The sequence below is a fragment of the Poecilia reticulata genome, chromosome 10, assembly GCF_904066995.2.
Source record: "Poecilia reticulata chromosome 10, P_reticulata-male-v2, whole genome shotgun sequence".
In the NCBI taxonomy this organism is placed as follows: Eukaryota; Metazoa; Chordata; class Actinopteri; order Cyprinodontiformes; family Poeciliidae; genus Poecilia; species Poecilia reticulata.
The window spans coordinates 28,643,468-28,713,416 of NC_088839.1; the positions used below are offsets into that span (position 1 = coordinate 28,643,468).

Sequence of the window (69,949 nt, forward strand, 5' to 3'; positions counted from 1 at the left end):
CTTAAATCACAGAATGAAGGGTAACCTGCAAATGTAATTTTTAGAGTTAATTAAATGTTATATGCTCTCTTTATTTAGAACAAAACAAAGAAAAACAAGAATACATACGTACATACACAAATTAAAATTAATTTAGCAAAATATTTAGTAGCATAAGAATCAGTAATTTTACCTGCTGTCCTTGTTCAGAAAGAAGTTTACACTTTTTTAATCCCCATTCCTCTTACATAGCAAAACATCATATGTATTCCTATATTACTTTACTGTTTATAAATATTCTTCCATATAGCTAGCTATTCAGAAATATAATAAACATGCAAATAAACAGCAAACAATTCAACCATGTTTGCTAGGAATAAGATGTGAGGCTACTAAATGTCATTTAAATCGTATAAATAAATAAAATAACTTATTAATGTGCTGCAACACAGGGTTATAAAATAACGACTAAATTGCACTTATGTTGAAACCATTTCTTATTTTTAACCATATGCTTTTTATGACTTTTCTGCATAAATATTTAATAAATTATTTAAAATATTTACATAACTTTGTTATTTTATTATTTATAATATGTAAAAACATATATATATTTACATTTTTAAGTATCATGTTGTGGTGCTTTTTTGTCCCTCCAATGTTGTGCACTCTTCATCCTCCTCCTCCTCCTCCTCCTCTGTGGGCGGGTAGGTTGGAGGGATTGGCTTTATGACTCGCCTCCTCTGTTGTAAATAAAGTCTCCACACACTCACCATCCACTCCCACATCCACACGCTGCTTCCCGCTGAGCTGTCACTGGAAACGCCGCTCCACGCTGCGCCAGCTCTGCGCGTCCAGCTGCGCTCACATCTGATCCGGGACCGGAGCCTTTAGAAGCCGGTACAGAACCGACCGGAGACCACGAACCGGGAGTAAAACAGAGAAACATGGCATCTGACGATAACGAGATCTCTGGACTGTCCGATGACCAACTCCAAATACTGGAGGACAATTTCAGGATCAACAGACATCCAGAGGGGACGAGCCTCATGCTGATCGCTGCTGAGGTCGGAGTGTCGGAGGAGGGCGTACAGGTGAGACTTACGTTTCAGCTTCAATGCAAATATATTATAATCTACTTGTCTAAACCGTGTACATCTCCATTTTATAACACCAGAATAAAAAAGTGCTACTGATTCATAGGGTAGCCTTTAAGTACTTTTTTGTTGGCACTAAGAGTTTTCAGACTGATAGATAATCATTTCATTTTAAGGAAGTTCTAAACTTTCCTTAAATATGCAGATAAATATATGAAACATTTATGTGACGCAAACAGCTGGTTTAGCGCCGAATTAAATAATCTGAAAGTGTCTGCACATCTCAGGCTTTCACAGCTGAGAAACTGAAACTAAAGGTGTTTCTGGTTCCGAGAACAAGTTTTTGAGCAGGTTTCTGATGATCTAGGTGCTAAATCCTGAGGCTTACACTTCTAAAATAAATACTGCTCAAAAAATAAAGGGAACACCTGAACAACACAATATAACTCCAAGTAAATCAAACATCTGTGAAATCAAACTGTCCACTTAGGAAGCAACACTGATTGACCCGACGAGGGTCCCCGTTGTCAATCAGTGTTGCTTCCTAAGTGGACAGTTTGATTTCACAGAAGTTTGATTTACTTGGAGTTATATTATGTTGTTTAAGTGTTCCCTTTATTTTTTTGAGTAGTATATTTTAAACCAATGTTTAGACCAAAATAGCTGCAAAATTTCCTCCAGCTGCATGTTTTGGGATTCAGCTGGAGCAAATTCTGACCTTTCACAGATATTGTGACTGTAGTAACATAAAGTTGTGTCATCGGCATATATACTGTATGTAGTCAACATGTTTTATTACTCTAGAATCTGAGCTAGATGCTAAATACAAAGTGATCCGAGAACGTACCCATGAGGAACCCCACAACTGATTTATGTTCTCCCTACGTTAAAATTAACATAATGACAAAAAGTAGAATTATCAAATAGAACCTGAGCCAGTTTAGCACAAATATACAGTACATAAAAAAGTAAGATTGAGTATTTAAAGACAGAATTTCTGGATTCATCACATTTTTTAAAAATATCTATATAAATATCCATATTTTGATATATTTATGCCAATACTTAATTAAAATAATCCAGTCTAGGTTTGACTGGACCAAGTTTTGAAAATTTGAACAAAAGATGATGAACTGCTTTCCAGACTCCTAAAATATTTTAACTGTTTTGTAAGTTAAGTGCCAATAAGAAATGAATGAACTTCTGAGTTCACAGCATATTCTTCCACTGCTGAAAATGTGCAAATGTGAATAGAAAAATCGTTAAGTTTTTTCTTAAACGCTATGCCGCCCTCTGACCGAATGGTTCCCTGGGCGGTGTGCCACTAACAATGAAAATACAGTCAGTTAATGTAGATTTTGCTTACATTAACTGTTAACATCACAGTTTTCAGGTGTTTGATCTTCAAATTAAATATGAACTTAAATGTTTAAAAGAGTTAGTGCTGTCATGTTGAATCTTTTGAAGTGAAGTCCGTGAGCTTTCAGAGACGAGCATAAGCATAAAAAGCTTCACTTGAGAAGATTTGACTTGTTTTTCTTGTGCAAAATGAGACTACTACTCTTGTCAAGTTGATTTGATTCATTAGGTCACAGCAGAGTTGAATGTCATATTAATTTGCAGGGCGGATGCGAGTTTAAGGGTCTCGTCAGACAGAACTGACCGTCACTGAGGGTGTGTCTACGTTGCTCTGGATGACTCCATTATGACTTCCAGTCACAGGCCGCTGCTCTGCTGACGTACATTAATCACACACACACAGTAACGTAACTGTGTTGTTACTTAATGCTCCCTACAGCAGGATCAAAGTCCGCACATGATAAGAATAGTAACGTTTTCAGGGTTTTGAACAGTTTAAAGCCTGATGTACCCTGATGTACGTAACCAGGCAGAGATTTTTCTGTCCAACAGAGAAGCATAATAAAATCTCAAGTGTCAAATTCATCTCTAGATGCACTTTTAAAAATTATTCACAGAATGAAATTTTTTTTAGGCACAACTGAATATCAGAAATAACATGTCACTTGATTACCTCCTTCTCCAGCATGAACCCTCCTGCCTCCCACCTATCTGAGACATTCCTTCAGCTTTTGCATCTGTCTTATCAGCTGCCAGATGTGACGTTTCAGAGCCTCAGTTAGACCACAAAGTGAAGAAAACCTCAGATGAATCACAGAATAACTATTGGGAATCCGTCTGATTGAGCTGACCCAGGTTCAGGGGAGTTCAGGGAAATTTCGGCCTGCTGCTGAAGAGACAAAACTCTGACATGGCAACTAAACGAGTGTTTCACCAAACAATCGCTTGCATACTTCAGGCATTAGGTCTTTGTCCGTCCAACCAGTTACACCAGCTTTAGTTACGGTGCGGTTTGCATAAGCAGAAAGACAAACAAGAATATTTCAGCATGTTGTTATTTTTCTGTGCACTCAAAAGTCTGTACAAAGGAGGAGCTACAGCTTGTTTCCCCACATCTGGTTTGGTCTAGATTTGGTTTGGTCGCACTGCGCCCCCAAGATCAAAGTTCAGCCGACAGCTGAAACTCAAAATTCACAGTTTTTAGTTACAATCAACGGAAACGCCACTGTTACCTAGCAACCCCAGTCAAGCCCAGCCCGTCACCTAGCAACCAAGCAGAGCCCCAACAGAAATCAAATCACAAAAAAAAAATAAATAAATCTCATTTGCCAAAACATGACGTAGGCTGTCATTTTAGGAAGGTGGCAAAATCCAAAATAAATAAAACAAAACAACCAAAAGCAATAAATAAAATAAAAATCAAAACCAAACACAATCCATTAATATAATGGATTATGAAGCATTTGCAAACAAAATTCCAGTTAAAAAGATATGAATGATAATTCCAGTGAGGACTTTTGGGATTATCAAGCTCATTTTAATCTATTATGTATTTAATTGATTTATTGCTTATTCAGACGGGCTGCACAGTGGTGCAGTTGGTAGAGCTGTTGCCTTGCAGCAAGAAGGTTCTGGGTTCGATTCCCGGCCTGGGGTCTTTCTGCATGGAGTTTGCATGTTCTCCCTGTGCATGCGTGGGTTTTCTCTGGGTACTCCGGTTTCCTCCCACAGTCCAAAAACATGACTGTCAGGTTAATTGGCCTCTCCAAATTGCCCCTAGGTATGAGTGTGTGTGCGCATGGTTGTGTGTCCTGTGTGTCTCTGTGTTGCCCTGCGACAGACCGGCGACCTGTCCAGGGTGACCCCACCTCTCGCCCGAAACGTTGGCTGGAGATGGGCACCAGCACCCCTCCCGACCCCACTGAGGGAAAAAGGGTGCAAGAAAATGGATGGATGGATGCTTATTCAGACAGTATTCTTGACATCACTTGTTTTTTCTTTCTTATTTTATTAATATCCTGGATACCTGCATAAATAATGCACTTCCTGGTGACCTGAAGGAAGTCAGCTGCAGTGACTCAATTTGCATAAATGAGTTTAAAAAACACAGATTTAAATGGTTGTGTGTTGCTGAGGCAGGAAAACTAGTAGGTTTGGTTGAACGAGTGAAAAATACGTTTTCTCAGTTTTAAACAATCTTTAATCTTTTACTGTTTTGCATCTGTGAAGTTTTTATATGATGAAGTTAAACACTGCAAAAACACAAAATCTTAGCAAGTATTTTGTTTCTGTTTTCTAGTGCAAATATTTTATAACAAAACATTTATGTTACAAGTGAAATATAACAAATGTTATAAGTGAAACAACCTTCTTCATCTTCCTCAATATTAAGAAATTATTGACTTAAAACAAGCTGCTATGTCTCACTGAATACTTGTAACTTACCTTATTTCTAGTGTGACATTTGCACTCGAAACTAGACAGAAACTACTTTGCAAGATTTTGTGGTTTTGCAATGAAGAGCTGGTTTGGGCATCGTTGTGACATTTTGCTGCAGCAGTTGCATGTAAAAACTTCCCATTTACATGAGCATGCCCTATGATGTGTTCTACAATATTTTTCCAAAATCATAAAAATATACATGCATATAAAAATACAGTTCTGTGGCACATTTAGTTTTATTTTTGAGCCACTAGGGAAAAGACTAATAAGAGATCTGCTGCAGGATTGGCACAAACATGCAAATATAAAGTTTTGTTTTGTTGCACTTTTCTCTAATGAATCAATAAATTTAGGTGTGGAAGGATATTTTCATTATCCAATTACAATGCAGTATCAGTGTTGCATAAATGAAAAGTCTGGCATTGATTAGCTGTGATCCTTTAAAAAAAGATAAATGTAGGAAAGGAAAAGCTTAGAAAATTAAAAAAAAAACAAAACAAAACATGGAAAACTTAAAACCACTAATACTACCAGGCCTAATCTTCAGCCTATTACATCAGAAACATTTAATTATGTGGCCGGGGAGGCTTGTAATCCAACCCTTTCTGTGTTTCCATTCACTGTACACAAAGGTGGGAGGCTGAGCTGACGGGGAAGCCCGGTCCAGGCAGGATGAGGTAAAGGTCTGGCCCCTCATCAAAAGACCCGACTTAACTCCTCTTTTCCTCCTGCCACCCCTCCTGTACAGGGTTTTGTGTTTGTTAACAAAGCAAGCATTTGGGGAGGGTTTAGCTAAAGGAACCCAACCCAACCACCACTCCCATTTCACATTAATTATATTTACATGTTCTGGCCTCTTTGGTGCGTGTTTAAACTCTGGCACAAATCGTCTTGTTTGCTGCAGCATTAGAGTTGACTTATGTAATTCAATGCAAACCACTTAGCAAAAAAAAATACAAGCTACTTTAAGGCTAGGCAGTATTGCTAAAGTTTGCTGCTGGAGTTTATAAAATGTAAAGTAAAGTAAAGTGCAAAGGCAGCAATTTGCACTTGAAAGAGCCGGATTACACAGTTGGAGACTATTCGTGAATTGCTTCGGGGGCTTAGTTAGTGTTATTCCTAAGTGACTTTCAGAAGAGAACCTCGTGTGTTTTCAGTACAAAACGTGGAAAATGTCCCGCCTGTGAGACGCACAGCTCAAACAACCAGTCTTCTGTCAGAGAGCTGTATCCCTCCTTTCCCCTTGGCGTTATCAAGATTACGTCAGCGGTGCTGTGAGTCCCTTGACGACATGAAGTGCAGAGCAGCGATGCAGTAGGTTAAGGGTGCATGTTGAGGCTCTGCACAGTCTTCCTCTGGTCAGAGTTTAATGGGGCACTTACTGGCTGAGTGGTCAGAGTGCAACAACTGTTGGACTAAAGCTCACAATCTGCAGTTTACAGCATATTTTAAATGCAACAAATGGAACACCAGTTTCCTGAGTTCAGTGCCAGTGATATTGTGAATATTAATGCTATGCTGATGAACATACCGCGTTAAATATTCAGTAAAAAAACAAAACATAAATGTAGGAATACTGTAACTTTTGCAGATGTCACTTTGAGTGTAGCAAGATGGCACATAATAAATAAACACTAAATGTACCGCTAGCTAAAGCAAATGGAAAATAAAATGCAAAAGAAAAAAGTTATATTGTAGTAACTTAAGTGTGATAAGTTATGCAAAAAATGTAAATGTTTAATGTCATCTTTGAAAAAAATGACCACAAATTCAATGCAAATGTTAGCATACTAAACTTTCACCACTGACTGTCGCATTTCCATAACATAAATCTTAATGTTACCATGACAACATGCACAGGCTGAACCTGCGCCCATTTCTACAGTGCTAGCATGCTAAAACCTAAGTGCTAATTCAAACCTTTCCATGACATAAATGTTACTAAATCTGTAAACTTTCTACATCAAATATATTACTGTGCTAATGTTAGCATATTCGTTGATTAATTTTACTCAACACAAGGAAGCCAAACTATAAATAATGAATCTTGTCAAAAGATCAACTTGGTATAACTAGCATCAAAAAATCGAACTGCTAATTATCAAATAAACCATGCTAACATTAGCATACTAAAAAGATGCTATTTTTAGCATTAACCTAATGGTAATTATATTTTAAAGTGAGTGTAAAATGCATTGACTAAGATGTTGATAGGCTATTTCTCACCATGCTAATGTACTCAGTCTGTTGTAATTATGATGTAACATAATAAAGACTAAACACAAACTAGCTATCAAAACCTTTTGTTTTATTTTCAATCAAGGGGATCCGTGTTCAAATTAAAGGCATGTTTTTCAGTCATTTATTTCGCAGCTTTAAGTTTCCTGAATGGTGTTTGTTTAGTTCATGTGACTTTCTTGAATGGCTGAATCAGAAACAAACTGATTAGGCTTCCAGTTTGGGAATCGCATTCACCTTGTTCTCAGGTTTGATTATTGCTTGCATTCTAAAGCAGCATGAGGCCTCTGGATAAATATCAGTTTAGAAAAAACCTAAATTCATTAGTTGGCAGCACATCAAGTCCAACTGTGTAACTATCATGTCATTGCTATAGATTTCAGTGTGAAGAGTTGCGTCATGGTTCTGGTTGTTCAGGCTCTGCAGCCTCAGCGCCCCTGGAAAAAACCTGCAACCTGCTTTAACAACTTCCTCACTCTGTTTTTCTCCCACAGAGATGGTTCAAGCTGCGCATGGCAAAGTGGAGGAAGGAGCAGGGTCTACCACCAGCAATTGGATCAGTGTTGGACTGAGATTTTCTGACCTCCTTCTGATGCACAAACTCTTCTTAGCCGACCTTCTTCCTCCTCAACGGGCTGACCTACCTTTTCTCTTCGCCTCACCATATGTCCATCCCTCCTGTTTGTATCTATGAAGCTCCTTTGTCTTTGCAGAATATGAAGTTGTTGGTGTACCATTGTAACTGCCTTGTTTACATAAATAAACATGATGCTATTGTAAGTGGAAGGAATTTGCTTTTACATTTGACAGGATGCAGCAGGATTATACAATGGAGGGAGGATGGAGTGCTTGCTTTTGTTTTTTAGTTGGTCTCAGCAGTAAAAAGATGTAAGAGAATCACTGCTTTACAATACATATGAAACATATGTGGTTTAATCTGGAATGTTACCATGGAGACGGTGAGGGAAACAATGGGTTAAACCAGTGCAGGTGATGTAATTTGTTCCCTTTATTCCCTAAAGCTAGCGTCTGTGTCTTAATGTTGCACTCCTTCCTCACATTTGTGATGTTTTGATTCCTTTTTTATTGCTCTTTTATGTTTTTATTTTTGTACAGTACTTCGGTCAACTGCTATGTTGTATTTTAAGTGCTTTAGAAATAAAGTAACATGGTGTAGAAAAGTCTGAATTCTGTAAAAAGGATATGGAAATGTTTATTACTTTTTTTTTAATCATTCTTAGGTCAGTTCTGCCTATTTGAGCTGCTTTCATTTAATTTTATTTACTCATTTATTTATCCGTGACAATGCACACAAACGGGACAGAACAAGTCTGTAACTGAGTTACAGACTTGTTCTGTCCAGTCCTTGGTTGAACATTTCTATACATGAAAATGCATATCAGTACAATCAACACATATCAATCAAAATACAATAAGATATATACAATACAAAATACAATAAGATATATACATTTTATCACTTAAAATCCAAATAAGCTGCTGGTCACGCCACCCCCAACTTAACGTTTACAACCACATGTGAAAATAACTACAAACAGATGATCAATTATACAATAACACAGCTTTGAAAAGCAGAAGTAGAGTCTCCTGCACAATCAACAAGAATGCAGCCAAAACACTGTTTTCCAGCAGCCAGTTGTACAGTTAATACAAAGGTAAAACGAGCCGATCAAACGTTCTGGAGCTCAGTTTGGGTTGCTAGGTAACGGGCTGGGCTTTGCTGGGGTTGCTAGGTGATGGGCAGTGCCTACTGATTGGTCCATTTTCCAGAGGTTTTTGAAACAATTAATTTTCCAGATACCAAAAAGAAAAACATGAACTTATTGGCAAAAACAGCTGGGTGTTTTTAAAGCTCTTTGGCTGTTTTTAGAAGCAGTAGAAACCCAAATGTAAGTACAAAAATGTGCAAAATGTAACATTTTACGTAATAGGTCCCCTTTAAAAAGAAAATTAGAGGTTTCAAATGCAGACAATCCACTATAAAGCCTCGACTGTTCTCTAAAGAGCCAGAAGGTGATGTAAGAGAGAATGATCTTTCCAGTGAACAAGCCTGGAGTAAAACAGAAAAACAAACACACACTCGCCGATCGTGGGAAACTGATGAGCTTGAATAAAACAAACGACCAACATGCAACAGATCTGTTCACAGAGCAGCTGTTCAAAAGGTGTTATGAGCTTATTAGCACTCATCCGCTCTCATATCATATAGGCTTTTACTCCTCATTTTGACTGAACACATAGTGTGATGTTTAGTGAGCCCAGGGGATTTTTCCTCTTCAACCAAGTGTAAAAAAAGTCACACCCACTGAAGAACAAGCACATTTTTATATTCCCTGCTGAAAACACATTACATATCTCAAGACCCCCCTCCCCCCTGTGCTCTCTCATAAATCATAGATTTAATCTCACAGTTTGGATTGCTTAACATCACTAAATGCTTTCAGGGTTAAATGGAATATTTTTCTTCTGCGGTTGCTGCTAAATACATCTTGTATTTATTAATACCTTGTGCTTTTCAGTGACTCAGTTGGTGCCATATGTTATGTGTCATTGTGGTTTCTTGGTTCTCTATTTTTTTTCTCTCTCTTTCTGCAGTTTAAGAAGCAGTTGTTTGATTCAATAAAACATTTTCCCCTCTCTTCTATTCTTATCTGAAAAACCTGTTTCTCCCCCTCTCCTGTGGGGGCGCTGCACCAAAACCTCCTGACGGAAATGAGATGAAAACCTCCAAAGAAGACATGACCAAAGAACTTCCTAATTTGCAAAGTGTAAACAAAAATGGAGATTTCAGCGGTTGTTTAATTTCTCTTTTGTCTTTGTTAAAAGACCACAACCCATTTCTCCTGCTAGACCAGACTTTCATGTTTGTTTTGGTTGTATTTACCCAGAATGCCCTGCATTGTAGTTCTCTTCCTGCTTTTGGAGGCTCTCTGGTCCGCTTGGTGTTCACATGCATTTGAGTTTGACTAGATGGGAATAAACATGGCTGTGAATGCACCCTAAATTGTTTGCTTTACTTCCCTTTCTTTCTTTTTTTTGTTGCTTTTTTCTCTTTTTCCAGTTTCATTTGAAATAAACCCAAATACATTTATTGCAGAGTTATATATATCAAGTGGAGAACTATAGAGAAAGCCGAAATGCTCCACTTGTGAAGGAAAATCTGTTAGTCTTTACCTTGACACTTAAGTTCAAGGAGAAACAAAGAAGAGCCTGATGCAGTACATCAGTAGCATGCTGCAGGTTTGGTGTACTGCATGGAATCAAAGCAGTGAACTCACATCATGTCCTGCAGATAAAAACTGCAACTGCATTTTTCAACAGGAGTCACATATTTTGCTCTTGTGCAATTGAATGCAGTAATTTCACCTTATCTTTAAAGGATTCTCCTCCTTTTCTATTTTCTCCTTTACACCATATTTCCATCCTCTGCACAATCTGTTAGTATTTTTAAATGATTCAACACGAGCCGTCCCTCTGGTGTTCTCATGTCTAATTCTGAGCATGCTCTGTTTTTGTAGCGCCACCGTTTCCAAAACATTCATCATCGCTTCCCCTCCTTTCACCTTTTCTTCTGACACATTAACATCTGGCAGAATAAAGTGTATTCATGTATTAGAAAGATCCATTCAGACCTAAATCCAATAGAAAATCTGTGGCAGAACTTGAATATTAATGCTCACTGTTCAACCTGGCTGAGGATGAGTTATTTAAATGGTAATACGCAAAATTTGTAGTTGTAATGTTCAAGAAAGTTGCTGTAAATAGAATATTCAATATAATCCTATGAAGATTATAATGCAGTTAGCAAACAGGGCACAACATGAAAGTAATCTCCAGATTTCCACTCAAAGACAAATTTACCCAAAAGTGAAAGAATTAGATCTGATGGGTTGTTTGAAGTGGGAATTCTTAGAGCAGAGTCACTTAAAATTGTATTATGAATGAAAAGTACTTGCGTTTTGACAACCTCTTTTTAAATGTTTAAACACCAGAAGGTCAAATTGAGACATATTTGGTCCAACATGTTAAAATATGATGCAACCTGATTAAGATGTGATGAGACGAGTGTGAACAGAGCAGGAGTGGATTGTTTTTGTGCTGCTAAGAGATTTCTGCAGAGCAGCAAGGAATCTACTGAATTCAGCCTCTTTCTGCCTGACTTCACAGATCAGACCGCTTTACCCACACAGACTAAATTTAATCTGTGAATTTCCTGATTTGTCATCAAGTTGTTTTCTGCAGCTGGTTGGGTTTCAGATCTCTGTTCTGTTTTAGCTGAGCAGAGTTTGACTACGATAAAATAACTCAACAAACACAGACTGTAAAACAATAACATTGTTGGTTTGTATGTGCTAATGGCTAAACAAGATATTTACATAAACTGAAAAAAAAAAGACAGAAATCTGACCAAACTCGTCTTATTTCTATTTGCAAAATGCCAGAAAACTTAGTGAGAATTTTCTTTAGAAAAGGGATAACTGAGTTTTAAACTGTATGACACACGTCAAACCTTTTGGGTTTCCTCTTACAAACGGCTGATAGGTTAAATAAAACATTTGCGTCACGCCTGTGGGTGTGTTTTAAGGCCACACCTGAAACACTCACTGCTTTCTTGTTTGACACAATGGGAAGATTGAAAGAAACCATCCAGCATATCAGGAAGAGGATTGTGCAGCTGCAGAATCTTTTAGAGTCTTTAATAGTTTTTATTAAATATAATTTAGTTTTAGTCTAGTTTTCATTAGGTATAGTAGTAGTTTTAGTTTTTTATGATTATTATTTTGGTAAATTTTTTTGGTGCAAATTAAAAAAATATTGTATTTGATTATTGATTGGGTAATAAACATGGAAGCTATGAAAACGAAGGATATTATATTAATAATTTCAGTGTGCTTTAGTTTTATAAATGCATATTATTGTTCCAGTTAGTTAGTTTTTCCCCACTATTTACTATTTTTACTTATTTCAGTTAATAAAAATGTTTTCCCATTTTCAGTTCTCATTGTCTTGATAGTTCTTGTTAACTATAATAACTTTGTTTTTGTTTCGACGTCACAAATCTCAGTCCTGTGGAGAAATTGTGGGAAGATCTGAAATCTGCTGACAAAATGGACTCGGTTCCAGCAGTTCTGTCTGGAGGACCGGACCAGAACTTCAGCAAACTACTGTGAGATGTTTGTGTAAGAAAACCCAAATAGTTTTACCAAAGTGAAAAAGTTTTCTCACATTTAGCAAATAGAAATAATTTTGTTAATTTTAGCTCAGCTGAAACAAGAAAAGTTTTGTCTGATTTAACTTCAGACAGTGAGAAAGAAATAAGTTTTCATCCATTTTCTTACACCCTTGTCCCTCAGGGTTGCTGGTGCCTATCTCCAGCTAGCGTTCTGGGCGAGAGGCGGGGTCACCCTGGACAGGTCGCCAGTCTGTCACAGGGCAACACAGAGACACACAACCACACACTCACACCTAGGGGCAATTTGGAGAGGCCAATTAACCTGACAGTCATGTTTTTGGACTGTGGGAGGAAACCAGAGTACCCGGAGAAAACCCACGCATGCACAGGGAAAACATGCAAACTCCATGCAGAAAGACCGGGGCCGGGAATTGAACCCAGAACCTTCTTGCTGCAAAGGCAACAGCTCTACCAGCTGTGCCACTGTGCAGCCCAGAAATAAGTTTGTCATTTTATTCAGTGTATGTAAAATGTTTCAACTGTAGATATTAAAAACAAGAAAAATCCACTCTCTGAAATTATACAATTTGGCCAAACTTGGATGAATTAGCTACTAACAACTCAGTTGGCACTTTTCCTGAGTTATTTTATCAACACCTACTGTGTTCAGAAATCTCCCCATAACATCCATCCGTCCTACAATGACTCCCTTATTTTACAGCACAAACAGCGGCTGATTGAAAAAACTCACTCGAGTTTAGTTTAGAAGGTGAAACCCGGCAGATTTATTAGTCCAAACACAGCAGCAGCAGCGTCATGTGGAGCTGCTGCTGCCAGTTTCTCAGCGCTCTGGGAAAATTTACTGAAGGGCTTTTTGTTGGGAGAAAGTTCCCGTTTCTCCACCCTAACCGAGCTGTAATGCCCTCAAAAGTAGGGACTTATTTTCTCAAAAGCTCTGCTTTCTGCTGCACATCTATGTCACTCTGGATCACAGTTTTTCCTCATTTCTCACAATTAGAATGATAAAAACTGCTTGCTCAATATTCTAATCATTGTGTCACTTGTGCACAGCAAACCAGCGTTTTCTTTTTTCATCCAACAAGTTGCAAATGCGTTTGCACATCATCAATTGTTACGTAACTTATTAAATTTAATCCCAGATACTGTCTGGCTTACTCAAGATGGCAATGAAAGAAAGATTGCTAAAACATTTTTCAATAAAATTCACTTTACACACTTAAAAATGCAATGAAGAAATGACCAGAAAACATCTCTGGCAGCCCACACACACACAGCTTTAAGGAAAAAAATATCTAAATAACTCAAGAAGCCAAGAGCCTCCAGCTTCCAGCTTTGTGGTGACTGAAGCTACAACAGCGACCTGCTGGTGCTGATTTCATTTTGTTTGGCCTGGATAGTGAAAATGTTCTGGGTTTGTTGTTGTAATAGTAACATACAAGGTCTATTGAATTACAAGGAAGGATAAAAACAGAGTTCATTCATAAACAACTCTTAAAACTAGATGTGGTGTAAATTGCAACTAATTTCAGTCATATGAGAATAATAGATTGACAAATATAGATGTAGTTTCTTCTGAGGATAATCCCATGCAGCCATTACAGATTAAATCACTGTTTTTGTTTTTTTCAAATTGTGCAGCCTCACTTTTACAGCTAAAAAAAAAGAACTGAAAGGGAAAAACATAATGTAAAGCAACACAAACTGTTGTGCATTCGATCTAGAAGTAATTTACATACTCTGAGAGAACCACAGCAGCATTGTGCAAAGTCTGAAACACATGGTTTTAATAAAAACTCAGCAGCGGAGGGAAAACCACGTGGATCCAGCCTGCAGAGAGAGACGTTTTATTTGTGAGGGGTTTGATTTCTCTGCACGAAGCTCAGAAATTTAAAGCTGCAATATTTTTCAATCATGAAATTACAGCAATTCAAAGTTTCATTCCCAGAAACAGATGCATGAGATTTATTGTGTGGGGATCTTTGTGAAACTCTAAGACTGCGATACAGTTTATAGGTGACCTTTTAACTGTACAAACTGTGGTTTCTGAATGGTACGTTAACAATAAAATGCTTGTCTTTTCCAGCAGCCATTGTACACCTCATACACTGGTATTTAATTTCCCTCTGAGATTAATAAAGTAGTTTTGAATTTGAAAACCAGCTGAACAAATGTACTTGAACTCAGCTTGGGTTGCTAGGTAACGACACAGTGCTGGTTGAATGTGACTGAACAGTTGGGAGGTTTTTGAAACGGCTCAGATCCAGTCACCAAAAAATATCAACTTACTGCCAAAAAACTGTTTTTTTAATTTATTTTAAAGTGCTTGGGTTGTTTCTAGAAGCAGCAGAGATCCAAATGTAAGTATAAAAACATGAAAAATGTGAATTTTGCTTAATAAGTCCCCTTTAATCACAGTTAATTTAGGATTTTAAAAAAGGGACACTACTTTTCCACATTTTTGTATTTAACTATATCCAATACTAGCATGTGTTTGATGATGTGAAACATTTAAGTGTGGCAATAAAACAAGAACAGAAGCTGTCTGTCAACAGGGAAACACTTTCACAGTGCCCTTTATTCAGAAATAAAGCCAAAAAGCTGAAGAAACAAACAATTTGGGAACAATTTTAAGAAATAGACAAATTTCTTAGTATTTCCACAAAGGCTTATTGGTCTTTGCATCTCTCAGGCTCCACTCTGGCTCTTGTGGAGGAATGTAGTCCTGGTGGAGCTGCTTTGGTGCTGCCAGCGTCTCAACTCGAACACTTGCTGAAGCCTTTTTTGCTGCTCTTGAGACCTGTTTAACATTTAGCATGAGACAAAACAAGAAAAAGAACATTAAAAAGATTAAAAACAATTTACCTGGAATTAGACAGTTGATTAAGCTGAGATAAAACTTCTGTTATAGTTAGCAAATAGCTTTGAGTTTGTTCGAACCAAGGAGGCTTTGGAGCAGGGCCGGCCCTAACCTTTTTGGGGCCCTAAGCAGATTTTCATTTTGGGTCCCCCATACCATTTGTTGGTCCTCTTGGGGGTCCTAAATATCCATCCATCCATCCATTTTCTTTCACCCTTGTCCCTCAGTGGGGTCGGGAGGGTTGCTGGTGCCCATCTCCAGCTAACGTGAGGGGCGGGGTCACCCTGGACAGGTCTCCAGTCTGTCGCAGGGCAACACAGAGACACACAGGACACACAACCATGCACACACACACTCACACCTAGGGGCAATTTGGTGAGGCCAATTAACCTGACAGTCATGTTTTTGGACTGTGGGAGGAAACCGGAGTACCCGGAGAAAACCCACGCATGCACAGGGAGAACATGCAAACTCCATGCAGAAAGACCGGGGCCGGGAATCGAACCCAGAACCTTCGTGCTGCAAGACAACAGCTCTACCAACTGCGCCACTGTGCAGCCCGGGTCCTAAATAGCCACTTAATAATTAAAAATTTTAATGAAACGACATTTTACATGGATTTTGCTTTCTTACAATCCAGATTGGTTCCTCGAAACGCCCCAGCTGGTAGCAGATGTTGCTCTGCTTCAGTTTGGGCAGCGACAACTGGGCGAGTCGCTGAGATATCCGAGCTGTTCTGGACGCTAGAGAGACGATGGAAGCAGCGCTCTGTGGGATAAAAATGGAGAAAGTTCAGTTTTTCTTTATGTAACAGAGCCAAATGATACAAAAGTTTAAGCAGCTTTAGCTTAGCAACTGTTCCAGTAAAGTTTGTCCAGACTGAATGTGAGGTTTTCCAGGGTCGTACCTCCCTGTTGCTGCGGTAATCAGGATGGGTCTGTTTGGGTTGTGAGAGCTGCAGCAATCGAGCGGTGATGATGACGTTTCTCACTCGGGGGTCAACGTGCCAAATGGGACAGTTGTTCTCACACAGAGGTGTGTGAAGGGACCTGTGGGACAACGAAGTGGCACGTTTAATATCTCACCTGGGATCACCTACACTGCAAAAACACAAAACCTTACCAAGTAATTTTGGTTTAGTTTTAAGTTTTAAATTTATAAGTAACTTTTCAGAAAGTTGTGGGAGATTGTTTCAAGTTAAAACTTTCATCAATTTTAAGGAATTATTTACTTCCTGTGTCTTGCTGAAAAGTTACTTGTGTTATTTGAAGTGTACCGAGATATTTTCACTAGAAACTCAACCAACATTACTTGGTACGATTTTATGTTTTTGCAGTGTAAGCTGTTTGTAATCTTCCTCTCAATGGATAATTTGAGCAATTCCAAATTAAAAAACCATAATTTGAAATTAAGTTCAAACAGGAAACACTTAATTTGCTCTTACTGCAGTGATTTTTCTTTTAATTTGAAATGTTGCTTTGGAGCATTGGTCCATCTGGGAACGTTTAATTTGAAAGTACAGGGCCTGTTTACATGTAGCGACAAAAGCTGCATTTAAGAAAGGTTTCTTCTTCTTGAATTCTAGTTTGTAATGATGTTATTTGTTTGCATGGTTACTTTCATTATGGACTTTTAAAAATCTAAAACCTAACTTTATGTTTATGTCTGTCGGATTACATAATTTGAAAATATTAAATCTGAAATGACTCAGTACTTTTTTTTTTACCAAATACATTTTACTCTTACTTGAATAAGTTCTCTAATTTCTTCTTCCATTCTCATAAATATGTGCCACCTTCGCACTCCTCTACAGAGTCAGTGAATTTTCTCCTGGCGGTTTACGATGTCCAGTTTGTTTATTCCAATTTAAGCTTTACATGCTTTTTTCCAGTCATGTTTCCCTTTAAGGCTGTAGAATATATTTCTGTTCTCCACAGAGTTATTTTTCCGCTTTATTTATCTCTCCGCTGGGGATAACTAAATTATAACTAAGGGTTTTTATTCCCATCACAGAGCATTTAAAGTTGAGCCTCTGGAGTTTTTGTAACTGAAAATATGAACAGTCTCCAAATCCAGCAACAGCGAGTTCATGATTTATAAAAAGATTTCCGTGGTTCTTCCACGAACATCCCGGGTTTCTGAACTGTGTACAATAAGCTCCATTGTCTCGTCTCCCACAGCCTGACACTGAAATAACAGATGTCCGGACGCTGGTGTCGGACCTGAGCCTTTTCTTGTTTGAACAATATGATATGGTGCTTTTGACTGCGATTAAAATCAAGACTTTGGTTTGGATTGCGGCCGCCATGATATGAAGATAAAACGGGAAACGTCATAAATATGTCCTGCTGTCATTAGTCATCAGAAAACGCAAATTTGACCTTTCACCTTCAGATTACAGTTTATTTTCTCCAGATCTTTTAGTAAGCAATCAGGGTCCATATTCTTCTGCAATTTTATTGTAAATCTTTAACTGTTTTAATTGGACCCGGGTAAGACTGGCAGCAACACACCAACAACTACTGATAGCAAAACCCAATTAAAATACATCATAGAAAATAAAGGCAGAAGAATAAAGAGCAAACAACCTAAATACATGACTAAAATGAATGAAACAGCATGGAAAAGGAACAATTTTATCAATATAAGGAATTATTGACATATAACAGGTTCCTATATTTTGCAGAAAAGTTACGTGAAAAAAAAGTTTAGTCTTATTTCAGGTGTTTTAAGACATTTAGACTTGTTATACTTGTTATTTTGTGTTTTTACTGTGTGACTGAACTGAAATTATTTCTTTGTAAAGTGCCTCGAAATTACATTTGTTGTAAAATAGATTTTGGAAAACATAAACAAATACATTTCTATATAATTCTTAAGTAAATACATTTACCATACATTGAATAACATTATATCTTTGCATATATTAATCAAATTTATAAAGTTTATTTGATAAATTTAAAATTATTAATCATTACCAATACATTTTCCCGTATAATTCATTATACATGAAAGTGGATATTTATAAAAAATAAAAGTACATATATTTTGGGATTTAGAATATATAGTGCAATATATGGAAAGCAGCAATATATTTTTCTCTATATTTAGATATATTACTTGATTATAAATTTTAAACCATATTTTGTATGTTAAAAAAGTATAGAGAAAATAATATATTAGAATATATTCCATTATATTTCCAGTAACTCATTGGTAAATATATTCTCTTTAAGGGCAATCCATACTAATATACAACTAAAACATATATTTTATTAAAGTCTATGTGTTATATTTTAATAAAGATATAAAATAAATTTAATTTAAAGCTCCTCAGATCCCATCATGTAAACCAGATCAGTGACATTCACATGACCTTGAAGTGTAGAAACATTCCTCCATGTTTGTGGTTTTTACCCCGGCTCCTGAGGGCCGCGGCTCCTCGTTCTGGGCGCTGACAATCGCAGAGTGTTTTCGTACTGAGACGTCTTGGAGGAAGGATGCCTGGTCTTCCTGAAGACGTTCGCCTCTTCCTCCTCGTCTTCCTCCTCTCGTTTCCTGCAGGAAAATGGAGGCCATTATATGTTGTACATCTCAGACAAAAGAGCGAGAAGGAAGAAGGTGGAGGCAGACAGAACAATGGTGGAATGTAACTCCTGGTGTAATGTTGGATGTGTGAGTGGAAAACCACCTGAAGGCAGGAAATATTTACATTTTCATAAACAGCAAGGACTATATCCTGACACATGATGTGAAAATTCTCATTAACTCAAATAAGAACTGATTTTAATCAAAAAGACTTTATAAAAGTGTGATTTAAGCAATTGTTACGTATGTTTTTATGCCATATCTGCATAGAATAGGTACAACTCTGCAAAAACAAATTATACCAAGTAATTTTGTTCTAGTTTGTAGTGTAAAAATCACTTAAAATAAGAAAAATAACTTAGAAGTAAACTTTCAACGAGAAACATGAGCTTGTTTTTAGCCAATATTTTGTTAATATTAATGAAAGTAATTATTTCTCTTATAACATGGGGAAAATGTGGATGTATCTCCGACCTTTAGCAAGCAGAGCTTTATAAATAAGTCTCTACAGAAAAAAATCCCTCTAAATGTTTTCATCTCCACGCTTGAAGCCAAACCAGCTGATGACTCCTATTATCTTCTGCTCCAGTGTAATTATCATTATCAGGGGTCCTTCCTGTGTGGGCCTGATTAAATTACCCTGAATATCACTGAGGCAGAGAAACAACAAACTCCCTACAATCCTCCCTTATCACCGTCCGGTGGAGCCTGACAGCTCTCCGGGGAGATCGCCTCCAACCTGGCGTCGGTCCTGAACATCACTTTGCAGCCTCTTACATGCACTTTGTGAAAAACTCCCCACACAAACATGTTGATTTACCGCGACACTGAAAGCCTGTCAGCAAAACACAAGCAGTTCTTCCTTTCTATGGTTTTCCAGACGGTCATCAATAACGCCTTGCTTGCCTCCAGGGGTCCTCCCTTGCTGAGAAGTCTCTTTTGTGTTGGGCCAGGTATTGGATTCTTGCAGTCGGAGTAGCTTTGAGTGCGGCGGTGGAGATGGGCCATATCAGCTCCTGGTTGCCCCAGCTCACCTTATCACTGATCAATAAATGGAAAAAGTGTCCAGAACAGCTATAAAGTTTTAAAAATTCACTAAAGGGGGAAGAAATTTGACATTTGAAATCTAAAACTACGTTTACACTGCAAAAACACAAAATCTTACAAAGTAATTTTGGTCTAGTTTCTAATGCAAATATCTTAGGTTGTGCAGCAGGCTACATTTCTGCTTTTCAAAGATGCGTAGTTGTAAGATGTGTACCTGTTTGCAGCCATTTTCACATGTGAATGTAAATGTTCAGGTTTGTGCTCATCAGCTGATTATCTGGATTTAAAGCAACAGAGGCCCTAAAACAGCTCATTAAGAAAGGAGCTCTGAATAAACACAACTGAGACAACTAAAATCTCACTTTCCAAGAATAATTTTGTGCAAAAAACTGTAATAAACTGATTTGTATACGGCCATAAACCTATCTGATAGGTCACCTTTAAAATGAATGAAAAAGTATTAGTTCCACTGGCAGATTATGTCGTAAAATAATCTGCCAGTAGGATGAGTACTTGAGTTACCGACTTAAAACAAACATATATGTTGATGAAGTTAGTTTTGTTTTATTTCAAGTTTACTCTTGAATGTAAACCAAAAATACTTGAGATTTTGAGTTTTTGCAATGAAACACAGCTATGAAGTTCAAATAAACACAACAGGAGGAAGAAATTTCACATTTTAAATCTAAAAGAATAGTTAAACAGCTTGTATCAATAACCAGACTAAGTTTAGCTTTAGTTTGGATGCAGTTTCAGGTTGGATCAGTGACCGAATGTCTCCAAGCTGAACATTTTTAAGCTCTTAACCAGATCTGCAGAGGTCACTGTGGGGCCTTCTGCGGTTTCAGGAAAGAAAAGCTCGAGCTGCTCACCAAGGAGTCGTCTCCCAGACTGTTTTTGAGGTTTTATGCTGCGCCAGCTCCACGATTCTGCCAAATCACACACAATCCACAAGACATGCATCCATGTTAAATATGAGGGGAATTTAAGGGAATCTGGGATCAGGTTCAACATGCAATCACCACCACAACTACAGCCGATATTATAACTCATAACAAACTGATAGATACATGAACGATAAAACAGCAGCACCTCTTTGAGGGACCAAATCTCGGCAGGACACCTGCAGGTTTAAATGCATCAGAATTACCAAACCGAACTGATTTGAAGATGCAACGAGGAATCCATGAACTTACCTTGTTTTCCAGACACCATCTTCACCGACCCCGCTGGACGTGCCACAATAACCTGCTGCTGTTGCTATGGAGCCATGAGTCCCTAGCAACCAGCTGATGAGTCCTTGAAACTGGAGTCTGCTTTGTTACCGTCTCAGGATGTTGAAAGTGATACAAATGGGTCAGCGAGCAAAGAAGGATGATCTTCTGTTACCGATTCAAGACTTCATGTTAACATGACTGAACATCTGGACCTAAAGTTTGTGCATCCATACCAAGATGCCAAATAAATACTTTCATCACCTTTTCTGATAACTTTGAATAAATACAAAATGTAGTTTTTAACTGATTTAATTACTCAAAGAAACAAAGCTAGCCAAACCAACCTGGTTGCAATGGGGGGAAAAAAAAGAAACATTAATTTACTAGAAAACTGCACCATCCACATCTGATTTCACCAGAAGTGCAGAATTAAAAAATCTCTTAAGCATGAAGTCGGGTAAAAGATCCAAATAAATGAAAAAAACAGATGAGAACGTCTTTAGCATCTGTCAGTCTACAAAATTATCCCGAAGGAACACCTTGATGATCCTGAAGACTTTTGGGAAAACATTCCCCTGATTGACCAGATAAAAGTGAAACTTTATAAAAATTGTGCAACTTGTTAAATCATTTCAGAAACTGATTATTAGAGCAATATCAAACACGCGTTATGTTCTATTGAAGGTGTTATTAGATTACAACATTGTCAGTTTTTAAAACAATGGAAAAAGTTCAAGATGTGAAGCTATTTCAGTACAAAAGACTCTTGTTTCATCTTTTCTTGCTGGAAATTTCCATTTTATGTAATGAACAATAAAATGTGTTATCTTGGGTGAAACTTTTGACCATGAATCCAAAATGTTTGCTTCTTTTTGTAAGCTGAAAATAAAAATGTGTTCCCAAATTATCACAAAATGAAGACTCAATATTACCTTGATGAAACGTCAGGATGCCATAGTAATATCTGAAGGTAACAAAGGATGTGCACACTTAGTTTTCCCCCCTGAAAGGTCAAAGTTTGTCATTTTCTTAAAGATTTTTTTCACACTGAATGTAGAAGTAGTCAAGAATTATTCTGCTTCATTTTCCATTATATTGTGGGGAAATTTTGGAATAAAAAAAAAATAAATCAGAAAGTTTTGTAAAATATGCATTTTAAGCATGAAAAAGAGAATTGAACAAATATATGTCTTTTTATTCAAACTTTTAATGTAGCTCAGCTTTATGAAACATTTGTAAATCGAGTGAACTAAACAGATTTCCAGATTTAATAAAAAAAGGAAAAAAAAAAACAGAAAATGAAATGGGTAAAATAAAAACATCCACCTGCTTAACGGCTTAAAAAAAGAAATCCCCGTCTACTTACGGTCAAAATAAACATTTAAAACGGAAAACAGCTTTCACACAGTAAAATAACGGTGGTGCGTAGTGTTTCTGCTGCAGGTTTCTAATTTGAAACCAACTTAAAAGTTTAAATATAAATGAATCGGCTCCTTGGCGGCTCCAAGTGGCTGAAAAATGTAAATGCTCTAAACCTGATCAATAACCAAATATAATTTTGTTGCTCACATGAATAAAACAAAAAGTTCAGACTTACAATTTCCCTCTAAGAGACTTTAATGGGTTTATTTTTCTGTCTGTTATTTATTATTTTTTTAAAGCACATTAATTAAGAAAAATAAATGTTTTAAAGCTTTAAAACACCTAATGCATGTAACAAAGTCACCCTGAACTTAAAACCTTTGATGCCCTCCAATTTCTTTAAATAAGAATGCAAATGAAAAAAGTAAAGGATTTGTTGCATTGGATCAGCAACACTGCATAATTTCTAAACCTCCATGATTTATCTGTCTCCAGAAACCATCTGGAAGATCAGGTCCCGAGCATCCTGGACCCCTGAGCTGAGCTCCGAGTCGCCCTTCCTCACATATGTACCGATGAGGAACAGCTGGCGGTCCCCGGCTTCAGACAGCGACAGAGAGTCATGGAGGTCAGTGATGCTACAGGATGTGGGAAGATCCTGGAATCAGAAGATAAACATGACGACACACCTGGCTCAAAATGAATAAAGCAACTCTTTTGACTTCATTAGCAGTAAAACTCAGTTAGCTTTTAATTTTTATTAAAAAAAGACATATTAGCGCAAAGTTTCCGCATGTTTGTACTTCCATTTGTGTTTCTACAGCGTCTAAAAACAGCCCAACCACTGAAAAAAAACAAAAACACCCATCTGTTTTTTGACAATAAGTTTAAAACAACTTGTTTCAGAAAACTTCAGGCTGTAACAAATCATCAGGCACTGCCCGTTACCTAGCAACCCCAGCTAAGTCCAGCCCGTTACCTAGCAACTCAAGCTGAGCTCCAGCAGGTTTGTTCATCTGGCTGTATGCGTATGAGCTGTGCAATGGCTGCTGAAAGAGCCAACAGTTTTGTTGCCAACTTACGATCCAGAAACCACTTGTAGCATTCTTATTGGTTGTACAGGAGGCTCTACTTCTGCTTTTCAAAGACGTACGGTTGTATAATTATGCAACTGTTTGCAGCCATTTTCACATGCAAGTATTAGCGGGCGTGCCCAAAAGCAGCTTATTTGGATTTAAAGTGACAAGAGGCCCTAAAACTATAACATCACATTAGGGCAATTGTAAATTTCCGTCAAAAATTGTATAAATTGAGATTAATATGAGAAATCTTTTTGAAAATACTTGGAAATTTTCTGAGCTCGTTCAAGTCAAAATTTTTTCTTTTCTTGCAAATGCTCGACTATTAGAACTCAGAAATTTCCAAGTTTATCTCTAGAAAAATTCTGAGATTAATCTCAAATTTTCTGTTTCTTGGCAGAAATGTACTCCCTTTATCCGTCTATAATAGCCCTGATGTGCAGACGTACTAAAACAGGAGTTCAAAATAGGCAGAACTGACGTAACTCAAATCTGATCATTTTGTGCAAAAAATGCAATGAACATGTTTTGTATCGCCCACAGATCTGTTCAACCAAGTACAGTAGGTCACCTTTAAAATGTGTCATCCAGGGTTGCTTTTTCTTCTCACCTGTTTGTTGGCCAGCACCATTAAGGGCAGGTGGGGGTGAAGGACCAGCAGCTCGTGTAAATGTTTCTTGGTGACTGGGAAAAGCTCTGGGTTGGCGGAGTCGACCACAAACACCAGCAGCAGAGCTTTGGGCGTGTACTTCTGCCAGTACGGCCGCAGATTCTCCCCACCGCCGACTGAAACGGACACAAACCGAGCTTAGTTCAAATGTTTCAACATCTAAATGTCTTGAATTATTTACATTTAAAGTAAAATAAAAGAGACTCAAAATATAAAAGTACAGAGTCACCTACTTGGCACTGGAATGAAAATATATAATTTAATGCAAAAATGAGACTATAACTCGTTAAAATGAAGCAATTAATGATGACAGAGAAATTATTGTTTTATTTTGACCAATTTCACTTTAAAACAAACCTACATTTTTAGATAATGATCTTTGGTTTACAGTGTTTCACTGATCATGTGCGAGATAAAGTGCTGCAAAATGTATTTTCCCCTCTTACTGGTTTCTTCGTTTTAAACACAAAATGCAGTTTTTTCATTCAGGTGCAAGAAAAGGCTATGTGCTGAAAGATAATACACAGTAATAGCAGTAATTAAGCAAATACTGTACATAATAGATAAACATTTCAATCCAAAAAATAATCAAGACAACAAATGTTACACTGCAAAACCACAAACTCTTGCCAAGTGATTTTGTTCCATTTCAAACATTTTAGTACACTTGAAAAAAAGACAAAACTAACTTACAAGTAACATTACAGAAAGAAATGCGAGAAGTAGTGCTAGTTACAGTGACAGATTATTTCACCGTTTTCCCCACATAATAAATGAAATGATCCACTACTGGTACTTTTCATCAATACTAAATTATTGAGCTCATATTTCTTGCTGAAAAGTTACTTTACAAGTTGATCTCAACAAGATATTTGCACTAGAAGCTAGACCGATGCTTAGTGTTGATCAAGCAAACACTAAAATAATGCTATGTTGTTTTAGGCAATAATATGTTAGGCAATAACTTCAGCCATAAACTCTACAGAACCAAGAGAAGAAAAATGAATCGGTGAATACGACTCGGGGCATTTTAAATCTCTGCGTCAAGGAAAAGCCGACAAGTTCAGACTCACTTTCTAGAAACTCAACGTTCATGTCATCTTTGCTGATGGAGATGGCGTTAAGGCCCTGCGTCGGCTCCACGTCCTGCTCCAGACTGCCGCTGGAAAAACAGTGCAGCAGGCTCGTTTTCCCGGCTCCGTCCAGACCCAGAATCAGAACCTGGGTTCCCTCTGACTCCACAGGGTGGGCCTGGAACACAAAACACAGCTGTAGGAAAACATAAAGGAACGCAAAAGATGAGTTTAAGCATGACTGAGTCCTGTATTATTGATGAAATTAAATCTGCACAAGTGGGGAGAGAAAATGAGCTGAAAGATTGAGGATGTGTGGTAGAACAATTTAAAACAGATGTTTAAGACTTTAAGACTTTCAACAATTGTTAATTATAGAGTTATGGGTCTTGTAATTTGAGTCAGGAATCAGAATAATAATTTTTATTCTTATTTGTCACATTTTGGTAGATATTGTCTAACAAAATCTGTCATCTTTTTTTCTTTTCATGCTTTATTATTTTTATTTCCGTCCTTTTGACATTTTTAAATAAACTCTTATTTGAAAAAAAACTTTTAAACAGTTTCAGAAAATGTATAATAAAGTAAATCAAAATAGCAAGCATGCTCCAAGTAATAATACAAAATGAACAAAAGCTACAAAAACCAATTACTCCAACAGGCCGTCACCGTGACCCGCGAAATATTACATTTTAATAGATATGCATTTAGTAACTAGTTAACAAACCATGGATAATTAATGAAATACATTTCCCAGAATACAACTCACAATAACTTCCAGAGAACGTGCTCTAACATGTTGTTACAATATGGAGGTTTGAAATTAAAAACTAAAACTGAAGGTAGTTTTAACAAGCAAAAATTTTCCTGAAGTTATCTAGAGTGAATATTTCCAACTCCTTAACCTTTTCAGTTAGAAAAACTCACTTTTACCGCTGCTGTTGTTGCAGCCTTAGCGGAAACAACGGTTTCTTCTACCGGAGCTTTCTTCTTCTTTTCCACCTCCACTTTCACCTTCTCCACGCCATCCTGTCCCGGCCGAGAGTCGAGCTTATTCTGCTTGCGGGACGAACCGTAACTCCAGACAAGATAAGCGACTCCGCCTGCAAGAACGGCGGAGGCGCCGAGGACTCCGGCATTCCTCACACCGAGCATGGTGCTCAAATGTCGGCTTAACTGCTGCGTAGTGGGCGCCGGCTAGAGCGTGAAGAAGACATTATCTAAATTATAACAAAAAAAAAAAAACGGAGTTTGTCTACGCTACTCCATGCGACAGTTTTCTCTTCAACAAGTGGATTAAGTCACAGGAAGCTCCGGATGAACTTCTCCATGCCTTATATCCGGGTGAAGCAGCTTCTATTGATGCAGTTTTAAGAAGTGACCACCAGGTGGAGCAAATCTGTTGAGAGATGATAAAGCGAGATTTGACCAGTGGAGGTCGCTGCTGTTCCTGATTTGAGATACAATTATGTTCAAACAGTGCAGGAGCTTCTTATAAATCCTTCAATACATTTTTGGCGTTTAAAAAAAAGAGCATTAATATTAGCATAAATTCAATATTGTGACATATTGAAGAATTTGCTGTGTTCAAATGTTTTGAAATTCCAGATAAGCTTCATAATGCTGCAACTCAGAATTTTTGAGCTTAACATCTAGTTCTTAAATGTTTAAAGTTGACTTACAATTATTTTCCATATTGGTCCATTTTTCTTGCAGTTTAAACACTCAACTGAAGAGTAAACAGCTTTTATCAGATTTTTTTGTAACTTTATTCAGCTTGTTTTATTTGCTTATAACAAACAAAAAGCCTTTAACTTGTCACGCAACGTTTCATCAACAATTTTTAATGGCCTTTAACAAAAAATAAATAAAACATTTAAGTGCTACAAACTTCTTAAAGTATTTCTTTGAAAACTAACAGATCCAGCTAACTTTTTAAGAGTTCAGGGTTATCCCGCCTCCTTCATCACTTTGTACTCTGTGTATGCTGCAGCCTGGCTCATCTTCCTCAGAGGAACCCCATGCCGCTGCTCAGGGGTGCTCAGCAGCCAGATCTTGGTGTTGCTCTTCTCATCCGTCCTCCCCAGGTTATTCCAGGTCCGGGCCCGCAGAGAGGTATGCGTCTTCCTTCTTGGAGGTTTCTGGACCTGCTCCCCATCTGAGCTGGAAGAGTCTGCCTTCACCTCTCTGTGTCTCCGGGATGTGGATGTCGTGTGGACATTGCTATAGCTCTTCTGCTTGATAGAGGAGAGAAGTCTGGCTCTGCTGCTGCAGTCTTCCTCCGGATCTTTATCCACTTCACCTCCAACATTTTTCTCTTTGGGTAAAGCCCTCTGCTGCTGCCATGAGAAGAACTCATTCATACACTGTTTTAGGCGGGAAGTGAAGTCCGGATGAGTAATATTGACATCAACACGGACTTGCGCGGCCTCCTTCAGCTTCTCATAGTGGCTCTGGATGTCGGCCATTTCTTCCAAGATAAATGCCGACTGGAGCTCCTGCAGTACCAACGCCTTGCTTAGGAACTCCTTGCATTGAACTTCCGGTTTTGTTTTCTGCTTCTGGAAGGTCAGAAAATGCGGCATGGCCGTGTAGTGGAAAGCTTTGGTCGCAGCAAGCTTGTGATAGATGTAGAGAACATCATGATGCTCTGCCGCCTCAGACTCCGTGAGGAACCTCTGAACATGGCTCCAATCCTGCAGAGCTAGCCTGATCCGGACGGGTGTGGAGGTCGGCTGCGTGTGGTAGAAGGCGAACATCAGATACAAACCTCCCACCCGGATCTGGTAGCTGTGCGGAGGCAAGAAGTATTTTACAGCTGTGGCCAGAGCGACCCGGCAGAACCTCTTCATTTCAGAGTTGTTGGTGGTACCGAGGAAGACGTCAGAAAACTTCATTTCCCTCCAGATGGCCGAGAAGACGCCATACCTGACCGAGTCCGTGCTCTGGAAGCGGGACAGCAGCTCCTCCACGTCCTCAGTCAGCGGTTCGTAGAAGAAATCCGTGTAGAAAGATGGCATAGTGTCCAGAGAAACTCCACGGAAAAAGTCAAACCAGTTACCTGCTGTCCAACTAATGAGACAGGTGTTTCTTATTAGTGACTAACAACACCGCCCTCTAGTGGCTTAAGAACTATTTTGCAACCTTTTACTTCCGTTTCATACCCACTAATGATGTGTTCCAGTTGTAGTCGGAACTGGGAAATTTCAACTTCAAAGTTGGAAAAATCAACGCCGTTCTAAGTCATATTTTCCACTGGAAAACTGGGAGCAATTCATGTAACCCACAGTAAGGTGGACTTCCCGTTTCAATATGGCCGCTCCTCGCATAAACGGTTCGAAGATGAAGTTTATTTCACAAGACGTCTGTCTGCTACTTTAAACTGACTGAACAAGTTAAAAGTGGTGTTTGCTTATGGAAAGTAAAACTTAAAATTATGTACTGCACAAAATGCTTATAGGCATCGCCATGTTGAAATTCGGACATCTTAACACGACGTCACCTCGATCTGACGTCAAGTTCAGCTCCCAGTTGCAGTTATCTGATGGAAATTGAAGCATCAGATCTCGTTTATAGCTAAATATTTGTATTAATTAGTAAGATAGCAATTACAGGGCTCGAATCTTATTTTTAAATTAAATGAATATGTGCGCCCTTTGGGAGAGTCAAAAACACAACTATAAAAATATTTTATCTGATAAGAGTTCCTTAAGGTAGATAATGTTTATTGGAGTGACCTAAATTCCTAACAGAAAAATATAACACAGAAAATTACTTTAAATCACTGATTTAAAGTAATATGTTGGGCAATATGTTGTGGCCCAAAAAGAAATTGGGCCACAACATATTGCAGTTTTTATTGCATTTAAATGAATAACTGGAACCCAGGATCAGATATTTGGATTTGGAACAAAGCCACTATGCAACTATAAAAATTGTTGTTTTTTTTAAAAGTACAAATCATACACACATATCCTAAAAGTTTAAGCGAATCTACTATTGAGAAGCGAAAGTTTTTTTAAATCAATTTTATGTAATATGTACATTCCGAGACACCAGTTTGGGGTTTCCATTCTCCGTAAGCTATTGTCATAAATGTATTTCACTATGTAAAGTGAATTATTTACTTTTTTTAATGGTTTTTTAAAATATGTAGTTGTATATAAATGTATTTCTAGAGGAAAACAAAAATGTTTAAAACAAAAGCAAACAGACTCATCGTTCAGAGATTTATTAAGACTTAACAAAATGGACCTGTTGGGCCAAAATAGTTGTATTTTAGCATGCAAGTGAATCATAAGTTATTATCCACTGCAACACTTAAAAAAAAAAAAACATGCTTCCCTGCAGCAGACTGAAATTGAAGAGATATATGAAGAAACAGCTTGTGTGGAAATAAATCTGTTTCTTTGAGCTTCCAGACAGCGCAGGTCATAAAATGGCTCTTAGTTTAAAAAGAAAAAATAAACAGCAAACACAATGTCAAGGTTATCAAAGTGACAGGTAAGGTCCATTCTGACTTTTTCTGAAGCTGTTAAATACAGTTCATCTTTCTTACAGGGTTAGAAAAATACCATTCATTGCACAGTCGATGCAAATATACAGTTCAGCTGTTTGTAGTTTTCTTGTTCTGAGCTAAACAAAAGCATAAACACTGTTTCCAAACAATAAAAAGCGTTTTTATTGAGTGTCCTTTAATTACTCACTGTAATTTCATCATCTATCATCAAAATAAGATACAGCTGCAGGAGAGCAAAGAGCAAGTTTTGGTTGCACATCTGGATAAATTACCAGAAAAGAGAGGGGGAAAAAACGAAATAACTTGAAATGAAAACCTCCAGACGTCTCTCTGTTGTTCATAAACATCACTACCAGCCTCCTTTGCCACCCTTCTTCTTCTTCTGTGGTGCCTTTTTGCGTGTGGCTCCAGATGAAGGTTTCTGCTGTCGCGGCGGGACCACGCCGCTGCCGCTGGGGGCTGTGGACGAGCCGGTCGCCGACCCGGGTCTGGGAGACGTCGGGGGGCTGGTGGCGGTTTTACTGGCGTCACTGGAAAAAAAGAAGAACCGCACTGTGGTCAGACAGAGGTCACAGACAGAGACTGAAAGGTTTGACCTCCAGGCGGCATTCTGACAACAGGATTAGTGGCTTTGCACTGTAATCTAAGGTTCAGCACCTCAGATTAGTTCTGTTTTAGGTAACCTTTTTAATAAAAAGGACCAAAAGCCTTCAAATGTTCCAAAACAAAGCAAATCAAAAAGACACTGAAAATGCGGACAGGAGGGGTGGAAGTAAAATATTTTCCCATTTTTTTGTTGATACAATTTTCTGTTTTGATGATGTTTTATAAAACGGTACGCGGGTTCATTCACTCACAGCTCGGCTGAAGCTGCTGATGTCGCTCCCTGTGTGCCTTTTCCTATCGCCTCCTTCTTCTTCCCCTTCTTCTTGCCTCTGTAGTAGGAGCGCTCTCTCATCGGAAGCCACCTCTCCGGGTCCGGCGTCGCTTTGGGATCGTAATTTTTAGGAAGTTTGCCTAAAAAAAAAAAAAGAAAAACAAAGAAAAAATGACGTGGGATCGGTTCTGTCTTCAAGAGACGTAGGAAACATGAACAGCGGCTTACCTTTCTTCTTTTTCTTCTTCTTTTTGACCTCGCCTTGGCTGAAAGAAAAATAAATGATCAGTATTTACTGATTATTACAAATCAAGCATTACTCTTTGGTGTAAAAATTTTTTTACCCAATTTCCTTGGGAAGGTTTTCTCCGACCACTTTGCCGGCTTTTTTCCTGACATAAGTGGCGCCGTGAGAATTCTCCAGTTCGTCTACGTCCACGTTGAAGGACATGGTGTCTGCAGACGGCAGGTGCTTGCTCAGCCTGGAGACAAACGTTAAGGACGCTCAACAAATCTGTGCCAAAAACCTTCACCTTGTTTGACCTGCAACCAAAAAAATTCAAGCACTTTTCAAGCGTTTTCCAGGTACATTTTCAACTGTTCGCTTCAGATGTGGAATTTAACTGTTAAATCACAGTTAACATTGTGATTCATTCAGTTATTTTATTTTTAATAACAGTAAAAAAAAGAAATAACTGATATTTTTTAAGTGTTAAAAAATATCTGGTTTTAACCGTCATCATTTCCAAATTTTGGCTTTTAATTACAAAACTGTGTAGTTTAAATATCAAGCACTTTCAAGGACTTTATCCAGAAATCAAGCACTTTCCAAAACTTGAAAACGCCGAGTTGAATTTCAAGGATTTCAAGCACCAGTACAAATCTTGTTCTATAATCATCATTCCAATCATTCTACTCTACAGCTAAAATTAATTCTTGTCAGAAAAAACTGTAAATTATTATCTTAAGCAACAAAAACCAAAGAATGCTTGAATTTACAACATCAAGGAAACATGAGTGAAATAACTTTGAAAGGATTCGACTTGGCTTTATCCGTGTCCACCAGAGAATAAGCAGAGATCAGTTGTGCCAGCGTGTGAACGTCGTTTGTGTTTTGTCTGTGTTGAAAAGAAGAAAATGTACGTTTTTAAAGAAAATGTACATCTGGAACAAAATCTGGAAGCGTTTCTGCAGGACTCACTTCCACAGTTGCTCCAGGTCACTGATGGCTTCTTTTTTACGTCCGTGCTTAAGTTTGAAGTTTGCAGCTTCTCGCACCAGAGCCAGATGTGCAGCAGATCCGGGCTGAGAAGAAGCAGAAGAAGAAGAAGCAGAAGAAAAAGCAGAAGCAGAAGTAGCAGAAGCAGAAGAAGCAGAAGAAGAAGAAAGTCTGTTGAGATTTTTATAAATCTCAAACTCTCAAACATGATCCTGAGATCAAATATCTACAGCCTCCTTCATCGTTACTGGCTCTGAATCAGAATTTATTTTATTACTTTGGGTACGAAGGAAAGCACCCTGAAATTTAAAAAACCTCACTAAGGCAAATAATTGAATAATAAATAAGTGTATCTCAATAAATAAGAAAAATATAGTGGAAACTCAAATAACTGGCATGTTAAGAAAAAAAAATAGTAAAGATGTGGAAAAGTCTTAAACAATTAAATCTTATGTCACATAAATATAAAATTTCACTGAAACCTGGAGAAAAATTCAACTTTTATTTTTTTTTACACTGAATAAAATCCAATTTTACAGAATTATTTTTTTTTTTTACAAATAGCACAAATCAACAGTATATTGATTAAGAAATAAAGTACTAGTTCCACTGGCAGATTTTTTTCCACATATAACATGAGGGATATGTCAATCAATATTAAGAAATTATTAATTACTTAACAAGCTCCTATATGTTGCTGACATTTTAGTTTTGTCCTATTTCAAGTGTAGTAAAATAGTTGTATTAGAAACTAGACAAAAATACTTAGTAAGGTTGTGTTTTTGCTGTTGTTTCCAAGGCAACATTAAGGAAACAAAGCTGAAAAACCTACTAACCTGTTCAGCTTGATAATACTCTATAGCTTGCTTGAAAACGTCGATGGCGCCATCGATATCCTCTTCATGGGAGTACATGGTTACCAGAGCTGAAACCTACAATAATAAACACACTTCAAGTAAAATACTAAACTACCAGATCACTTTGGTTTTACAGAAACCTTTTATAATCTAGCAGTCCCAAAAAGAGTAAATATTCTCACCATTCCTGCTTTGTGCTTGAACTCTTCAATGGATCTGAGGACGTCACAGGCTTTTGTAACGTGACCTGAACAGCAGAAGCATCAAAGACGGGTTTTATTTTTGGGGTTTGTCGACTCGCTATGAGTTAAACACATTAAAGCTGAATGACTCCCACATCTATCTTTAAAACATAAGCGTAAAATAAAAGGAAATTTTGTCTGGAGTGGGTCAGTACCTTGTACTAAAAACAGTTGTGCCATTGTTAGTTTAATGCCAGATGCACTTTCTGGGTTTTGCTCTGAGAATTGCTGCAAAACAAAAACAAACAAAAAAGGTTTAAATCATTGATCCTCAGACACAAGCAGATATTTCCAAGAATAGCAGAAAAATAATAACAGTCATCTTAATGTTTCCAAGTGAGATTATGACATGTTCTAGTTGTAAAATGTTCCCACATCTGGCAAAAATAAATAAGATGTACACTCATTATTAATGAAGGCAAAAGAAATAGTTTTAGGAATTGTCTATTTTGTAGTTGTTTGGTTTTAGTGAGATCTGAATAATGAATTAATTATTATGATCTGTATAATAATTAATTAGTTGACAATTATTTCAATAACTGATTCATCACTATTAATCATTTCAGGCCTACTATTGATCTGAACAGAAGACAGCATGTCACGTTGCAGCATTTAATCCAATTTGATGTGAATCAGGATGTGAATTTGATGTGAATTTGATGTGAACTTGATGTGAATCAGGATCTGAATTTGATGTGAATCAGGATGTGAACTTGATGTGAATCAGGATGTGAACTTGATGTGAATCAGGATGTGAACTTGATGTGAATCAGGATCTGAATTTGATGTGAATCAGGATCTGAATTTGATGTGAATCAGGATCTGAATTTGATGTGAATCAGGATCTGAATTTGATGTGAATCAGGATGTGAACTTGATGTGAATCAGGATGTGAATTTGATGTGAATCAGGATGTGAACTTGATGTGAATCAGGATGTGAATTTGATGTGAATCAGGATGTGAACTTGATGTGAATCAGGATCTGAATTTGATGTCAATCAGGATCTGAATTTGATGCAAATCAGGATCTGAATTTGATGCGAATCAGGATCTGAACTTGATGCGAATCAGGATGTGAACTTGATGTGAATCAGGATGTGAACTTGATGTGAATCAGGATGTGAACTTGATGTGAATCAGGATGTGAACTTGATGTGAATCAGGATGTGAACTTGATGTGAATCAGGATGTGAACTTGATGTGAATCAGGATGTGAACTTGATGTGAATCAGGATGTGAATCGGGATCTGAATTTGATGTGAATCAGGATCTGAACTTGGATGCTCACCTGCAGGAGCTCCACCGCCTTGCTGTGCTGCTTCTCCCTGCACAACTGAGCCACCTGGATGAGGACGGGTCGAGGGTGACCCGGGTTCTGAGCCTGAAGACTGGACGACAGTTTCCTGCACTGGTCGGCCTGTTTGCATCCAGACCACAAAGCCAGACCGGATTACAACAGAGCCATAAAATGTAGAAGAAGTGAATGAAATCAGAGCATTTTCCTCACCTGATTAGTGTACATGGCCAGCAGCGCTTTGTTGAACTCGATGGCCTGCAGCTGCTTCTTTGCCAGTTTGTATTCCACACCTTCTGCGTTTGTGAGCTTCACTTTTTTCTTTGAGTCGAACACGTTTTGGTCCTAAAAGAACAGAAAGGCTGTTATTATCAGGCGTTTTTAGGTGAGGAGGTTTCACTATAGGATGGCTAGCTCTGCCCCCACCTTATTGATTGTGATGATGTTGTTGGCCGTCACAGCCAGAAGCCCGACATCAGAGGGCCTGGAACCAGATCAGATTACCGTGGATCAGCCGTTCAAGATGTTAAAACGAGAAATACTGTGTTTAAAATGAGCTGACATGAAGTGGTCATGTTCTTAAAAATCTGTGTTTCCATTACATAAAGGGCTAATTGTTTTATAATATGTAGAGTTTGTCATTAACCTCTCAAGTTGCTGAATAGAAAAATAAAAGATTAAAAGAATAAAGTATGAACATACAGATATTCATACAGTACTGTCTGTAGCGCTTGAAGGAATTTTAAAACTTCGCTCCATGAAGTGCATTATTAACTCATCAAAGCCATAAAAATCAAATTTTTTCCATCATGCTACAAATTTTCTCCGCTAAACCCTGAGCTTTTATTTGATCACATCCTCATCTTCATATTAGTCATTTTTTATTGACATGTTGCTTTTTCAGCTCGGCTGAATGAGCGCCATTAGGATAAAACTTAATTAGCTTGTTGAGCTTTTATATTTCTAAACAGAACCGCATAAGGTGAGTTTTTAAACTCACACCGGACTGGTTCTGGTGCGGCTGCCATCTTTGTTTCTGGGCCCGCTTAAGGATGACCAGCAGCGTCCTCTGCTGGATGGAGGCCAAACTACAACACTGAAATAAGGTCTAATCGATTTTAACAATTTTAACCATATATACCATTAATCCACAATCCTAAGTTTATTAATCGTTTGCCTCCCAAGTAAAAATATTTTTAACACTATTATTATTTCAGTAACACGTCTTGAGCAGAGTCTGGACTCACTTGAGCTTGATGACCTGGTTGTAAAGCTGCAAAGCCTCGTCTGTTCGGCCCTGCAGCTGCATGATGTACGCCATCTGAGAATGGATGACCGCCAGCTCCGACTCGATGTCTTCTTCAGTCACGTCCTGAAACAGACCGACAAATGATCGCTGTCTGGTGGCAAAATTAAACAATCTTCAAGCCACAAACACAATAGCTGGTTTTAAGTCAAATGCCTCTAAGATCAAATTAATTCACAATTTAATAAATAATCTAAATATTGTAATAGTTTTTATTGTACAGTTTTTAAACAGAACAATGGCTTCAAAGTTAGCTCAAAAAATGTTAAGTTATAACATTTTGAAGGTGTGAAATGACTAGGGAGAGGTCTAGTTTATTAACTTCCAGTTTAAACTCGCATTTCACATTATAAACATCTGTAAAAAAAAAAAAAGCTTAATTTTATTTATTTATTTCTGTCCTGCTGGACGTGGAACATTTTGCATATAATTAATTCATAGCTTGATAGAACAAATACAAAACTGCAATGTAATAAAATATATAAAAATATAATTGAATGAGTTTCCTTGGAGGAATCTGATTTAAAATTACACTAAACAATAGATTAATTAAAAAAATTAAGGAATAAAGATGCTTGAAGCAAAAGACTCATTTAAAAATTGTCCACATTAACAATTAATTACTAATAAATGGAAATATTGTTTGCAATGATTGACATTTGCTTTTATTTTGATACATTTATATATCAAAAGCAAATGTTTAGTCACATGTTCTGTATTGAAAGGAATTTATTGGGTAAAATTCTCCAATAAGTAATTAAAGTCTGGAAATCTTTTATTTTAGCAAATAGATTCTGTGTGCAATTATCTGGAAAATATTTTACATATTTGCAAAAACAAACATAAATTTACAATACATGACATGCCCCCTCATGTACTTTTAGTATAATAATAAACTCTTCAAGAATAATGAACAACAGCGTTCATAATCTTCTCAAACCTGTTATCTTCTCAATAATTCGCAACTTTACAAACTTACAGGATAACAACAGGCATTTATAGCATCTGGAATTAATTTTTATAAACAAAATAAAAGCAATGACTTACCGAATCCTCTGCCAATGAGACTCTACAAAGTTCTGCCAAAAACAGAAAAATAGAAACACTTGATTTAGACATGAATGGAAACGTAGCAGTTCGACGAGGTGAGTAATGATAAACATGCTGACCTTCGGCTTGCCGTAGTGTGTTGAAGGCCTCTGCCAGCTGCCCTTGACCAATCAGAGCGCAGGCAGTATTGTAACAGAGCTCATACGTCGACTCGGAAAGACCCAGATCCTCCTAAAAAGGAAAAAAGATCAACTCTAGATCAGTTTTTAAAAAACAACAATAATAAAATCACACTCATGCAACTTAAGCTTCTGAGCTCAGCAACTTTATTCAGTTTATTGTGAATTTTTGGGTGTTTAATTCGGTTCTGATGAACGTTTAGTTTTCAGTTTTTCTCAAAAATAAATGAATATAAAACAAATAATGAGTTTATTCACTCAATTTGACTAATTTCAGAAATAATTTACAAGTTCACCATCTTACAACACTAATTATGCTCGAGTGAGCAGGAAGAAATAAAGTCTTGCACAAGTCCTTTCTATTTCTCAATATTTACAAAATAAAATTTCACATTAAGTTAGCAATATAAGTTGCAAACCGTATATCATTCCCTCCATTGTTGACTCTAAAGTGTATACAACTTAATTATTGGCTCATAGTGGAGAATTTTTTCAACTTCTCATTCAAACTATTCCATATTTTCACTCCATACACAATTGTTTTTAAAGTAGCACAGTTTTATTTTTGAAATCATACTTCCTTCTGTTATTTCTGTCACTTGAGTTTAAGACAAAGAACTTCTGTAAATGAATTGGCAACAATCTCTTTAACCAAATCTCTTAGTTCCAGGATATTTGATTGAATAAACAATAAGTATGTTCTCTATTATTCACTTTATATATCATTCTCACAGCTTTATCCTGTGTCACAAACAAAATTTAAAAAAGCTGAATCGCCACAATATGAAAAAAAGTTTGTAAAAATACTGAACTCGTCAAAAATGTAGATAATTGTTAATTTTACATGTTTTGTAGTGAAAAAAGATGAAATGTGATCTATGTTTGAGCATTACCATCAGCACCTTCTCCCACTGACTCATCGCAGCCACTACGGCAGCCAGGTTGGTCTTCCTCTCCTCCTCGTACTCATCCTGAGAGTTCCTGATCAGGTCTGTGTAGACGGTCTTGCACTCATCGTAGCGCTCCAGTCTGTACAGCTACACAAAGAGAAGAGTTCAGATCATCTGACACACTAATAGCATCTGAACAGGAAGAATGAAGCCACAGTGCACCAGGAAAAGTCATTACACTGATCAATAAAAGCTTAATCTCTGTCTCCATGATGCCAATAGTGAGATTTAGTAAAAAATTAAACCAGGACATTAATGGATGTAATTATGTGTATTTATAATGATGTATATCAGAAATACAAGCTACATGAACACCAATAATAAGTACAATTTTCTCCAAGAAAAGACAACAGTAGAAACATTAAACAGTCTCACCACTTGACCATAAAGTTCCTTCAGCTTGTCTGTCTGGTCAGGAGCACTTTCAATGGTCTTCAGCGCACTTTCCACTCTGTTCAGCCGATACTCACAGTACGCCTTCTCAAATACAACTTCACTAATATATAAAAAAAATAAAGAGAGAGAAAATTACACTTCCCAGATTCAGACAGTTTTAAAATCTCAGTTTAAATATTCACTCTAATCAAACTGATTCTTCTTTTGTTCTACAAACTGAAGGTTTTTATGATTATGTTTATTTCTTAAACCTCACAAAACTATTAATTTTATTAATCGCTTTGAACCGATTATTGAAATAATTGCCGACTAATGTAGTAATTAATTCATCGATAAATGGAGCACCCAGACTCAAAAACTTTAATTTGCTAAAAATTACAAAATCAGAGCAGTAATTAAGTCAAAACAGCACAAAATTTATACACTTTGCTCTTAAGATGTTAGAAAACCTTGTCTGTAAATATGTTATGGTCCTCAAGTGACATAGTTTTAACTCCACCTAGTTCACATTATGCATGAGAAAGATCTCAGATTAAGTACCTTTTGCTATCAAATTATTAATTAGTTAATTGAAAGTATATTCCACAGATTCGTCCTACACTGTATTGTATTGATGTGGGATGAGTCTCTCACATGTTGAAGCATTTTGTAACTCGAGCTACAAAAGATCAAGTGTGGAAAAAAACAAATTTTTATTGCATTTTAGTTAATAAAATGTTTATTTGCATCTTTTATTGTATTTCTAATGATGTATAAAAAAGGCTTAAGTGTTTAAATGAATATCTGCAGGATGTGCCAATTAATTGTTAAATCGATAGAATACTAAAATCGTTAGTTGCAGCCCTATATGAAACATAAACAATTTAATATTTTGGTAGTTGTTTACCTCCCAAGCACTTTGGTGTGAGTGTTCATGACGTTCAGCGCCTCCTTGAAGCTCCCATTCTGAACAAGGCAAACAATCTTACAGTGAAGGGCCGTCACATCGTCCCTGTTCTCATGCAGAACTATAGCAAAGGCAGCAAAAAGAAAAAAAAGTTATTAAATAAAATAATAAAAGCAAGAAAATGATCAAATTACATCTGAATTATCAACCCAGTTTAAGTTTGTAAACCACTAGGGATGCAGTTACAAACCCTACATCACAACAACATAATATCCTAATATTCTGAAGACCTAATTAATAATTATAAGTGCACTAACCTTTTTTTGTTTTAATTTTATTCACTATTACGTGATATAAGAAATTTCTATCATATTGATGCAAGTATCATGTCCTTTTGCTACTTATGCAAATCAACGAAATGTCAATGTTGAATATGCGTATGTGTGTTTATTATTATAGTTTTTACAGATCTGACTTTGACTTGAAATCAAAATATGAAAGTTGAAGTGGTAATCAACTCCTCTTAGCTCAACAGTAGGTCAGGGTAGGGACACGTCATTGGTCAGAATACACCGGTGCAAAATCTAGTGAGAAAATGTAACTCAATAGTGACCTAACATGACACACAACGCACCTTCCTCGTCTGTTTCATAAACTGAAACACTGAGGTTATCAAACAACAAAAAACGGAACGTCTCCCTTTACAGAGTTGACAGTTTTAGCTTAGCAACATGCTATTGAGTAGCAATGATCCCCAGCACAGTATGTCGCTAACAGCGACCGCGGCTCGAGTTTTAAAGACGGCCCTGTCAGGAACCGACTCTTACTCTTAGAAAGCGCCTTCAGAGCTCGGGTGTAGTCGCCACTCTGTCCGCAGCGGTTCACTTCGGTCCATAGCGAAGCCACGGCCACCCCTCCACTCGCCATCTTTGCTGAATGGACCGACAAGGTAGGCGGAAGTAGAATATGTTACTTCCGGGCTAGAAACCAAGTATTAAAAAAAAAAATCAACATTTACATATTAAAGAACCAACATAATACAGCCTTGATATTTGATGCAGGTTTATTTTGGTGAAGCAATTAGCATTTTCCTTAAACATTTTTCATTTGAAATTGTCGCAGTCATATGACGCCTTCATAGCCACCGATTAAAATCGGAATACAGATTTCAGAATGTGAAAACAGACAGCAGGCCGAGCTGTCTTTCAGACAGGGAGCTCCAGTTCGTCATAATTGAATAAAGTCACAATGTTGTAATACTAAGGTGACTTGCAAAGGGTCAGTACTAGGGTATCCCATTTATCATAAAAACTGTTTTAACCTAAACAATGTAATATTATCTGGAAGTAATCTGGCTATTGATTCAAGGCTTTGTGCTGACGTCTAAGTGTCAAATAAATGCAAATCAGTCTGAAGAATAACAATACTAATGCGTGTGTGTTGACAACTATAATGTAAAAAAGATCTGTCATGGTACCCTCAGTAAAATGCTTATCTCCCCCTTAGCACCTGCAGAAAAAACATTCTGGAGCCGCCACTGCGCCTCACACGTATTTCTTCTCATCTAGCATTCTCCCTCTCACATTCTCATCTATAACTTTTTTTATATTCAGTGTCCTTTCTTTTTGTTTAACATCATTACAAATGATCAATAAAGATCCATCTCCCAGCACTTTAACATATTTCACTTTTCCAACTGTAACAGAGAGAAAAGTGTATATGTATATGTATGTGTATGTGAATTTTAACCAAAATAATTATTATAACTGTATGTATTTATGAGATTTTTAATCAATACATGTTTGGAGCTACACAGTGGTGCAGTTGGTAGAGCTGTTGCCTTGCAGCAAGAAGGTTCTGGGTTTGATTCCTTCTGCATGGAGTTTGCATGTTCTCCCTGTGCATGGGTTTCCTCCCACAGTCCAAAAACATGACTGTCAGGTTAATTGGCCTCTCCAAATTCATCATAATTGTTTTTCCTTCAGCCTCAGAAACAGACTATTGTCTTGATTTTTTGCATTTGTGCTTAGCTTTTTGAGTATACTATATACCTTAATTTCCCCCGCCATCACAACCCTCATCCATTTCCCATTTCCTGTGGGGTGCTGTGGTGGCGCAGGGGCCAAGCACAACCCACGTATTGAGGCCTTGGTCCTTATGATGATGAACACAGGCTTGGGTGGTGACATTTGCCGCATGTCTCCCACCTCTCTCATTACCTTCCTTCCTGTTAAACTACTTTCAAATAAAGGCCACTAGAGCCAATAAAACCTAAAAAACCCCCCAACAAAATAAGATCACTTCCTGACACATCATTTCCCTCTGACATCTTTAAAACCATTCAAAGCCTGGCCATGCCTTGCCGCCACCACCCTTCCCTGATCCCGGACTCCGTTGCCCAAGTTGCCACCTCCTCAGTGGCGCAAAAAGTGGGTATGCAGGGTATGCAACACATTCCCACTTTTTCGGTATGCAAAAGTATTGGGGGGGGCGCCGATCTGTTTTCGCATCCACCTGAATAATGTGTAGTTGCGCCACTGCACCTCCTGCTCCTCCTGAACTCAGACTTCAGCAAGATATCAAAGCCACACCTCCTCGAAAAGCTATTGGCTTAAATCATGGTGCGTTCACGTCGTCGTCTAAGAGTGCGTAAAGTTAAAATACAAGCGCATCAACTTATTTTTCTTGTTTCGTTTTAAGAATATTTAGAGACCTTTAAATATCAGCATTGAGCACAAACAGTTCAATAATACAGTAAATAGGTGTAAAAATACAAGTAATATCAGAAATACATTCATTAAAAAACATTTTTGTAATTAGTTCCATGTTTTCAGAATTTTTAAAATAAATATTGTGGAAATCATGAATTAATTTATTTGTTCCAGTATTTATTTAATATCATTGTCATATGTTTTTCATATGTGTGAGCTATAACCATTCATGCAGACACACTGTAACCCATCAAAGAGAGCTGGGGGGAATAATGCATAATGTGGACATATAATAAAACACAACAAACAATGAAATCCATACAAATATCGGACCTGCTGCCAAGTGTATGATCAAGTTGGACCACTGAAGTCTGAATCCCATTTCCACAGGTTATCTGAATGACTTTATGTTTAATATGATCAGTTCTCACTGACATTTGAACATAAGTAACTTCACACTCTCTATGCGTACCAAATAAACAATAAATGCTTCTGTCGACATTTTTTTATGCTTTTCAACTACCTGTAAATAAAAAAAAAATGGTAGCTAATATCACTGCAGACCCCACACATCCTGGACACACGATTTCATACATTCTAAGGTTGTGTGTTTTCAGTTATTATACTTTTGAAGGACAGATCCTCCTTTACAGATCAGTTTCTTTAAAATGTGACGCTTCATGTTTGCTGCACCACAGAAACAAACCATCAGGTTTGACTGATGATTTCTTCACTTCCATCTCAGTAATATTCAGCTCAGTCCTTTCTGCAGGTATCACTAACCTCTGCAAAGTTTAACCTAATTTTTTATCAAAACAAGCCATGAAGCTTCACTAAAGGTTCAATATTTTCACATTTTAGCAGGAAAATTAACTCTCAACATCAGTTTTTACATTCTGCCTGATTTTTCCTCACATCAGCCCCAAAGATTCAGAGAAGCGGCGGTCGAGATCACAGAGGAAGCAGATCATCTTTGAACTTGCATCATCACCTTTTCTCCTCACCGTGTCGATTAAAACTCGAGCTTTGTCTCCTCTGGTTCTCTCTGCCTCCACTGCCTCCCTCTCAGAATCATTGATGACTTTTTCCTTCAGCAGATTATCCATCAAACTCTGCAGAACTGGGCCTGATACCCCATCTATGAAGTCGATCCTTATCTCCATCAGTTTCTCCTTTGGACTGAGGTTCTGTCGGGTCGGTCCACAGGATCTTCTGACTCTGGCAGAAGAAAGACGAGCTCGTCTGTCCCAGACAATACTGGAGCTGCTGTCCCTCAGAGACAGTATGATGTGTTTCATCATTTCCTCATAAACCACCTGGAACGTTGGGACGTAGTTTTCATAGGATTCTGCATCAAATTCTGCTTCTGTGGGCTGAACCAGAACCGAGTCGATTCTGGGAGAGACAGACAGAGAGTAAAGCTGATTCGGCTGCAGTTTGCAATTTGGAGGCGTCTCCAGGAAAATCTCATTATCATCTAATTTCTTCCTGAAACGCAGCACATTGTTCAGAACAACGTTTTTTGGCAGCATCAACACATTAATCTCGTGTTCTGACTCAGGATCAGCTGGAGGTTTGTAGAACAGCAGAACCAAGGCTCGGACCGGGTCAGGAGGAGAATCTTCATCCTTGACGTTCCCAAAAGCAGAAAACCCTGTGATGCTGATGATGATGTGAGTCTCTGTGATCCTCTCAGGCCTGATAAACTCGACGCCTTCATCATGTAGATGAGCGACTGACAGGAAGTGACATCGTCCTGTGGAGCGGACCTCACAGTGAGGGAGATGAAGCCGAGCCACAGACTGCTGCTGGCAGCTGATGTCAAACAGAGGTCCAGCAGGCTTCTTGCCATGCTGGCTCAGTAATCTCCTGTTCCAGGGACCAACCCTGTAAAACACATCTCCTCCTCCCTTCATGTCAAACACCAGGCCGCTCACTCTGCACTGGTACAGGCCTGGACTGGAGCACTGGAACCAGTAGGTTTCATCATCTGGATCTCCACAGAAACCAGGAGTAATCTCCTCAAAGCTGCTTTGGAGCTTCATGTTGGGTAAGCTAGCAGCTCGAGGTAAGATACTGTCATCTAAAGGAGGATCCTGACGAATCAAAGAACAGCTGAGAGGAGACGAGTTACTGCGGCTTCTTCTCAAAACAGATCCTGAAGTGTGGGGAATGTCAATATGGGTTGATCTGTTTGGGACGGAGTCAATCACATGTCCATGTCCAACCCACTCCATTATTTCATCTTGGTAGTTTTCTGCTGTATCTTGTAAGCAAGGCTGTTGCATGTCAAGAAGTTCTGGAGGCCTTTCTGCGGAAACGTTTTGACTTATTGGGATTAAGGTGGGGATATTAAAAACCCCTGATATCTGCCTAACTGTCCTGGAAGGTCCCACATACAGACTTTGTAATTCATCTTGATGAGAAGGAGAGAAGTCGAGTATTGGCGAAGACGTACCTGCAGTGGATGGACGGCTTACAGTTGATAGTGATACGTTGCTGAGCCGAGTGTTGAAGGGTGAAGAGAAATCAAGCAGATCGGACACCGATTCATCTCGAAAGATTTGTTCAGCATCTGCTTCATGTTCCTCAGTTAACGAAAAAAATCTTTGGTTGATAGTTTCAGCAGAGATTGCACCTAAAAGCAATGTTTCAGGGTAAGTGAACTCGAGGTCGTTCTTTGATTCATCAGGATCCTTCTTTAGACGGCTCAAGGGAATATAAATCCCCTTGGGATATAAATTTGAAGGCTCAAAAGAAAAGTGTGACGAGATTGGGTATGATTGTGAGTATAATTCATTATTCTGACCTAAAGAATGAATCATACAAATAGATTCTGCTCTATTTGTATGAAGAGGTGAGGTCTCAGATTCATACCTGGGCATGAGCCGTGGAGGCAAGTCTGGTCTTGGGAAGTTTATGTTAAAAGACTTTTTTCTTTGATCTATTAATTTATTTTGATGCTCTTCAACCCTTTCTTCTATTTTTCTATTTGAGTTTGGTTGAATGTTAAATATTGTTCGCCTAACCTTAGCAGTTTTTCCCTGTGCTTCAGTTAGGGTTTGTCTTTCCTTTTTCCTTTGTTTTCGATGGAATAAACTGATCAGACTGGATTCACCAAGGGAATCTGATGACCATTTCTGGCCTTGATTAATTTTTGTATGGTGATCTGGTAGATAATCTGAGGAAGAAGCAGCAGAAAAATTACATTCAGCTCCTTGAGGATTGATTTCTGCTCCTGACTTCCTATCAGTGATGGCGTTTCCTATTTTCTTCAACGTCTTGCTTGAAGAGAAACTTTTTGCTTTAGCAGGGAAAAGACAAACATCTCGTTTCCAAACACAGCAGGAGTTGCTAAACTCCACTAAACTCAGGGTAACATGTCCGATGGATACATTTACTGATACCTGGTAGGATGAAAAGTAATATTCATAAAACTCATCAGGCTCTGCTTCTGTGGGCTGAACCTGAACAGAATCACCTCCAGGAGAAACAGACAGAGAGTAAAGCTGATTCAGCTGCAGTTTGCAGTTTGTAGCCTCCAGGAACATTTCATGATCACCTAATTTCTTCCTAAATTGCAGTACAGTTCTGAGAACAACGTTTTTTGGCAGCATCAATACATTAATCTGGTGTTTTGACTCAGGATCAACTGGAGGTTTGTAGAACAGCAGAACCAAGGCTCGGACCGGGTCAGGAGGAGAATCTTCATCCTTGACGTTCCCAAAAGCAGAAAACCCTGTGATGCTGATGATGATGTGAGTCTCTGTGATCCTCTCAGGCCTGATAAACTCGATGCCTTCATCATGTAGATGAGCGACTGACAGGAAGTGACATCGTCCTGTGGAGCGGACCTCACAGTGAGGGAGATGAAGCCGAGCCACAGACTGCTGCTGGCAGCTGATGTCAAACAGAGGTCCAGCAGGCTTCTTGCCATGTCGGGTCAGTAATCTCCTGTTCCAGAGAACAACCCTGTAAAACACATCTCCTCCTCCCTTCATGTCAAACACCAGGCCGCTCACTCTGCACTGGTACAGGCCTGGACTGGAGCACTGGAACCAGTAGGTTTCATCATCTGGATCTCCACAGAAACCAGGAGTAAACTCCTCAAAGCTGCTTTGGAGCTTCATGTTGGGTAAGCTAGTAGCTCGGGGTAAGATACTGACGTCTAAAGAAGGATCCTGATGAATCAAAGAACAGCTAAGAGAAGGAGACGAGTTACTGCGGCTTCTTCTTCTCAAACCAGATCCTGAAGTGTGGGGAATGTCACTATGGGTTGATCTGTTTGGGACGGAGTCGCTCTGAGTTGGATCAGAGGAAGGAGAAACATTCTGACCCATTGAACAGCTGCTTGTTTCCTTCTCAGATGAATCTGTGGTGAGAGACTGTTGGAGAACTTTGCCATGTCTGCTGTTCTTTTTTTCTACTCTCTCGCTCTCAGATTCAGTCATCATTAGTTTTTTCAGGTGAGTCCGCCAAAAAGATCCTGGAAATCTGCCAGCAGCCATCAGTGGTTTCTTTGGAATGAGGTTCTGTACACAGGATTTTTTGACTGCAGCAGCAAGAAGATTAACACTCGTTTTCCAGACGATGTTGGAGCTGCTGTCCCTCAGAGACAGTCTGATGTGTTTTGTAATTTTCTTAAAAGAAACACAGAACTTTGAGAAGTAATTGTCACTGGATTCTGCATCAAATTCTGCCTCTTTGGGCTGAATCAGAACCGATTTACCTCCAGGAGAGACAGACAGAGTAAAGCTGATTCAGCTGCAGTTTGCAATGCGACAACGTCTTCAGGAATATTTCATTATTTTCTAATTTCTTCCTAAAATGCACCACATTACTGATAAAGTTTTTTGGCAGCATCAACACATTAATCTGGTGTTTTGACTCAGGATAAGCTGCAGGTTTGTAGAACAGCAGAACCAAGGCTCGGACCGGGTCAGGAGGAGAATCTTCATCCTTGACGTTCCCAAAAGCAGAAAACCTTTGAAGTGTAGAAATTTTGTTTATTTTCTCAGGTAGTTTTCCAAAATTTTCAGAATGACAGACATTAGCACCATCATTGCAAACAGTTGCTTTCTTTTGCCTTGGGGTGATTTCCTCAGAGGTGTCGTTGTTTTTGGGTCGGTCCTGAAACTCAGAGCTCTTTGTGTCAAACGATGAGTGAATTACATCTTCTGTTTCTTTTTGTTCTTGACACTCAGAAACGCTTTCAGATGATGTTCCTTCCAGGTGTTTATATATAAGATTCGGTTCATCTTCTAAGTTTTGTCCTTTCAATTTTCTTGAACATCAATAATTTCTGAATCTTGTTTTTTCTCTGTTAAACATTTATTAGATCCTGGAACCTGAGAAATCAAAAAGAGAAATTACTATATCCACCTTACATATGCCATTTTGGTTATACCATGTCAAAAAGAATCTGCTTGTCTCCGAACTATAGTTGTCATGTATGAATTTTATTTGAAAAAGAAAATCTGAACAAAGAAATGTTCCACTGAAGCAAAAGTTTGGAAAATGTCCATCGATACTTTAGAAGTGATCAATCAAAACTTCTGAATATGGATTTTTTCTAAAACACCAACTTCTATTTTTATGTTTTAGAAACAGATACACACACACACACACGCGCGCGCGCGCGCACACGCACGCACACACACACACACACAGGCACACACACACACACACACACACACACACACACACACACACACACACACACACACACACACACACCTTTTAGCTTGTCTGAAGTTTTCTTTGAATTCTGCTCTATTTGTATGAAATATCTAGAGCGCTTAAAAAATAAGTGAGGATTTATACCTAGTTTAATAGTGAAAAATAAGATAGAGTGAAATTAACCTGGCTTTATAATAAAGCTTTCATGAATCAAAGATTTGCTAATCACAAACTGCGTTCAAATAATTCAGCCATTGGTGTAAAATAATCAGTTTCAGGTTTGAAAAGTCTAGGTTTTGTAGTTTTTCAACTAGAGCAGATTAGCGATGGTCAGGGTAATAGAAAATGGACAGGAGTTGCCCGTAGCCATTTCCCTAAACTTCAGCTTCGTCACACATTAACTGTTATACAAACCTCAAATAAGCTAAATTAACCCCGACACAATAAATTAACCTACAGTATGGCTAAACTGTTGAAGTTTACGTGACTGAGAAAGTTTGAGACTTACATTTCCTCATTCGGTCTGACTCGGGCGGGTCCTCCTCAGGCGGTTTGTGACGATGTTTTTATCACAAACCGCTTTTTAATTGTTAAAGAGAAACTGGTTGTTAACAGGGAACCAAACTAATGACTCAGTAGAAACTTCTGACCTAAAGAATGAATCATATAATGAGAAAAATGTAGGCAGTTTTAAAGAGGAAAAAAACAAAAAACAGGACGTTAAACAACGCTTCCTGATTTGAGTTTTGTCCCCTCTCTGTTTGCAGTATTTGCTGATGAATAACAAACTAAATAAAAGGCGCATACTGCCACCTATTGTACAAGTGTAAAACTTTACTTTATCATCTTCCTAATGTCTTCCCTCCAAGCTGGTTTCACCAACAGAGTAACTTCCAGCCTTTCCTCACATTTTTTGGTTCTCTGTTATAGTTTGTTTCTTTTCCCTCTTTTTCTGTTTCTAAACTTTCTCACTTCATATCCCTGTCTTTTACAGTTTGTCATTAAATGTTTCATATTTCTAATAGATTTAGCTTTAATGGTCAAGTTTGTCTGCATGAACAAAGAATTTTACTTACAGTGCTGACAGCTCACAGACGTTAAGTATAAATTTCCAAACTTTAGAGAGAAAATAACATAATGAATAAAATTAATTATATGTATATGAATGTGTGTTTATGTCTTATCTCTATGCCTATCAAACAATTTTTTTGTCTCTTATTTAGTGGAAATATTAATGTTGATTAGACTTAATTATAACCTTTTTCAACCTTTATAGCTCCACTGTTGAAAATGAGGAGCTAACATTCACAAATGACATTGAAATAAAATCCAGACCAACATCTGGTTTGAGGTGATTCCTCTGGAACCTGTTGGAGGAAAAATATCCCAACTTCAGAAGATGAGCTTTAACCTAACAGAGCTCTGTGGTTCCTCCTATCAGTATGAGAATCAGGGTGAGGAGGCGCCATGTTAGGAAGAGAAGTGGAAGCTGCAGGATCTACAGAACAAGTAGGTTATGATACTACTGACTACCCTTCTGTTTGGACACAGGATCAATATTAAAAGCTAAAATGAATGGTTATATGCCAGACATAGAAAACTGGGATGCACTCCATGCCATGATGTTCAGAGTTTAGGTCTCATGGCATCTCAAGGTGTCAACATTGCAGCCAGTGGGCTGGGAGAAATACAGCTTTATTTTATAGCAGTTCAAGTGCTACCCAGCTTTTATTGCTTCTCAAAAAATTCATCAGCACAGAAACTTCAATACTTCATATATATATATATTTTTTTTTGTCATAGTACCCACAAGAATTTAAAACTACATTCACCCCTGGGTGGGACATAAGCAGGTCCCTAGCACCAGAGCAATAGCAGCCCAGATTTGTAACACTAAGCAAGATCTTTGGTGAGTGCTATGCAAAGAGTCCCCTGAGACAATCTAGCATCTGACACCAGGATGCATGATGGTAGCATGATAAGAATACATGGAACGCTACAACCAAGCACACAGAATAGTGTGAAGAAACATCTGAAGGGTTTATAACCTTGAACACACGTTGTTAAAATGGGAAATGCCACACAAGGTGGTAGAAAACAAACGAGCTAAGATCCTGTGGACCTTCCATATACAGGAAGACAAAATGGGAAAAGCAAACCAACTGAACATGGTGATCATTGATCAGCAGAGCAAAGCAGTTATGATGTAGCTATCCTGAATGAACAGAAGGTACAGAAAAAAAACTAGAGAAATCTATAAGGCTATAAAAAAACCATCATCTTCCTAGAACCTGAGAAAAAATTTGTCCACATAAGTGGATGACTTATTTTGGGCTGTCTAGTCCACAATACAAAATGTAGCTCTAGATGGGGTCTGGTGTCCACACATTTGGCCATTTTTTTATGACTTAGAGGTGGTGGAAGATTATAAGACATTACAGGTTAGACTCAAGATGTTCAGTGTTTACAAAAGTTAGCAACTTTATAGATTTACCATGGTGCTAAACATGGTTTTCTGAGAAAAAAGATGTCCACATATCATGTAAAAAGATAATTCTTTGTTTTTGGAATCATTAGGTCCCAATCAGCCCAAATATCAAAGACGAATTAATAATGCATGCCATGGAAGAGTTTTGGTCTTGGTTGGTTACAAAGAATGTGAAAGGTGAAGGCAATAGTAGTGCCTGTGGTCACTGAAACCCTCAGAGTAATGACCCCTAAACTAGAAGAGTGGCTCAAACAAATACCTGGAGATACATCAGACTTCTTGATACAGAGAAGCACACCTTTGGGAACTGCTAATATACTGTGAAGACCACACCCGCACCAAGGCCTGTGGTAGAGGACCCAAGCTTTTTGTAAATTTAATTTCCCTTTTAAGATCAATAAAGTATTGAATTTGGAAGAAGGGATAACTAGTCATGGAGTAATACAGAATTACAAATATAAAAATAAAAAGCATTTATTTAAAAAATATTTAAAGTGCCAAAAATATCATGTGTGTTACTGTTTGCACAAAACTTTAAAGATTGATATTTTGTCGTTATCTCAATCTGCATACATGCAGATTGTCTAGGTAGTCTAAATTGTCTATTGGCAGGTCCATCAGCCAACCTGCCATTAGACAACAGTTTTTGGTTTTATGATATAAAGCGTTTTGAATTCCCCTGCTGCTGAAATGCGCTATACAAATAAACATGATTAATTAATTGAACAGAGGAAGTTCGCCTGGGAGACCAGGGTTCGAATCCAGGCTGAGGCAAAAATGAAAGATACAACAGTGACATATGTCTGTGCGTATATATAAATATTATTTTTCAGCTTATATAGAGGTTGTGAGAGTCAAGTGGCAGTGGGTCTGACACTCAATAGCTGTCTGTGTAGCTAGCAGCTAGCAGAGCTAGTAGCTAGCAGAGGGCTAAGCCCTCGTCCATAGCCTCTGGTGAACATGGTGATCATTGATCAGCAGAGCAAAGCAGTTGTTTTGATGTAGCTATCCTGAATGAACAGAAGGTACAAAAAAAAAACTACAGAAATCTATAAGGCTAAAAAAAACCCATCATCTTCCTAGAACCTGAGAAAAAATGTGTCCACATAAGTGGATGACTTATTTTGGGCTGTCTAGTCCACAATACAAAATTTTGCTCTAGATTGGGTAGATGCAGGTTTTTCACTTTTAAAGTACTTTCATAAAAAAAATTGTCATTCAGTGAAGCTACTCCAGTAAAATTAAAAAGCACAGTGCAGTTAAACTAATCCTAAAAGTATTTTCTCCTCAAAATTTCGCATTACTAATAACTAGTTTTCGCATAACTAGTTACTAATTACCACTAGCTATGTGTAATAATATATTTGTATTTACCCTGTATTGCAGGGTAAATTTAAGATACATTTTTATAAATGGACTTAAGCGTGCTAATGATCCTTGCTTGATGGAATATTGCTAAAAAGTGTAGTAACGTTTAAGAATAAAGAGGTTTATCCTCTAGTTTTTATGTGAAAATGTAAAATTCCGATTGTACCAGTAACACGCGAAAGCCCCATATTCGGAACTCCTCATCCGTAGAGGAGGGGAGAAGGGGGAGGAGAAGAAGAGGGGGTACTGTTGTCATCCGTCAGGGCAGTGTGTCGAGCTTTTGTCCAGGAGAAATGGCCGGGATCAAAGGTATAAAAAACGCCCCAGCTTTCCTTGACGATTATTTTTTTATTTAAATGGAAGCGGCTTTAAAATGCGCAGGAGTAGAGTGATGCGTTTAAAACACCCATCCAGCTAACGGAGGGTGTATATTAGCAACGGTTCCGCCGTTCACTGAATCTAGCTGAATCACCCGCAGTGTTTGTTAGCGTCTGTTTCCCAGCTTCCACAGTTATTAATATGTAGTAAATAACGTGTGACATCGCAGTTAATGTCGCTCTTGTTAGCCCGCGTTTTCCCTGAGCTGCTCTTGTTGCTAATTTCGTTGCTCGGATTAACGGCTGTTGTTAGCCAGCAGCTCCTAATAGCACGACAAGCGGTTCCACGTGAAATCAGCCGGACCATCACATGATAAAAGCCTCGGTCCTCAGCCGGTTCTGTGGCGTTACTGTGATGCTAACCGAGTCTGAAATCCTCTGCCTCTTTTACAGCTCTCATCAGCCTCTCCTTCGGAGGGGCCATCGGCCTCATGTTCCTCATGCTTGGATGTGCCCTACCAGTATATGAGTGAGTACAACCATCACACACTGTGTTAGGGTGTGTGGGAATCAATGTGTGATCCCAGTGCAGCAGCCTTTAATGAGGGTCAAGGTTCATACGCAGCCTGCCTGGAAAAATATTGATTTTGTTAGGGTGACCAGATTTTGATTTCCAAATAAAGTAGTAACGGAACTGGAAACACTTCAATCATACTCTGTTTACTTAATTAGACTTTTGATTGTTGCATTTTTAAAGTGTTCCTTCTCTGTGTGGTTAGAAAGAATACATTTCATAAGTCACCAAGTGCAAAAATCACTTTAAGGTATCTTGATATAAATAATAATAGAGATAATGTATTAGAAAAGTAATACGTAACAATAGGTCACTTTTTCAGTTATACTCGAGAAAAATAACACACAAAAAATTATTTATCTATAATAATATATCACAAAGTCAATCAATCAATTCAGTAGATGAACTCTCACTCACTTGTTTTATAGTTTGTGTAAATACCCTCCGGATGCCCCAGACAGAGTGTGAAAAGAGGACTTTCAGTCTCTCGAAATTTTGATTTCACATTTTCCACGTCTGAATGGACAAATATATTATGTCCAGACTATTCACTATTCCTTTGTCTAAAAGTTTTGTCCTTCCTCTATACATTTCTTCCCCCATTAAATCATTCCTTGTTTCCTTCCTTTAGTCCTACCTTTCTTCCTTCTTTGTGTCCTCCTAACTCTTCCTTTCTCATGTTTCTGTTCTTCACTCCCTCATAACCTTTCCTCTTTCCTTTCTCTCTTCCTCAGGGCCTTGCTTCTGTCCCTCCTTTTGCTTTTCCTTTAGTTTTCAGTCTTTCTTCTTTCTTTCTTTTGTGCATTTTTTCAAATCTTTATGTCCCGTCTGCCGTCGTTGCTTCTTTTTTTGTCTTTTCCATCTTACTTCTTTCTTTCCTTCATTTTGTCCTTTTATTCATCCCTTATCCTCCTTCATTTCTTTCTCGTTTCCGATTCCCTTTCTTCCTTTATTTGTTTTTCCATTCCTTCTACCTTTTTTCCTGTCTTGTTCTGCTTCCCTTCTTTCTGTCCTTTTTTATTTCCTTCCTCCTGTCCATTGGTCCTTCCTTTCCTTTTGTCCTTTTTTTTTTTTACTAATTATCTCTTCTTTCATTCTGGTTTTTGCTGTGCTATATGTAAAGTCTGCACACTCTGGAAATGTGCCACAAACTAATCGTGGATGTTGATATTTTATATTTTAAAGTGATCATAAAGGACTAAAAAGTCTCAAAAATTGAGTTTACAGGGAAAATGGGCAGAAACCCTGGAGGTTGCAGTTCCAAGGCCAGATCACAGTACACATTTTTTAAAGATGTTCCTGCAATAAAGCATTTACTGCAGATCTGTGCAATATTATCAATAGACGCACATCCCAGTAATTCAATCTGTCTGCTGTTTGCTAGCGAATGATATTAAAAAGCCCTTCTCTCTTCATCTAGCAGTAACAGCAGGTTGGACTTGATCTGTCCCGACATGAACTGGATAGCAAACCAAACTTGACGTCTGATTCTGAGAAATAGTTACACAAATCATGTACTGATGAAACTTTTAACGGCACTCCAGTTCTTAACCGAGGAAGTTAAAAATAGTCTAATAAGGGCAAAAGATTGGTAATTCAATCCCTGAACCTGCATCACCACAGCATGTGTGGATTTGTGTCTCCTTCATTTGTCCCGCTTCCTTTTTCTATGCAGCAAATACTGGCCTTTGTTCCTCCTCTTCTTCTACATCCTCTCGCCCATCCCTTACTGCATCTCGCGGCGGGTGGTTGATGACACAGACTCTGCCAGCAACGCCTGCAAAGAGCTGGCCATCTTCCTCACGACGGGCATCGTCATCTCAGCCTTTGGCCTGCCCATCGTCTTTGCTAGAGCTGAAGTGGTAAGTCATGGAGACTTGGTTGTTTCTAAATGTTTTTATGTTGGTTTTCTTCCAGAGATAAACCTTAAAGGGGACCTACCATGCTTCTTTCAAAATGGGCTATACAAAACATGTTCATTACATTTTTTGTACAAAATTATTCTTAGATAATAGAATTTTAGTCTGCTCAGTTCTCCATATTTATAGTTCCTTTCAGAATGAGCTTTAAATGGCATCTTGTCACTTTAGAATCAAATAAACTGCTGCTGGCCACGCCCCCAACTCAACAGTTACACTAGCACATAAAAATGGATCCAAACAGATACGCAATTATACAACCGTGCATCTTTGAAAAGCAGAAGTAGAGCCTCCTGCACAACCAATAAGAATGCAACAAGTGGTTTCTGCATGGTAAGTTAACAACAAATCACTTGTTTGTACGGCGGTAAGAACCAGCTGACCAAATGTGCTAGAGCTCAGTTTGGGTTTCTGGGTAATCGGCTGGGCTTCGCTGGGGTTGCTAGGTAACTGCAGTGCCTGCTGATTTGTGATGTTACATTCTGAAGGTTTTTGAAATGGCTAATTTTTCAGACACCAAAAACATTAACTTATTGCCAAAAAAACCAAAAACCATCTGGGTGTTTTTCAAAGTGCTTTGAATGTTTATAGAAACAGTGGAAACCCAAATGGAAGCACAAAAACCTCCAAAATGGGAATTTTGCATTTAGTTCAGGTAGGCACTTCTCTCATTAAAGTATTGGCAAAAAAATACCCTGGTGTTTTGTTAACCCAAATAGACAAAAATGTGCAAAAGGTGAATTTTTCTTAATAGGTTAATTTAAATGTTTCTGTTGATACTCCTGTTTAGACGCTCTGCTGGTCTGACCTGAGTTGAGGATGCTCTGGTTTTTTGCAGATCGCCTGGGGGGCGTGCGCACTCGTGTTAACAGGTAATGTAGTCATCTTCGGGACCATCCTGGGCTTCTTCCTGGTCTTCGGCTCCAACGACGACTTCAGTTGGCAGCAGTGGTAAAACGGCCAAATGAAGGATAGCAGCAGGGGAAGGGGGGACCTTAGTCTGAACTGTTTTTATTATTATTATTATTATTATTATTATTATTATTATTATTATTATTATTATTATTATTATTATAGTATTACTGTTTGGTTGTTGTTGCCCATCCATAGACTTACACCAGACCAGTGCAATACTTTGTTGTTGTTTTTTTTAATCGCCTGCTTTATGTTGAACTGACACAAGAAAGATGGAAAATGCTGACTTGTACTGATTTTATTTTTTAAATTTTGTTTTAGGTTTTGTTCTCTGACTTTTGTACTGTGAGATTTCTCCTTGTCGTTATTTGACCTAATGCTTGAGTCATAAAGAACAACACAGCAAGTTGCCGTTGGTATTAAAGGGGGACATTTTGCTAAAATAGCGCAGATTTTGACATCTTCTGTAAATGTAAAGTGACTCACTTTATGCTTTGACACTTGGTGAGAACCTGACTGTTAGGGCAGGAATCAATAATGAGCGTCTTTTGAATAAGTCATATTTGGCTTTTCCTTTTCACTTGGGTTCAGGCTTGTATCTCTGCAACAGATGTTCTCTCCTTCATTTGGCTCAGACACCAAGGAAAAAAAATAATACTCTTTTATGTAACTGTCATGGAAAAACATTTCAGAGGATTGTTTAATGCAATATGCAGGCATCAGCAGATATTCAGTGCTGGCATTAAAAGATAAAATAACTACTAGCAATGCATTTTCCTACCTGATAAACATTTTGCTCACAAATGCACTCATTGAATTTAAAATTTTGACACATGCTCTGAAAGTCAACAGAAACTTAACGTTTCATACTTTCAAGATATTAATTTATTCTGCCTCTAAAATATGACGACATGTGACATTTAAACCTGTTTTTGATTCGCAAATGACACCAGGAGAGAGAACAGCAGGCTAGCACGCAGCCAGACATCAGAGTCTTTCACCATCTTACTTAGCATCTATTTGCTCTGTGTGAGAGATCTGCACTGTAATGCCCAGAAAGCAAGAAAAGCCTTGCTTTTTTGAGCAGCTAGCTTAGCTTCAGGACAGTAGCTGTGTTAGAAAAACCACATAAACGGCGCCTAATTATCACTAGCAGCCTTTAAACATTGCAATCTGACTCCTTGATCGTATCAGTGAACCTGCCTACGTGATAATTAAGCACATTTGCTTTGGATTTTCTGCACATTTGCTCCGTTTCCATGATAGAAACTTAGGCGCATTCACTGCTTTAACTCTGGAGGTTGTCTCTGAGGGCTGACATTTTGCTCCAGCGTGCAGCTTGAGGCCGTTAAACTGCTTTAGGATCTAAACATGGAGTTAAGCTGCAGCCTGAACGCAGCTCTCCTCCGAGGGGAAGGTTTGGATCTTCAGGTTGTATCGTTTATTTCCGTTTTCTCCATTATGTGTCCAGCCCTGATGGGGCCTCTTCCTCTGGCAGATTCCCAGACATATTATCTCACAATCACAGATCGTTCCTCAGAGTTAATACTGTCTTTTCTAGAAACGTACACAATGTTCTCCATAGCAACACAACATCACCAAATTACCTCAAAAGACAGACAATGTATGGAGGAGTTTCTGTTAAATAATTTCATTTTTAATTCCTCTGACCCCAACTTGACACTTCATAAAGTGTGTTCAGATTAAACAAGATATAAAAAGTGCTGAATGTTTTTAATGGTTGCCAACATAAAAGATCTGTCAGCGGATTTGAATTATTCTTTCTAAAAATTGTAAACTGATCAGAAATTCTGAATTAGTTATCAGACTTAGATTTATATTCAAATTTAAATAAATTGCACTGACATTGTAATATGTCCACGCTACAGAACTAGTTAACACAGCACAAAATCTAAAAACTGTAAAGATAAATATCAGTGTTCATTTTTCTTTGAGCTCTAATCTGTCAATTCAGATTTTGTTTTCCAAAATACATCAAAGAGAGAAAAATGTGCTGCAGTTTGTTGGATTGAGATAATCATTTTGAAAACATCATACGAGATTATTTGATGTTTTCAAAGTCATTTCTGTTTATGGATCGAACTGTATGTTCCCAGCATTCATCTGAGGTTTTCTTATTTCGTAAAGTAAGATAACTGCATCAATGTACATGGTGGTGATTGATGATTTTATTTAACAAAAAATGGTGAAAGTTCTTAGTGTTCATGCATTTCCTGAATGAAGGAGGGAATCTGATTTTCTTAAAATTTTTACATATAAAATCTATCACAGGAAAACTGTCTGATTTCTAATCGACTGCCATTAAAATATATTAAAATGTTGACTGAAATTTTTAAAAGATGACTCCCTAAAAGTCAATCTCCAATAATCACAAATTCACAAAACATTCAGACTTCTGTCATTTAATTCTTAAGGCCAGTACCTTCCTCTGTAGGCTATAAAAATATAGCGTTAATTTCTTATTCTGGGCAGAATGTTTTTTATGCATGCTGTCTGAAACATATGAGATGGATGTGCTGCAGAGATATAAAATATCTTTATTCCTGTTCGTTCAGCCTCAAGTAAAATAACTGATTCCTCTGTTCTTGGTTTTTAGATCGCTCATTTTGTCGGTAGATATAAAAACTGCGGCTGCATCGTTCCACTGTCTCTCTCTTCGGGGGTTTATTTGCTTTCTAACAAAGACAGGGTTAAATTTTTCCTTGAGGTTAAATCTTTAATCATTCAGTTAAAGTAAATTTCAGCAACCAATCCACTTTTCCAAGATCAAATTAAGGAGAAGATGAGTTTGTTTTGCAGGGATCAGGATTTTCTTGACTGATACCAGTTTTTCTGTTTTCTTTTGTTCCGAACTGCCAATTCAGATTTTTGTTATAAGGACTGTAAAAACTTAAATGTGTAAATTTGAATCTAATAATAATAAACTTTCATTGATAAAGGTTTTGTTAAATTAAAAACAAAGTGCATCAACAGCCCGGATGTTCACTGATGCATTTATAGATCCGTAAAATTGGGATTTTTGATTCTTTCAGTGAACAAGGCCAGGACTAATCAGCCAGTTTCAATCAAATCTAGACGCCACGAGATATTTAGTTTTTACAGAAATCAAAATATGATTGACCAAAACATTTAGCCTCCATTTCCAGAACTGCTAATTAAAGTGTATGACTTTCATCTCTTTTTTTCACACGACCCGATCAAACGCATTGATCATATTAATAGTTTCTGTTAAAAACATTGAATAAAAAAAGCTGCTACTGACTTTTATGTGACTATAACAATGTTTGGTTGTATGCAAGTCCATCTGCAGGGTGACCTCCAGAGGTGTGAACATCTGTATGTTTCCAGTTTTAAGCTCAATAAGTTAAATGTTCTGAAGTTTATTTTGTTTGACAGTCTGCTGTGAAAGCCCTTCGATGTGACAGAGGCTGGTGTGAAGCTCTGGGATGGTTTCTGTGTTTTTCTGTTTGTTTCTGTTGCTCATGATGATGAGAGGATATTGTATTTATTTATTTTGTCGAGTCAACGCTCGGTTCCTTTTTTTAAAAATCTACAACGCTTGTGTTGAAGGAACGACGTCAGCATGGTGATTTCCTTTTTTTTTCCTCCTTTTTTTTATTTTTAATAAATGCCATTTTTGAACATCCTCTCTGTTGAATGACTAATAATACGTCCAGCTTTGAAGCATTTATCACCAAGAAATCTGAAAATCCGACAAAATATTCCCTCCATCACACAAGATTTCAGATACGCTACATTCAATCACATTTTGTGACATCACAGAGAATAAGAATTTCAGGAAAAGTTCTGATTTGATCAGCCTTTAATGCAATCTTAAAGGAAAAAGTGATTAGTTTACTGATATAGACACAGAAACTGGCTAGCTGCCTAGTTTTCATCCTCTGCTAACTTGCCATATTTTACCAAAGTTCATTACTTTGATTAGAGGGATAGATTTGAGTTTTCTTATTGTTTCAAAGCTTCTTAAGTCATCAGGAATAATTTCTAAATCGCTACAGACACTTTTGAGCTGAGGCAGCCATTTGCATTTGAGACAGGTGTGTTGGAGCCAGGAAACATTAGATCAATGATATCAAGCTGCACGTTTCAAGAATAGAGTGGCAATTATATTAAAAACCGTATTAATTTCACCCAGTAAGACACATGGCAGTGAAACGTAATGAAGTTGTTTCTCATTGAATGGGTTTTGTCTCCCTCTGCCGGCAAGAAGTAGGAATTACACCAGGCATTTTTCATCCCTTCTAGACACTTTACATTTCAATTGTGATTTTATAAATTTGTTAAACTTCATCAACCAAAACTAAATTATGACTGCAAATCTGAAACTTGACTACACATGTAAATTGAAATAATGAACTTTTTGTGCTGGTAGATGTAGTTTCACAATGTTTTCTGCTACAGCCTAAATGAAGAGATTCAGTTATGTAGCTTTATCAATAAATATAGATACATATATTGCAAAGTCTGTGAACTCCATAAAAGAAGATTAAGAAATGTAGGGACCAAAAGCATCACATTCCAGGAAATCAGTAAGTTATCTAATAAATATTTATAGATTTTACATTAAAATGTTGTAATAAAACTGTCCTTAACCTGTTGAACACGTGATCTTCATATGTTAAAATCATGCATTATTTCAGTATTTATTCATATTTTTATTGTATCAAGATTTTTTCCCATGTAATTATGTGTTTTATAAAAAAAATAATACACCTTTAAATAATTATGCATGCAGTTATTACTTTACGACAGGTTTTATTTATTGTTTTTATATTACATTAATTTTTTCAGGGAATTTAAATGTTATGTTTTCTTATCTTTAAGCCATATAAATCATCAAAATGAAAATAGGGTGCAATTATTCTTTGCGATTTATGAGTTTCTCTTAATTACTGAGAAAAATACTTTGCTATGCGATTCAGTATTCAGTCTGCCTGCGATCCATAATACCCTCAAATAACCATTAATCTCAAGTAAAAATTAATTTTTTTGTCCACAGACTACAAAAAAAGTATAGAAAAATGAAACATTTCTCACATTTTGAGCTTATTTTTTAATGGACTGATCAGAATTTTCTGTGTTTTCTCAGAAAAATCTTTACATTTTCTCACTTTAACGACCAGGTGTTGAAGTGAATAAGCGCCAGAAGGTTAAACCATTCCTAGAAATGTTCTCCCGACTGCAGATAACGGATTCACGTAACAGAGACATATTTTAGTGGCAGCAAGGTATGAAATATTTACATCAGGGCTTGAATTGTAGCAAAACATCTGCTGCTAAAATGGTGAAAAGATAACCTAACCTCAAGTCTTTCTACAATGTTACACAACAATAATGCATTTTGAAACTTGTTTTCAGTGTAGGTTTAGTGTTTTTTTTGTTCAATCCCATATCATGAAGCTCTGACCTGAGGCTGCAGCTTTCAAACCTGCTGCTAGACTCAACTTGCCCGACTCTTTCAGCCCTTTCTCTGCCTGTAGCAACAGTTTCTCCATAGATTTGCATGTAGCATCAAATAACGTCTAATTGCAGGACTGAAACAAGTGACATTATGGCTTTCTTATGACACAAGCATTAACGGAGACAAACACAGTGTTTGCAGCAACCCACCCACTGCAGGTATGAGCTTCCTTTAAGACCTGTGAGGAGTTGAACATTGCTGGAAATGTGCACACCGTGTCCTTCCTGACCACGCGGCACACCCACGCCTCGCAACCCGAAAGGATCAGGATGGGAGACTTTTAGATCTGGAGCAGTCGGGAACGGACAGACAAGCAATGAAGAGGTTTTTCAGAGCCCAGAGGGACGAGGACTACAGTCAGATCCAGTACCTGACCGCCAAATGCACCCGCCTGGCTCATGACAAGGGTAAGTCACGCAGGTCGAGACTTTCAGATGAAAACTGCCAGGTTACTGGATGTAAAGTGTAGACTGGAAAAATACTAAATCTTACCAAGTATTTTTGGTTGAGTTTCTAGTGCAAATATTTCAGTACACTTGCAATAAAACAAATAAACTTACAAGTAACTTTCCGGCTATAAGAGCTTGTTTTAAATCAATAATTCCATGATATTGGTGGAAAAGCACTTGCGAGACAATCTGTACTTTTTCACCAGCATTAAGAGATTGTTTACTTAAAACAGATATAGCTGAAAAGCTACTTTTTCCTTTTCTTTATTTAACCAGGTAAACCCCCACTGAGATCCAGATCTTATTTTCAGAAATCTGCAACACACAACAACCTGATTACACAAATTAACAAATTTAAAACAAATTACAAAACAGCTTTTAATGAATAACATTTTCTAGGAATGTTAGAAATGTTTACCTGTAAGTTTTTTTTCTGTCTTATTTCAACTGTTCTACAATATTTACTCTAAACTGGACAAAAATATCTGATAATTTGTGATTTTGCAATGCACCTCCTTATTTTCTAAACATTTAGACATATGTGAGCTGTGTGAGTTATTCATCTTACAAATGGCTTACAAAAATAAAACATTTCCACTTTTTTATAGCTTTAGTAAAGCAAATATTAACAAACTACAGAGAATCAACAATTAAATCCAAGCAAAACACAGAAGTAGTTTAATTGCCATCAATCATATTTTAAATATTCTAGCTCCTTTATAGCTTTCAATCACTCCATATTTTAATTCCCTCTTAAATCTTAATATTTGCCAAAACATTTTATTTCATTCTGAACGTTGGGAAAGCAATTAATAAGTTACTTGTGTGTCAGATTCAGTTTGATTTAGTTCATTCATTTAGCGCCAATTCACAACAAATGTCCTCTCAACGCACTTCACAAGAAACGGCATTTAAATTCAGAAATATATAATTAATTCAATGCTGTCATACAGAAAGATTCAAATTAAGTTACATTCCAATATGATTTAATTTACCCATTAATTTGCCTTTTGAAATCGTTTCTCACCGTCAGAAACACAGTGATGCAGCATAGCTGTTAGCTAAAATGAATCCATTTAGCGTTTAAGTGGATCTGATCAAAAGAGGGTGAAAAATCATGCTGGCAAATTCAATTGAATGCAAATTGTTAAAAAGTTATGGGTCTATAGAAGGCCAGACAAGTTGCTAACTTTTCAGGCAATCCCTGTTCTTCAATAAGCAAGGCGTGTTGAAGAACATGCCTTGCTTATTCTTCAACACGAAAAATAAAATGAAGGATTTTATTTTTCCACATTTACGTCTACACCTCACATTTCATCACGAAATGTCAGAGTCTTTGTAAAATGCGTTGAAAAGCGACGAACTTGCCTTGCGTTACTTTCTAAGAACAAAAAAGCTGCTTACTTGCACCATCGTTCGGTGTGTTAAACTGACTGTGTGTTGTCGTTCTTTCGCTGCAGCAGTGCTGGAAAGAGAATTTCTAGTGTCCAGAGAAAAGGAGAGGAAGTTGCAGAACGAACTGGACGCTGTGGCCTCTCGTCTCCTGCAGCAGGAGCAGCTGAACCTGGAGCTCAGGGTGAACCAGGACCAGCTCATCTGCAGGATCCGTCAGCAGCAGGTGGATTCATGAAGTTCTCCCTGATGGAAAATCATTATCAGATGATGCAGCATTCATTTTAAACCTTCACACTAAATATTACCACGTTTCTTAGGTTTGTTTGGGGCGTCTTTGCTCTTATCGAAGCTCAAACTTGTGATGAAGTTACAATAAAAGTCTATATGAACTTTAAGAAAAACTTATTCATTGAAGAAAATATTAATCCACTCTACATGTAGTTGTAGTGATATTTAGTTCTCTCCACACTTGTTGGCATCCCTGCTAAAAAATGACAGAACTAGGTTGCTGCTTTTTCTTGAATACGTGAACAGATCACCTGAAAACTGCATTTTGAGTTTAATTAGGTTATTTGTGTCTAATATTCATAAGTTAATCTTATGATCTAAAACATATTAGTATGACAAAAAAGATGAAACTGAAGAAATCTGCTTTTTTCAATGAAATTAAAGTTAATTAAAAGTTCCTTTTAAAGAAATTTGCTCACTGTTTAAGCATAAAATGTTCTTTGAATTTTATTAAATTTCTACTTCATCTTTTCACAGTAGATTAGGATGTTAATGCAGTAAAATCTTAAAATGTTGGTCTCGTTATTTCAAATATCCGTAGCATTCTACCAAGCATCAAAGTTTGCACTTAATACACAGAAAAATTCTTGTCAAGAAGTCATGCAGAAAATAAGAGCTTTTTAAATCTTACACCTTGAAAAGTGACTCTGAGGTTCTAAACAAACTCTACATCAGGTTGAGGCTTGTCCCGTTCACTTATACGCTGCAGAACCTGATGGACGTCCTGCAGCAACGGATGGTCCTGCTGGCAGAGGAGAGTCGTCGGGATGTGGAGCTGCTGCAGCAGGTCAACTCAGAGTTGGTGTGTCTGCAAAGCTCCGAGGTGCAGCTGGAGGGCCTGGTGGAGGAGCTGCACGCTGAGGCCCAGCGCCGAGCAGCGCTGACGGACAGACTGCATGCAGAGCTGCGCAGGTACAAGCACTTCAGCTCCTTTTGCCTCTGAAATTTGGAAAAAGCTTAGGGTGCGTTCACACCTGCCTTGTTTAGTCTGTTTTAACTGAACTCTGGTTCGTTTGTCTAGAAATACCAGTTTGTTTGGTGCGGTGTCAATGCACAACCAAACTCTGATGTTTACCCAAAAAGCGAACGCTAGTCCACCTAGAAACCAAAGTCTATGTTCAGTTGAAGTGAAATCTGGTGCACTTTAAATGCATGTGAACACCAAGCAGGCCGGAGACCTGTACAAAACCAGGAAGTGGACCACAGCGCAGGGCATTCTGGGTAAATACAACCAAACCGAGAGTAATGACTCGTGTTCTTCTGCCAAAGACAAAAGAGAAATCCTACAATCTCTCAAATCTGACGCTACTGCATTTTTGATCACATGTCTTCTTCTGAAGTTTTTGTGTTGTTTCCTTCAGAGGTTGGTGGTGCAGCGCCACCACAGGCGAGGAGATGAACAGGTTTTTCAAAGGGTTTGGTTGGTTTGACAGTGCAGTGTGAAAGTGAACCACAGCAGCTGGAAATGTAACAAACGTCCCCAGTTGAACCTGGACTAACAGGGATGATGAAAACACCCTTAATCACCTTTAATCTGATCTATAATCACTTTTACACCAGAGTTTATTACAAGAGAGCTAAGAGAAGATAAAGCTGCTATTTTGTTTTTATAAAAGTAAATTTGGCTCACTTTAATATATTCTCCAGTATTTCATCATGTCATTACTGTTCATCCAAATATTGAATTTTTACAGCCTGATTCCAGAACATTCCTTTGTGTCTCTCCAGCTGTTTGAACTAAACAAGTTCAAACAGCTGGAGAAGAGCACATCCATTTAGTGAAAACTGAAACTGAATCAGGCTGTAAATCAACTACCCTAAAAACTACGGGCTTTAAAACACTCTTTAATTTTCAAATGAATTAAAGCAAACTATAAAATGTAAAATTGTCAGAAAAAATAGCTGTCATTTGCTTTGTCTAATTAAATCCTGCAGTTTGATTTATGTCACATTTTTTCTAGCAGGATATTTTTGGGAAAACAGATGAAAGCGACACTATCATCTGCAAAAGGTTTAATGTTTAGATTTTGGTTTTAATGATGTATTGATTCTTAAATGCCTAGCTGGAGCGCGTTATTGCCATGGGCACTCAGACACCGTCAGTAATGTGTTTGCAACACTTTGCAGTTTCTAACTTTTCTTTCTTGCCTTTTTAAATTTTATTTAACCAGAAATGTTGAGGTGCAGCATCTCTCCTGCCAGGAAGTTCTGGTCAAGAATTTCATGCAGAAGTAATCTGATTAAAAACACAACAAAACATTAATTAAAAACCTTGATTGATGTTAAGATGTTGAGGCTTTAGTTCAACATTCGCTTACGCCTTCTTTGCTTCGCCATGTTGGACTCTAATGCTGCTCCTGTAAGAGTTTATTCAGCAGCTTTTCAGCATTTACTCTTTATTCTGAGAACAAACTGCTCATCCCTGGCTGTCAAATACCTTTCATATGATCGGTAACGATATCCAACAGGAATTGAGAGACCACATGTTTTGATGCAAATGTTCAACAGTACCTGACTTAAAGTTGAAGAACTGCTCTCTGATTACAGTGGTTTTGTTCTTTTTTCTCATTTGGTTGGGGCATCCGTATTCAAGTAGAACCAGACTGCAAGTTATTAAAAATCTTTCAGAAAAACTGGGTTGGAAAATAAATCAATAACTTCATAAATCACCGTAGATATGTGATCGATATCAAAAAGTAATACATTTCATACAATATTCAATGATTTCAATGAACACTGATTCAGAACCGCACAGCATTCTGGGAGATGTAGGCAGAGGACAGGCTTTAGCTGCTCAACCTTTCACTAACTAAGGTTGGTGGAATCAACTAATGCACCCTGGTTACCTAGCAACTCACTCACTCCTTGGTTACCTAGCAACAACCTGTTGACTAACATGTAGCAGTTTAAGGCTTCACCATTGCGCCTCATACCTGCTTAAAAAAACAAAAACAACGGCGTGGAGTGGAAACTCTGGATAAATCAGAAGAGGTTACGCCACCAGATCCACAGTATTTCAGATATTTAAAACAAAAAAACTAATAAATAATTGTCAACGTCGACTGATATGAAACAATTTTATTATAATACCTTTTGCCGCCATATTGTCCAGCCCTAAGAAAAGCATTTTGTACCTTCTTACACACTCTGTTGTTACCTTCCTTATTTATTGTCATGTACTTTAAATAAAAATAGTAATAAAAACCTGCAACTGTTAATAAACTAAAGTTCACTTAATTCTGTTTTTATGTTTCATCAAATTCTGCTAGCTCCTAGCAATTGAACATTAGCATTGTGCATGTTAAATTTAATACATTTTTTCATCGTATTGAACTGAAAACAAGAAGCTTGGGTACCATATCTGAAAAACAAATGTATCTGTGTTTTGTGGCTGCTATGAGCAGTAAGCTGGTGCAGCTGAAGGAGCTGCAGGAAACCAACGACGGTCTGACAGAAGAGCTGACGGACCTCCGCAAAACTCATCTGGAGGAGGTGAGATCCTTTCTGTACAATCTTTCTAAACAACAGTGAGGTTTTCCCCCAAAATGTCTTTGGAAGCAAAATCTGAAGAAATGATTCTGAGAGGAAGACTTGGAGTCTTTATACACTGCAAAACATGAAATCCTACCAAGTATTTTTAATCTAATTTCTAGTGCAGATATTTAAGTACACGTGAAACAGGACTAAACTAGCTTACAAGTGACAAAGTTAATAATTTCTTAAAATTGAACTAGGCTCACTGGCAAAAATTTCACTTACAAAAAGATTCTCCTCATGTTATAAGTGAAATAATCTGTCAATGGAACAAATACTTTTTAAAATTAATACTAAGGAATTATTCACTTAAACCACCTGATGCATCTTAAAAGTTAGTTTTGTCTTCAAGTGCACTGATATTCTCACTACAAACTAAACACTAAACTAAACAGATTTTGTATTTTTGCAGAGCATTGCGTTTCAGTAGTTCATTTTATAAACAGCCACTTTTTGTGAAAAAAATCTTCAGTGTTGGAATTGCAATGCCAATCTTGTCCACCAGATGTCAGAATGGGGGCACGTTGTTCAACATGAAACAATCAGCAATTAGCAGAACTTTTACAATTTTACAGTTAGTTTAGACTGTTTTATGGAGGAAATAATTATAATGAAACCTGTATGCTCAGGGCTCAAATTTGTACCACAGACATTTTTTTTTTAAATGTCAACTTCCGAGACTTTACCGGTGTTGGGTTTGCTTTAGTGCATCTGTATATTTGTGGACCATGTAGATTTATGGCTTTTATTATTCACTGTGAGCTTCAAAGACCGGCCCCCATGTCGGCCTCGGCTTCAACCAGTCCATCAAGCAGCAAACAATCCGGTTATGTAATTAACTTTCCTTTGAGACATCCGCAGATGGCCAGGAGAACAGCGGAGCAGACCGCAGAGTCAGTGAAAACTTAATGAGATCATTTATTAGCAGGGGATCAAGCCAGGGAAATATTGCAAAGGCCCTGGGAATTGAAGATTAAGTCAGACTCCGACGCTCTAACTCATCTTTCTGCATGACAAGTCCTTATTCTAATCTATATTTGCAGTTTGCAATAATCACTGCTTCCTGAGTTTATTGTTTTGATCACATCCTGGTATCAGGGGGAAATAAAAATGATCGCATTTATTTATTTAAAATGTTGTTTAAAGGTGAAGGAACTGCAGCAGGAGAATAAAGGGAGCCTGAGTAAGTTGCAGGAGACGGCAGAGCAGTTCGAGTGGCTCTGTCAGCAACAGAAGTACTGGATGCGTTGTGTCAAAAGGTGGGATTGTTTACATTATTTTATGTAAGATTGCTGCCAAAAACATGATTATCTCCAACATCAGTTCACATCCAGAGTAAAAAAACCTGTTGTTTCAGTTTGTTTAAAAACTAAAGGTCTTGACAACACATTATGCTGCAAAAACACATGCTAACAATGTGCAGATTTAGAGAAACATTACTGACTAAATCCTTCTATTTCCTTCAGATTATTATTAATTTCACCGTGTTCCTTCTTAACATCCCCAAACCTCTGAAAATAAATCCATTCCTCTGAGTTGGGAGTTGGGCAGCGCTCTCCTGGCTAATAAAAGCAGAAACCTGCTGCCTGTAAACAAATTTAATGACAGTGGAGAGAGTAAACCACAACAATGAAGGAGCTGGAGGGAAACAAAGTCGAGTTCATGGGCTTTTAAAGGCGCAGTTAAAAAACTGGAATATGTGAAGTAAAGGTAAACCTTTCCATGTAATTTGTCAAACATTTTTTATAGCATTTTAAGAGCTTACATAAATTTCTGTGATTCCACATGGTGCAATCTTTGGTTTATTGCAAATTACAGAAAAACAAGACTGCTGCTTTCATGGGACCGAACAGAACCTTGTAGAGTTCTTCACCAACTTATAAAGTTGCCTTTCAAAACTTTCCTGGAACTTACAGACTATTTTCCTGGTACTTAGAACTTTGCAGAACTTACAGAACATTTTTCTAGAATTTTGTAGAATTTTGAATGACTTATGATCTCAAACTTTACTGGTACTCCTTTAAGTGACAGGTATAATTTGTGACTTTTTTTCCAGAGCTGTGCACGACTGGTGGCACTAATTATAATGGCAAGAAAATATAAAAGAATATTTAATAAGGTCACATTTTTTAAATTTATTTGAATGTTTCCTTTGGCAGATTTATCTCTTTTCTGATTAAAATTGAAAACCGTGTGTGATCTTACCTTTATTTCATATGATGTCAATGCACCCATCCTTCTCTACAAATATCTCTGTCATTCTGTTGTTTCTCATTTTCCTTTAATTTTCAAAAATCTGGCAGCCAAAGACAGTGGTCCAGAACGGTTTTCCTGCGTATGTATCCCCGATTGTTTTCATTCTTTTCAATGCATAGAACACTTGTTGCACGTATGGGGCTCAACACTGCCCCCTATCAGGGAGGCATGGTACTTTTTGCCTCAGCCGCGCATATCACTGCACATTTATTAAACATATCAAACAGACTGTGTAACGTCAACATATGTAGAAAATGTGTAATTAAACAAGTACATTGGCGGTATAAAGACAGACAGCAATGGACATGCGCTAAATGCCTGTTTCATTCACTTGTGATACAGCGCCCCCAGAGGTGAGGCACAGCACTGCACTGCCTCAACCTGGCCTTCTTGTATTTCAACAGCCAATGTGTAATTTCAGTGATTTTGGCCATACAAATGTTGAAACTACCAATAATAAAAACAATGTATAGAAAATTCATCTACCTCCCCTGACCGCACGTCACTGCTTGTTTCACCAAAAGCAAATCTACATGGAAAGAAAAAAGTTATTTATGCGTTCGAGAAAAGAGACCTTTAACTTTCTGGAAGGTATTGTAAAAATAGTTAATCTGGTCAGCGACCAAAGATTGGATTTTCTTTTGTTTTTGTTTTCCACAGGTTCAAAGACTGTCTGATGGAGGAGAGACAAACTCTGCTGCATCAGGTCAGCACTTTGGAGGAGAAGGTTGGGCAACAGAAGAAGAGCTCACATGATGGCAGTCCAACACAGAGTCTCCTGCGCCCCCTAGAGGAAGCAGAGAGGCCTGGCAGGTGGGTGGATATGAATCCACTACTAACAAAAATACAGTTATTTGTTTCCCTTTAGCCGCATATAAAACCTGTTTTTGTCTGCAGCGTAACATCATTGGATGCAGACGCGGTGACAGATCTGGGTTCCCAGGTGGAAAACTCAAACATGTTGTATGAGGAGCTCATTACTCGGGTAACCTGAAGACCACACAGTGCGTCTTTATGTTATTTCAGGAACTGATCTTGTTTGATTAAAGTGCTGTTATTTTTCTGGGAGAGATTTTTATTCTTTTCAAGCTAAACTATTTTTCTTAAATGACACAAAACAGAACCCAGCTGCAGTTTCATGGCTTTTTTAGAGTTAGAAATCAATCAAATTCCAAAATCATCTTCAAAAACGCAGAATTTGAGGAGGAAATAAATAGTTGACACAACAGTTTATACAGACAGTGTTGAGCCTGTTACAGCCAGTGAAGTTCACTGATAAAACAGAATAATTTAATATTTACCACTGAAACAAATACAATAAAGCTGAAGTATTCATAATGTGATATTTATTTTACTAGTTTATTTTTAATCACAAATGACATGTTTTCTTCATAGCTTAAGCGTTCTTAACAGAGACACAAGTTGAAGCTAATTTACTTATTTTAGTCATTTTCTGAGTTTATAAAAATAGTTAAAGCATATTGTAGCTGTAAACAAATTGAGTAATAATCAAGTAATAAATTGAGTATTAGACTTTTTTCTGCGGTTGCTTCA

The 69,949-nt window shown here is 37.7% G+C and overlaps 9 protein-coding genes across 13 annotated transcripts in view; 3 read left to right on the plus strand and 6 right to left on the minus strand.

The window, feature by feature from the left end:
* Positions 1-787: 787 nt before the first annotated feature.
* On the plus strand, positions 788-8,299 carry hopx (HOP homeobox). Its single transcript, XM_008421161.3, has 2 exons — positions 788-1,073; positions 7,610-8,299. The coding sequence occupies exons 1-2, from the start codon at positions 927-929 to the stop codon at positions 7,685-7,687; spliced, it is 225 nt and encodes a 74-aa protein (XP_008419383.1). The 5' UTR covers positions 788-926; the 3' UTR covers positions 7,688-8,299.
* Positions 8,300-14,875: 6,576 nt separating this feature from the next.
* Positions 14,876-22,152, minus strand: spmap2l (sperm microtubule associated protein 2 like). The gene is given in 9 exon segments (XM_008421160.2): positions 14,876-15,127; positions 15,821-15,955; positions 16,095-16,236; positions 18,605-18,745; positions 19,596-19,681; positions 19,684-19,816; positions 20,695-20,751; positions 20,915-20,945; positions 21,019-22,152. Coding segments are annotated over 9 exon segments (894 nt in total). The 5' UTR covers positions 21,038-22,152; the 3' UTR covers positions 14,876-14,977.
* A 74-nt stretch (positions 22,153-22,226) lies between these two features.
* arl9 (ADP-ribosylation factor-like 9) lies at positions 22,227-28,290 on the minus strand. 3 transcript variants are annotated; one of them, XM_017306971.2, is made up of 5 exons: positions 28,152-28,287; positions 26,157-26,443; positions 25,224-25,401; positions 24,091-24,266; positions 22,227-23,059 (listed from the first exon to the last, which is right to left on the minus strand). In XM_017306971.2, exons 2-5 carry the CDS (start codon positions 26,376-26,378, stop codon positions 22,883-22,885), a joined length of 753 nt encoding a protein of 250 aa, XP_017162460.1. In that variant the 5' UTR covers positions 26,379-26,443; positions 28,152-28,287; the 3' UTR covers positions 22,227-22,882. The 3 variants fall into 3 exon arrangements, with proteins under 3 accessions (XP_017162460.1, XP_008419380.1, XP_081467943.1); XM_008421158.2 differs by having other exon boundaries at positions 26,151-26,443; XM_081611817.1 differs by lacking the exon at positions 26,157-26,443 and having other exon boundaries at positions 28,152-28,290.
* LOC103471890 (snRNA-activating protein complex subunit 1-like) lies at positions 27,047-28,243 on the minus strand. Its single transcript, XM_008421156.3, has one exon. It carries the CDS (start codon positions 28,241-28,243, stop codon positions 27,173-27,175), a length of 1,071 nt encoding a protein of 356 aa, XP_008419378.1. The 3' UTR covers positions 27,047-27,172.
* A 1,148-nt stretch (positions 28,291-29,438) lies between the features above and the next one.
* srp72 (signal recognition particle 72) lies at positions 29,439-39,976 on the minus strand. Its single transcript, XM_081611818.1, has 19 exons — positions 39,827-39,976; positions 39,000-39,120; positions 38,093-38,213; positions 37,661-37,804; positions 36,708-36,819; positions 36,586-36,617; positions 35,480-35,604; positions 34,659-34,716; positions 34,446-34,577; positions 34,227-34,355; positions 33,093-33,165; positions 32,878-32,942; positions 32,675-32,770; positions 31,821-31,924; positions 31,659-31,737; positions 30,964-31,100; positions 30,848-30,885; positions 30,600-30,759; positions 29,439-30,272 (listed from the first exon to the last, which is right to left on the minus strand). Exons 1-19 carry the CDS (start codon positions 39,924-39,926, stop codon positions 30,092-30,094), a joined length of 2,007 nt encoding a protein of 668 aa, XP_081467944.1. The 5' UTR covers positions 39,927-39,976; the 3' UTR covers positions 29,439-30,091.
* Positions 39,977-42,590: 2,614 nt separating this feature from the next.
* On the minus strand, positions 42,591-44,379 carry LOC103471913 (caspase recruitment domain-containing protein 8-like). Its single transcript, XM_081611328.1, has one exon. The coding sequence runs from the start codon at positions 43,996-43,998 to the stop codon at positions 42,622-42,624; it is 1,377 nt and encodes a 458-aa protein (XP_081467454.1). The 5' UTR covers positions 43,999-44,379; the 3' UTR covers positions 42,591-42,621.
* Positions 44,123-48,134, minus strand: LOC145553248 (uncharacterized). Its single transcript, XM_081612038.1, has 3 exons — positions 47,898-48,134; positions 44,588-47,058; positions 44,123-44,168 (listed from the first exon to the last, which is right to left on the minus strand). The coding sequence occupies exons 2-3, from the start codon at positions 46,216-46,218 to the stop codon at positions 44,123-44,125; spliced, it is 1,677 nt and encodes a 558-aa protein (XP_081468164.1). The 5' UTR covers positions 46,219-47,058; positions 47,898-48,134.
* A 3,280-nt stretch (positions 48,135-51,414) lies between these two features.
* LOC103471888 (leptin receptor overlapping transcript like 1) lies at positions 51,415-58,637 on the plus strand. Its single transcript, XM_008421154.3, has 4 exons — positions 51,415-51,554; positions 52,016-52,091; positions 53,812-53,998; positions 54,894-58,637. The coding sequence occupies exons 1-4, from the start codon at positions 51,539-51,541 to the stop codon at positions 55,008-55,010; spliced, it is 396 nt and encodes a 131-aa protein (XP_008419376.1). The 5' UTR covers positions 51,415-51,538; the 3' UTR covers positions 55,011-58,637.
* Positions 58,638-59,764: 1,127 nt separating this feature from the next.
* LOC103471886 (uncharacterized) overlaps positions 59,765-69,949 on the plus strand; it is a 14,755-nt gene continuing 4,570 nt past the window's right edge. The window contains exons 1-7 of one of the 3 annotated variants that reach the window (XM_008421153.3): positions 59,765-60,880; positions 62,386-62,540; positions 63,315-63,517; positions 66,010-66,097; positions 67,286-67,398; positions 69,056-69,208; positions 69,293-69,380. In XM_008421153.3, the coding sequence (XP_008419375.1) occupies positions 60,790-60,880; positions 62,386-62,540; positions 63,315-63,517; positions 66,010-66,097; positions 67,286-67,398; positions 69,056-69,208; positions 69,293-69,380 (891 nt within the window). In that variant the 5' untranslated portion in view covers positions 59,765-60,789. Of the gene's footprint in view, positions 60,881-62,382; positions 62,541-63,314; positions 63,518-66,009; positions 66,098-67,285; positions 67,399-69,055; positions 69,209-69,292; positions 69,381-69,949 lie in introns of all 3 variants that reach the window. The other 2 variants (XM_081611819.1, XM_008421152.3) reach the window with 2 other exon arrangements.

Coding starts and splice junctions, on each gene's coding strand:
- hopx (XM_008421161.3), top strand. CDS start 927: ATGGCATCTGACGATAACGAGATCTCTGGACTGTCCGATGACCAACTC. Junction 1,074..7,609: donor TGTCGGAGGAGGGCGTACAG/GTGAGACTTACG, acceptor TTTCTCCCACAG/AGATGGTTCAAGCTGCGCAT.
- LOC103471890 (XM_008421156.3), bottom strand. CDS start 28,243: ATGCCATCTTTCTACACGGATTTCTTCTACGAACCGCTGACTGAGGAC.
- arl9 (XM_008421158.2), bottom strand. CDS start 26,378: ATGCTCGGTGTGAGGAATGCCGGAGTCCTCGGCGCCTCCGCCGTTCTT. Junction 25,402..26,150: donor CAACAACAGCAGCGGTAAAA/GTGAGTTTTTCT, acceptor TTTGTGTTCCAG/GCCCACCCTGTGGAGTCAGA. Junction 23,060..24,090: donor TGGTGCTGGCCAACAAACAG/GTGAGAAGAAAA, acceptor TTCTGATTCCAG/GATCTTCCCACATCCTGTAG.
- LOC103471913 (XM_081611328.1), bottom strand. CDS start 43,998: ATGCAACAGCCTTGCTTACAAGATACAGCAGAAAACTACCAAGATGAA.
- LOC103471888 (XM_008421154.3), top strand. Junction 52,092..53,811: donor TGTGCCCTACCAGTATATGA/GTGAGTACAACC, acceptor TTTTCTATGCAG/CAAATACTGGCCTTTGTTCC. Junction 53,999..54,893: donor TCTTTGCTAGAGCTGAAGTG/GTAAGTCATGGA, acceptor GGTTTTTTGCAG/ATCGCCTGGGGGGCGTGCGC.
- LOC145553248 (XM_081612038.1), bottom strand. CDS start 46,218: ATGGCTGCTGGCAGATTTCCAGGATCTTTTTGGCGGACTCACCTGAAA. Junction 44,169..44,587: donor CCTCCACGGCTCATGCCCAG/GTATGAATCTGA, acceptor CATCCACTGCAG/GTACGTCTTCGCCAATACTC.
- srp72 (XM_081611818.1), bottom strand. CDS start 39,926: ATGGCGAGTGGAGGGGTGGCCGTGGCTTCGCTATGGACCGAAGTGAAC. Junction 39,121..39,826: donor TCTGAAGGCGCTTTCTAAGA/GTAAGAGTCGGT, acceptor CCTTTGCTATAG/TTCTGCATGAGAACAGGGAC. Junction 31,738..31,820: donor GACCTGGAGCAACTGTGGAA/GTGAGTCCTGCA, acceptor TTTTCAACACAG/ACAAAACACAAACGACGTTC.